Source organism: Neovison vison, chromosome 1 (assembly GCF_020171115.1).
Source record: "Neovison vison isolate M4711 chromosome 1, ASM_NN_V1, whole genome shotgun sequence".
NCBI lineage: Eukaryota > Metazoa > Chordata > Mammalia > Carnivora > Mustelidae > Neogale > Neogale vison.
The window spans coordinates 160,086,757-160,158,845 of NC_058091.1; the positions used below are offsets into that span (position 1 = coordinate 160,086,757).

The window sequence follows — 72,089 nt, forward strand, 5'->3', positions numbered from 1 at the left end:
TTAGTCATGACCTCTCCCCTTTTATTAATAATTTTATTAGTCTGAGTTTTCTCTCCTTTTTTTATGGATTGGCTTGACCAGTGATTTATTGATATTATTTATTCTTTTAAAGAACCAGCTTCCAGGGATCGTTCAAATGTATCTCTCATTTCTGTGATGTGTTCTAATGTATCTTTAGTTTCTGACTCATTTATCTTTGTTCAAATATTGATTATTTCCCTTCTTGTGCATGGAGTTGGCTTAATTTGTTGTTGATTTTCAGTTCCTTAAGGCATAACAGAGCTGATATATTTGTGATTTTTCAATTTTTTGAGTGAGGCTTGGATGACTATGTATTTCCCCCTTAGAGCCACCTTTGATGTATCCTATATGTTTTGGATGAATGTGACTTCATTCTAATTGGTTTCCATGAATTCACTAAGTTCTGCTTTGATTTACTGGTTGATCCAAACATTCTTGAACAGGATGGTCTTTAGTTTCCAAGTGTTCTAATTCCTTCCAAATGTTTTTCTTATACTTGAGTTCCAGTTTCAAAGAATTGTGCTCTGAGAGTATGCAGGGAATAATATCAATAATTTGTTAACCGTTGAGCACTGATTTGTGATCCACTATGTGGTTGACTCTAGAGAAAATTCCATGTACACTTGAGAAGAATGAGTAGTCTGCTGTTTTAGGGTGGAATGTTCTGTATATAATTTTGCGGTCCAACTAGTCAAATGAGTCATTCAAAGCTCCTGTTTCTTTTTTTATGTTTTAATTGTATGATCTGACTTTTACTGAGAATGTCATATTAAGATCCTCTGGAATTAATGTGTTCATATCAACATGACTTTATTTTGATTAACAGTTGGCTGCTCTCATAGTGGAAGCATAAATATTTATGATTTTTTTTCTTTTTTGTTCTTTTTTCAATTTATTTATTTTCAGAAAAACAGTATTCATTATTTTTTCACCACACCCAATGCTCCACGCAGTCCGTGCCATCTATAATACCCACCACCTGGTACCCCAACCTCCCACCGCCCACCACGTCAAACCCCTCAGATTGTTTTACAGAGTCCATAGTATCTCATGATTCATCTCCCCTTCCAATTTACCCCAACTCCCTTCTCCTCTCTAACACCCCTTGTCCTCCATGATATTTGTTATGCTCCACAAATAAGTGAAACCATATGATAATTGACTTTCTCTGCTTGACATATTTCACTCAGCATAATCTCTTCCAGTCCCGTCCAAGTTGCTACAAAAGTTGGGTATTCATCCTTTCTGATGGAGGCATAATACTCCATAGGGTACATGGACCACATCTTCCTTATCCATTCATCCGTTGAAGGGCATCTTGGTTCTTTCCATAGTTTGGCGACTGTGGCCATTGCTGCTATAAACATTGGGGTACAGATGGCCCTTCTTTACACGACATCTGTATCTTTGGGGTAAATACCCAGGAGTGCAATTGCAGGGTCATAGGGAAGCTCTATTTTTAATTTATTTTTTTAAGATTTTATTTATTTATTAGACAGAGAGAGAAAGCACAAGCAGGCAGAGAGGCAGGCAGAGAGAGAGAAGGGGGAAGCAGGCTCCCTGCTGAGCAGAGAGCAGGCTCGATCCAAGGACTCTGAGATCATGACCTGAGCCGAAGGCAGCGGCTTAACCCACTGAGCCACCCAGGCGCCCCTATTTTTAATTTCTTGAGGAATCTCCACACTGTTCTCCAAAGAGGCTGCACCAACTTGCATTCCCACCAACAGTGGAAGAGACTTCCCCTTTCTCCACATCCTCTCCAACACATGTTGTTTCCTGTTTTGTTAATTTTGGCCATTCTAACTGGTGTAAGGTGATATGTCAATGTGGTTTTCATTTGAATCTCCCTGAGGGCTCAGGATGATGAAGATATTTTCATGTGTCTGATAGCCATTTGTATGACTTGATTGGAGAAATGTCTGTTCATATCTTCTGCCCATTTCTTGATACGTTTGCTGTTTCATGTGTGTTGAGGTTGAGGAGTTCATTATAGATCCTGGATATCAACCTTTTGTATGTACTGTCATTTGCAAATATCTTCATCATTCCGTGGGTTGCCTCTTTGTTTTTTTGTGTTTTTTTTTATTATTATTTCCTTTGCTGTGCAGAAGCTTTTGATTTTTATGAAGTCCCAAAAGTTTATTTTCGCTTTTGTTTCCTTTGCCTTTGGAGACGTATCTTGAAAGAAGTTGCTGTGGCTGATATCGAAGAGATTACTGCCTGTGTTCTCCTCTAGGGTTCTGATGGATTCCTGTCTCACGTTGAGGTCTTTTATCCATTTTGAGTTTATCTTTGCATACGGTGTAAGAGAATGGTTGAGTTTCATTCTTCCACATATAGCTGTTCAGTTTTCCCAGCACCATTTATTGAAGAGACTGTCTTTTTTCCACTGTATATTTTTTCCTGTTTTGTCGAAGATTAATTGACCATAGAGTTGAGGGTCCATATCCGGGCTCTCTACTCTGTTCCACTGGTCTATGTGTCTTTTTTTATGCCAGGACCATACTGTCTTGGTGATCACAGCTTTGTAATAAAGCTTGAAATCAGGTAACGTGATGCCCCCAGCTTTATTTTTGTTTTTCAACATTTCCTTAGTGATTCGGGATCTCTTCTGATTCCATACAAATTTTAGGATTATTTGCTCTAGCTCTTTGAAGAATACCGGTGGAATTTTGATTGAAATGGCATTACAAGTATATATTGCTCTAGGCAGTATAAACATTTCAACAATGTTTATTCTTCTGATCCAAGAGCGTGGAATGGTCTTCCATCTATTTGTGTCTTCTTCAATTTCTTTCATGAGTGTTCTGTAGTTCCTCAAATACAGATCCTTTACCTCTTTGGTTAGTTTTATTCCCAGGTATCTTATGGTTCTTGGTGCTATAGTATATGGAATCGATTCTCTAATTTCCCTTTCTGTATTTTCATTGTTAGTGTATAAGAAAGCCACTGATTTCTGCACATTGACTTCGTATCCTGCCACGTTGCTGAATTGCTGTATGAGTTCTAGTAGTTTGGGGGTGGAGTCTTTTGGGTTTTCCATATAAAGAATCATGTCGTCTGCCAAGAGAGAGAGTTTGACTTCTTCATTACCAATTTGGATACGTTTTATTTCTCTTTGTTGTCTGTTTGCTGTTGCTAGGACTTCTAATACTATGTTGAACAAGAGTGGTGATAGTGGGCATCCTTGTCTTGTTCCTGATCTCAATGGGAAGGCTGCAACCTTTTTCCCATTGAGGATGATATTTTCTTTTTCTTTCTTTTTTTTTTTAAAGATTTTATTTATTTATTTGACAGAGAGAAATCACAAGTAGATGGAGAGGCAGGCAGATAGAGAGAGGGGAAGCAGGCTCCCTGCTGAGCAGAGAGCCCGATGCGGGACTCGATCCCAGGACCCTGAGATCATGACCTGAGCCGAAGGCAGCGGCTTAACCCACTGAGCCACCCAGGCGCCCCTGAGGATGATATTTTCTGTGGGTCTTTCATAGATAGATTTGATGAGGTTCAGGAATGTTCCCTCTATCCCTATAATTTGAAGCGTTTTAATCAAGAAAGGATGCGGAATTTTGTCAAATGCTTTATATGAATCAATTGAGAGGACCATGTGGTTCTTCTCTCTTCTCATATTAATTTGTTGTATCACATTGATTGATTTGCAAATGTTGAACCATCCGTGTAGTCCAGGGATGAATCCCACCTGATCATGGTGGGAAATCTTTGATCTTCTTGTTGGATGGACCCTTTAAGAATGATGTAGTGTCTTTCTGTGTCTCTGACTACAGCATTCAGGTTAAAATCTAATTTATCTGATATGGGAATCACTACCCCTGCTTTCTTTTGAGGCCTGGTGGCATAAATAGTTCTTCTCCATCCCTTTATGTCAGTCTGGATGTATCTTTAGGTTCCAAATTTGTCTCTTGTAGACAGTATATGGATGACTCCTGTCGTTTTTTTCCAGTCTGGAACCCTGTTCTGTTTCATGGGAGCATTTAGACTATTCACATTGAAAGTAATTATTGAAAGATAAGTTTTTATTGACCTCATGTTGACTGTGAAGTCCTTGTTTCTATAGAATGTAAATTTCTGTTCTATGTCACTTGGGTTCTTTCTTCTTTTATAGAACCCCCCCCCTTAATATTTCTTGTAGTGTTGGCTTGGCGATCATATACTCTTTTTTATTTTTTTGTATTTTTTAAATTTATTTTTTATTTATTTTCAACATAACAGTATTCATTATTTTTTCACCACACCCAGTGCTCCATGTCATCTCTGCCCTCTATAATACCCACCACCTTGTTCCCCAACCTCCCATCCACCCGCCAATTCAAACCCCTCAGATTGTTTTATAGAGTCCATAGTCTCTCATGATTCAACTCCCCTTCCAATTTCCCCCAACTCCCTTCTCCTCTCTTACACCCCTTGTCCTGCATGATATTTGTTATGCTCCACAAATAAGTGAAACCATATGATAATTGACTCTCTCTGCTTGACATATTTCACTCAGCATAATCTCTTCCAGTCCCATTTATGTTGCTAGAAAAGTTGAGTATTCTTCCTTTATGATGGAGGCATAATACTCCATTGTGTATATGGACCACATCTTCCTTATCTATTTGTCCGTTGAAGGGCATCTTGGTTCTTTCCACAGTTCGGCGACTGTGGCCATTGCTGCTATAAACATTGGGGTACAGATGGCCCTTCTTTTCACTACATCTGTATCCTTGGGGTAAATACCCAGGAGTGAAATTGCAGGGACATAGGGAAGAAATTGAAGAAGACACAAAAAGATGGAAGACCACTCCATGCTCTTGGATTGGAAGAATAAACATTGTTAAAATGTTGATACTGCCTACAGCAATCTATACTTCTAATGCCATTCTGATCAAAATTCCACCGGTATTCTTCAAAGAGCTGGATCAAATAATCCAAAAATTTGTATGGAACCAGAAGAGACTTCGAATCGCTAAGGAAATGTTGAAAAACAAAAATAAAACTGGGGGCATCAGGCTACCTGATTTCAAGCTTTACTTCAAAGCTATGTTCACTAAGACAGCATGGTACTGGCATAAAAACAGACATATAGACCAGTGGAACTGAATAGAGAGCCCAGATATGAACCCTCAACACTATGGGCAAATAATCTTCGACAAAGCAGGAAAAAATATACAGTGGAATAAAGACAGTCTCTCCAATAAATGGTGCTGGGAAAACTAGATAGCTATATGTAGAAGAATGGAACTCGACCATTTTCCGTACACAAAGATAAACTCAAAATGGATAAAAGACCTCAACGTGAGACAGGAATCCATCAGAATTCTAGTGGATAACATATGCAGTAATCTCTTCGATATCATCCATAGCAACTTCTTTCAAGATATGTCTCCAAAGGCCAAGGAAACAAACGCGAAAATAAACTTTTGGGACTTCATCAAAAACAAATGCTTCTGCACAGCAAAGGAAACAGTCAAGAAAACATAGAGGCAATCCACAGAATGGGAGAAGATATTTGCAAATGACAGTACAGACAAAAGTTTGATATCCAGGATCTATAATGAACTTCTCAAACTCAACACACACAAAACAGACAAGCATATAAAAAAAAAATGGGCAGAAGATATGGACAGACACTTCTCCAATCAAGACATACAAATGGCTATCAGACACATTAAAAATGTTAATCATCATTAGCCCTCAGGGAGATTCAAATTAAAACCACATTGAGATATCACCTTACACCAGTTAGAATGGCCAAAATTAGCAAGACAGGAATCAACATGTGTTGGAGGGGATTTGGAGAAAGGGGAACCCTCTTTCACTGTTGGTGGGAATGCAAGTTGATGCTGCCTCTTTGGAGAAGAGTGTAGAGATTCCTCAAGAAATTAAATCTAGAACTTCCCTATGACCCTGCAATCGCACTCCTGGGTATTTATGCCAAAGATCATATACTCTTTTAAACCTTGTCGGTCTTGGAAGATCTTTATTTCTCTATCCATTCTGAATGTCAGCCTTGCTGAATAAAGTATTCATGGCTGCATGTTCTTCTTATATATTGCCTTGAATATGTTTTACCAGTCCATTCTGGCTTGCCAGGTTTTTGTGGACAGGTCTGACCTTATTCTGATGGGCCTTCCTCTGTATATAAGGAATCTCTTTCAACTAGCTGTCCTTAAGAACTCATGTCTACGATTATGCTTCATAAATTTCAAAATCAAGTGTTTGGTGGTTTTTCTAAATTTGTTGTTCTTGGGAGTTGACCTTTCTTCTTTGAGGACATGAACAATTGTTCCATTCCCCTGATTGGGAAAATTTTCATCCAGAATTTATTTGAGTATATATTCTACTCTTCTCTCTTTCTCCACCCCCTAAGGCTTCCCAATAATTCTAACATTGGAACGTTTCATGACATCATTTTTTCCCACCTAATTCTGATTTCATGGCTTCTAAGCTGTTTCTTCCAGGCCTCCTCCTGATCCTTCTTCTCGATCAATTTGTCCTCTCAATCACTAATTCTATCTTCTGACTTGATTACCCTAGCTGTTATACTATTAAATTATACCAATTCTCTTTGATAGCCTTTTTAAATTCTGCTAGATTGGCTCTCACTTCTGCCTTTAGAGATTCTAAGTTGTCACTAATTGTTTTCTCCAACCTAGCCATTGCTTGGATAATTGTTACCCTGAATTCCCTTTCCAACATACATTTTATGTCTATGTCCAATAATTCTGTGGGAGAGGGCACTATCTCTGAATTGTTCCTCTTTTGGGTGTTCCTCCTCCTACTCATTTTCATGAGAGGTAGTTGAGGGGATGTATAGCTGAATATGTCAACCAAAATCCAGGCCAGTTGCATCCTGGAAAGTTTGGGGGCAGTCAGAAGTCACCACCAAATAGAAAGAAATGAGATAGGAAAAGAGAGAGATTGCGAAAGAGAGAGAGAGAGATTGGAGAAAATACAGGAAAAATGAGCCCCAAAGTAAGATTTATGGGGTATATAAACAAGAAACAAACAAACAAAAAGACCAACAAAAGCAAATGGCTAGAATAAAAGAGAAGCCAGCCAAAACGAACCCCAAGAATAAGATTTATGTAATACCTGAACAAAATCAAATACCCAGAAACACTGACAGAAAAATATGATGGGAGGGTGGTTACAAATCCTCAATGTGGGAAAGAAAGCTTATTTCAGTTCTTCCTGGGTGTACCTTTATATCTTTGTTAAGAGACTCAACTTTCCAAAGATAAAGGGAAATTAAAACTGATTTATATATAGGGGTAGTATTGAATAGGGGAAAAGGATTACCTTAAAGCTTATATCGATATGTATATTAAAAAATGAAAAGAAAAAGAAAAAGAAAGGAAAAAAAAACATAGGTATATGTATGAAAAAAGTTCAAGTTAAAAACTTATTATGGCTTATGTTGTATTAAAACTTTAGTTGCAATGATAAATAGGTTAAAAAATTAATAGAACAATTGTGAAAATGAATTAAAAAAAAAGAAAGTTGAATCTATGAAATATACAGGTTGTAGGGTAATACCATGAGCTTAGTATTTTGTTCTCCACTGATGTTGGGGTTTTGCAGTTTTATGGGTACTCTGTGGTGGTTGTTCTCTTGTTCTTTTGGCTTGCCTTTTGGAGGAGGGGCCTGTTGAGTTGTTCTCCCTTTAGTTTTGCTTGGGTTGAGTTGCCCTGCAGGTTATCAAGGTGCTGTGCTCTGTAAAAACAGGTTTTTCAGTTTTTTTTACTCTCTGTAGGTTTTTGTTCTTTGGGGGCTTTTTGTGGCTTTCTAGAGGGTCAGAGCAAAGAAAGTATCTGTCTGCACCCAGAACTTCACCTGAGAGAGAAGCCTCAGACTTTTCCCCTCTGGGTGGTCCAGAACACACAGACTCCCCCTCTGCAAACTCTGCCTAACAGTGCAACTTCCCACAGGCAGTGTGTACTGCCAGCCACCATCCCAGTGGTCAACTGAGCCCCCCACTTGTATCTGCACCCCGTGACACTAAAACTGGGAGTGATTTTGGTCCAGGGAGCCTGCTTCTGGTGACAGCCCTGCTGGGACTGCTCTTTGGAGTCCAGGCCCACGCCAAAGTGCTCAGACCCAGTGGCTGTGCAGGTCAAGGAAGGCTGCCTCTAAGGGATGCCGAACGGAGATCATGCCAGGTTGTCTCAGGCGTGGGCTGTGCAAGTTCAGACCCTGCAGTCAGTCAAAGAAACCTGCAATCCTAGAGAATGCTGGCTGGTACCCACACTAAGCTTTCTCGGGCTTGGGCAGGAGTGTGCCCAGCTGAGTGGTGGTGCAAACAGTTGAAATCCATGGGCTCAGGAGGCTCTGCTGGACTCTCTCTGGCAACAATGGTCATCAGTAGAGATCATCTTGGGTCTGTGGGCTTAGGTCTGTGCCCATGACTTACTTACTGATTTATACCAGTGGACCTTTAAGATCTTTTGCTTTTCTTTTTTTTTTTTTTGAGTGCTGTTATCCAGACTCCAAGTCAATGATGGTCTACATTCAAAGGGCACTTTAATATTGGGTTGTCTCTTTCCAAGTGGTCATTTCTGTTTGCTCCCTCCCCCTTCTGTTTATCTGACAATATCAGTCAGAGCATTCCCAATCCACTTTACCTCTCCACAGATGTCTTCTGTCCCTGTAGGGAACCAGAAGTGTATAATCTTACATCTCAGGCTGACTACATGGGAGTTCAGAGTGTTCTGGTAGATAATTAGCTCACTTTAGGGGACCAGTTGAAACAGGGTCTCCTACTTCTCCACCATCTTTCCCCTACTTTCATTTGCTCCATTTGAAACTTTTTGAAGAACCTCCATACTGTTTTCCAGGAGTGGCTGTACCAGCTTGCATTCCCACGAACAGTGTAGGAGGGTTTCCCATTCTCTGCATCTTTGCCAACACCCGTCATTTTCTGACTGGTTAATTTTAGCCATTCTGACTCTTGTGAGGTGGTATCTCACAGTGGTACTGGTTTGTATTTCCCTGATGCTGAGAGACGTCAAGCACTTTTTCATGTCTGTGGGCCATCTGGATGTCTTCTTTGCAGAAATGTCTGTTCATGTCTTCTGCCCATTTCTTGATTGGATTATTTGTTCTTTGAATATTGAGGTTGATAAGTTCTTTATAGATTTTGGATACTAGCCCTTTACGATATATGTCACTTGCAAATATCTTCTCCCATTCTGTCATTGTTATTTTGGTCTTGTTGACTGTTTCCTTTGCTATACAAAAACTTTTTATCTTGTTGATGTCCCAAAAGTTCATTTTTGCCCTTGCTTCCTTTGCCTTTGGCTTTGTTCCTAGGAAGTAGTTGCTGCAGCTGAGGTTGAAGAGGTTGCTACATGTGAACTCTTCAAGGATTTTGTGTATTCTTGTCTCATATTGAGGTCTATCACCCATTTTGAGTGTGACTGTCTTTTTTCTGTATGTGACTGTCCAATTTCCTAACACCATTTTTTAAAAAAAAGACTGTCGTTTTTTCATTGAACATTGATCATTTTTTTCCTGTTTGTCAAATATTAGTTGACCCTAGAGTTGAGTCCATTCCTGGGCTCTCTATTCTGTTCCATTGATCTATGTGTTTGTTTTTGTGCCAGTACCATACTGACCTGATGGTTACAGCTTTGTAATAGAGTTTGAAGTCTGGAATTGTAATGCCATCAACTTTCATTTTCTTTTCCAACATTCCTCTTGCTATTCAAGGTATTTTCTCGTTCCATATAAATTTAGAGATTATTTGATCCATTTCTTTGAAAAAAGTTAATGGTATTCTGATAGGGACTGCATAGCATATTTCTCTAAATAGCATAGACATTTTCCCAATATTTGTTCTTTCAATCCATGAGCATGGAACATTCTTTTTTCTATTTCTTTGTGTCTTCCTCAATTTCTTTCATGAATGCTCTGTAGTTTTCTGAGTACAAGTTCTTTGCCTCTTGGGTTAGATTTATTCCTATGTATCTTATGGTTTGGGGTATAATTGTAAATGAGTTCACCTCTTTAATTTCTATTTCTTCTCTCGTTGGTTTATATAAATGCAACTGATTTCTGTGCATTGACTTTATATCATGATAGTTCACTGAATTTATGTATGAGGTCTAGCAGTTTTGGAGTGGAGTCCTTTGGGTTTTCCACATAAATTATCATACCATTTACAAAGAGTGAGAGTTTGACTTCTTATTTGCTAATTAAGATGCTTTTTATTTCTTTTTGTGATCTGATTGTTGAGGCTAGGACTTCTAGTACTATGGTAAATGACAATGGTGATAGTGGACAACCCTTCTATAGTTCTGACCTTAGGGAAAAGCTCTCAGTTTTTCCAAATTGAGAATGATGTTTGCTGTAGATTTTTCATACATGAATATGTATGAAATATATATTCATACATACACCTTGAATATATTGAGGCAGTCTCCCTCTATCCCTACACTTTGAAGAGTTTTTATCAAGAAAGGATGCTGTTTTTTTGTGAAATGCTCTTTCAGCATCTATTGAGCGTTTCAAAAGGTTCTTAATCTTTCTTTTATGAATGTATTATATCACACTTATTGATTGCTGATGTTGCACCAACCTTTCAGTCCAGAAATAAATCCCACTTGGTCATGGTAAATAATACTTTTAGTGTACTGTTGGATCCTATTGGTTAGTATTTTGGTGAGAATTTTTATGTCCATGTTCATTAGGGTTATTGTTCTTTAATTCTCCTTTTAGATGAGATATTTTCCTGGTTTTAGAATCAAGGTAATGCTGGCCTCATGAAATGAATTTGAAAGTTTTCCTTATATTTCTGTTTTTTGGATTAGTTTCAGGAGAATAAGCATTAATTATTCTTTCAATGTTTGGTAGAATTCCCCTCTGAAGCTCTCTGGCTCTGGGCTCTTGTTTCTTGGGATATTTTTGATGACTGTTTCAATCTCCTTACTGGTTATGGGTCTGTTCAGGTTTTCTATCTCTTGCTGGTTCAGTTTTGGTAGTTTATAAGTCACTATGAATGTATCCATTTCTTCCAGGTTGTCAAATTTGCTGGCGTATAGTTATTCATAATATGTCCTTCTAATTATTTGCATTTCATTGGTGTTTGATGTGATCTTTCCTCTTTCATTCATGATTTTATTAATTTGGATCATTTCTCTTTTCTTTTTGATAAGTCTGGCCAGGTATTTATCAATCTTATTAATTCTTGCAAAGAACAAGCTCCTAGTTTCCTTGAACTGTTCTTTTGGTTTCCATTTCATTGATTTCTGCTCTTACCTTTATTATTTCTCTTATCCCGCTGGGTTTAGGCTATATTTGTTGTTCCTTCTCCTACTCCTTCAGGTGTAGGTTTAGATTGTGTATTTGAGAACTTTCCTGTTTCTTGAGAAAATCTTGTATTGCCATATACTTTCCTCTCAGGATGGCCTTTCCTGTCCCAAAGATTGGGGACAGTTGTGTTTTCATTTTCACTTGTTTCAATAGATTTTCCTTATTTCTTTATCAATTTCCTGTTGACACATTCATTCCTTAGTAGAATGCTCTTTAGCTTCTATATTTGAGTTCTTTCCAACTTTCCTCTTATGCTTGAGCTCTAGTTTTAAAGCATTGTGGTCTGAAAAATTGTGGGGAATGATCCCAATATTTTGGTACCAGTTGAAACCTGATTTATAATCTAGGATTTGATCTATTCTGGGGAATTTCCCATGTGCACTAGAGAATACTGTGCATTCTGTTGTTTTGGGATGGAATGTTCTGAATGTATCTGTGGTGTCAATCTGGTCCAATGCATCATTTAAACCGTTTCTTTCCTTGTTGATCTTTTGCTTAGATGATCTGTCCATTTCAGTGAGGGGCATGTTCAAATCCCCTACTATTATTATTTTATTCTTCATGTGTTTCTTTGGTTTTGTTATTAATTTATTTATATAGTTGCTTGCTCCCATGTTAGGGCATAGATATTTAAAAGTGTTAGTTCTTTTTGTTAGACAGACCCTTTAAGTATGATATAACTATCCACATTTTATTAGATAAGTCACATGGCTTTTGCTTGTGTTGAGGAATCAGGAAAACATACTTATCCCATATATTTGGAAGAGGTGTGTGTTTGGGAGTAAGTTAATATTTCTTAACTAATAATTTAATTCATGCAAATTCTGTTCAGTTTTTTCAATAATATTGATTATGGTATATTGAATAGAATATTAAATATGGGATCAGCTATTTGTCAGATATAGAGGTCAGCTTTTAATTTATGTTCATTTGAGTATAGAGAGGCAGAAACAGACACAAACACAGATAATGCCACTCTATGAGAGGAAAAAGTAAAGCAAAATACAAAAATGAATTAAAACAAAGAAGCAAAAACTCTAATAAACCAAAAGTACAACATGTGGAAAAACGCTGGTGTGCTTAAATTGGAGGAACAGGGACAAATTTTCTTTTATAGAGACCTTTCATTAGAGAACTAAGGAAATTAAAAATGAATATGCATATGCATGATAATAAAGTATTCAAAGTAATTGACCTAATTTCCTTAAGTAGGAACCTTGTAATAATGTACCAAAAAATGAAAATTAGGAAAATATTATGGAATATAATAAAAGGTAAATTTTTTCTAGAATTTGCATGGGTAAGTAAAAGACTCAGAATAACCAATAATATATTAAAGAAAAGAACAAAGTTTGACTGATACAACAGAATCACAAGAATTGTTATAAATCTGCAGTAATCAAGGCAGTGTGATGTTGGCAAAATAGTAGACATATAGATCATCAGAAAATAATAGAACCCAGAGATAGACACACATTAGTATAATAACTTGATCTTCAACAAATATGCAAAAGCAAAACAAATGAAGAAATGTAGCCTTTTCAAGAAAGCTGCTGGAAGAACTGCATGTACATAAGAAGGAATTCTTCATTTCTCCATAGAGAAGTGGGTGAATATCATTAGAATTGAAATCTTTTGCTATGTGAAAGACTATGTCTAGAAAGTAAGGTTGTAAGAAGCATATTGTGAGAACTTATTAGCAAAACCACATCTGTTATGCAAAATATTCAAATAATTATTTTTTAAAGATTTTATTTATTTATTTGCCTGACAGAGATGATCTCTAAGTAGGCAGGAAGGCAGGCAGAAAGAAAGAGGAAGGGAAGGAAACTCCCTGATGAGCAGAGAATCTGAAGTGGGGCTCAATCCCAGGACCTGAGGATCATGCTTGAGCCAAAGGCAGGGACTTTAACCCACTGAACTACCCAGGATCCCCTATTCAAAGAATTCTTAAAGTCAACAATAAGGAAACACCTTGATTTTTTTTTAAAAATGGACCAAATACCATAACAGACACTACACCCCCAAAATTAAAATAAATAAATATAGATGGAAAATAAGCATGTGATAAGATACTTCATATATTTTGTTACATGAAAATACATTAACATACATTGCAAATCTATTAGATTATCCAAAATCCAGAGCACTAACACCAAATGTGGACCAGGATGTGAAGCAGTAGTGACTCTCATTCATTGCTGGTGAGAAAGCAAAATTTTATAGCCATTTTCAAAGATAGTTTGTCAGTTTCTCATAAAACTCAACAAACTCTCACCACACAATCTAGCAATTATCCAAAATAATTGAAAATTTATTGTTCACACAAAAACCTCATGTGGATATTATTCATAATTGATAAAACTCAGAAGCAATCCTCAAGTCCTCTGGTAAGTGAATGGTTAAGTAAATCATGGTATATCCAGAAAATGAAATATTGTCCTACACTGAAAGTAACTAGCAATTATCAAGATATAAAACGACATGGAAGAACCTTAAATGCATATTAAGAAATGAAATAACCCAAACTGAAAAGGCCACATAATATATGATTTCAGCTATACAATATTTCTTGTCAAAAGGATAAAACTATGGAGACAGGATTGGGGAGGGAAAAGGGGTAAAAAGTGGAAAACAGAAGTTTTTTTGGGATGACGAATCTATCCTCTATGATACTATAGTAATGGATCCTAGTCATTATACATTTGTTCAAATCTATAGAATACATAATACCAGATGTAACCCTAAGGTTAACTCTGCTTTATGGTAATTGAGATGCATCAATGTGGGCTTATCAAATGTAACACCATGGTGAGGCATGTTTATAATGAGTGAGACCAGGGATGTTTGGGGAAGTGGTATATGAAAATTTTTGTATCTTCTTTGCAATTTTGTTGTGAATCAGAAACTACTCTAAAAATAAAGTTTACAAAAAAAAAAGAATACAAATGTATACATTTGGACAAATGTTGCTCATGAATATAATTTATTATGATAAATAAAATACCATAAAATTGAATCTGTCAGTAGGTAAGTGAATGCTATATTTAAACAAATTTTAATAACTGCAGATTCCAAAGATGTACCAGTTTTAGATTAATTCAAAAAATACTTTTTTGAATTCAAAAATGTTTTCATTGAAAGTTATGTCATTCATGTTGTCAGCTCCTAATTTAGGTTTTACAATTAGAAGAGTAAACGACTTTTTTTTTTTTTTAATATTCAGAAGCCTGCATTCTATTGAGGGACTGTACTACAAACGCATATGTAAAGGTATAGATATTACAATTCAGACAATGGCAACACATTTTTATAAACATATAATGCATTATTATCCCCAGGGGTACAGGTCTGTGAGTCACCAGGTTTATACACTTCACACCACTCATCATAGCACATAGCACCCCCACCCCGTGCAATGTCCATAGCCCTACCACTCTCTCCCTAACCCCCCTCCTCCTGGAAACCCTCAGTTTGTTTTTTGAGATTAAGAGTCTCTTAGGGTTTGTCTTCTCTGTCGAGGATGTGGAGAAATGTGAACCCTCCAACACTGTTGGTGGGAATGCAAGCTGGTGCAACCACTCTAAAAAACAGCATGAAGGTTCCTCAAAAAGTTGACAATAGAGCTACCCTATGACCCAGAAATTTCACTAATGGGTATTTACCCTAAATATACTAACGTAGTGACCCAAAGGGGCATGTGCACTCAAATGTTTATAGCAACAATGTCCAAAATAGCCCAACTATGGAAGGATCCTAGATGTCCATCAAAAGATGAATGGATAAAGAAGACATGATACACACACACACACACACACACACACACACACACACACAATGGAATACTATGCAGCCATCAAAAGAAATGAAATCTTGCCATTTGCGATGACATGGATGTAACTAGAGGGTATTACGCTTAGCGAAATAAGTCAATTGGAGAAAAACAACTATCATATGATCTCCCTGATATGAGGAAATAGAGATGTAACATGAGGGCTTTTGGGGGTAGTAAAAAATAAATGAAACAAGATGGGATCAGAAGGGAAATATACATGATTTTTGCTCAATAAGCTTATTAACAGTGTTTTCTTGTAAGCAAAAAAATAAAATGCTAATATTTTACTTTATGAACATACATATCAGTTAAGGAGTAGATGATACTGATAATTATTAGAAAATAATTCACACATATATTTAAAATGCACCCAGCTAAGGATGGATTTTCTTTCCACTAAATTCATTGGCAAAATAAACAAGCTTTTATAATATATATTTATGTAATGAGAAATAAACACAACAAATTTAAAAATATAAGTACTTTCAAGCATAGTTTAAATAAATAGGAAACAGAAATAAATGAGTTATATTTTGTTACTATTTTAATGTATATTATTAGCACTAATAGAAATTTATCATTCAATTAATATATACAATCACAAAGTTAATTTTTTTTAGATTTTATTTATTTATTTGACAGACAGAGATTACAAGAAGGCAGAAGCAGGCAGAGAGAGAGGAGGAAGCAGAAGCCATGCTGAGCAGAGAGCCCGATGTGGGGTTTGATCCCAGCACACTGGGATCATGACCTGAGCCGAAGGTAGAGACTTTAACCCACTGAGCCACCCAAGCGCCCCCTTAAAATAATTTTCTTTCTTAATTTTATCTATTTTCTGAGTGAAGTCTACCCTAGAATTTGTCACATACTGAAATATAAAATTTTGGGGATGCCTGGGCGGCTCAGTTGGTTAAGCAGCTGCCTTCAGCTCAGGTCATGATCCCAGCATCCTGGGATCAAGTCCCACATGGGCTCCTTGCTCCGCAGGGAGCCTGCTTCTCCCTCTGACTCTGCCTTCCACTCTGTCTGCCTGTGCTCGCTCTCGCTTACTCTCTCTCTGACAAATAAATAAATAAAATCTTTAAAAAAAAGAAATATAAAATTTTTATTCACAATAACTTTCTTTTTTTGAATTTTATTTCATTTTGCTTTTTGTATTTCTATTCCCTAAGGGACATATAAATACTTAAGTTGCAAAATTGAGAATTGACATGTACAACATAAATTCAGCCAAATAAAAAATTTTGCAAAATACTAACTTAAGCCACCCCATTATATTAATTTAGGCTATCTCAGGAGTTAATTTATGAAAAAACATAATGTTTTAAGTTTAAGAATAGTGCATAAAAAGGGTAAAATGATAATATATTTTTTATTTGGAATAAATGGTGTATCTTGAGAATATTTGGACTAAATTCTATAAGTGAGTAAAAAGTGTTCCCTCATTTCATGTAATTAGATTTCTATTTATTCTATATGTAACAGAAGAGGTCATCAACAGGGAAATTTCTATTTTGATTTAGATAATTTGTCACAGAAGTATAAAAAAAAACAAGCTTCCTACATCCTGTGTAGGCTATTCAGTTCACAGCCCAACTCCTGGCTACAACATGCAAAGATACCCAAGTTCCCATCACAATAAAAATATATCTTGAGATCATAAATTATATTATTTTAATTATGCATCTTTTCATTTGTCGCCAAGACTTTATATTTGGGCTGTATCCTTATAATATATAATTAGGGAGGAGGGGCAAGGTGGAAAAAAAGTAGGTGGCCATGTTTCAACCACTCCCCTAAAGTGTGCTAAATATCTTCTTGGAAACTCTGAACTCCCATGAGGTCAGCCTGAGATGTAAGATTATATACTTCTGAATCTCTATGGGAAAAGAAGACATCAGTGTGTTGGGGCTGATTCCACGTTAAAACCTGTTAAACCCCTAGGGCCAGCTTGGGCCTACTTAGCCATAATGACTCCATGTTGCCTAGGTAGATATTTTGTTGTTTAATAAATGCCTCAACAGTTATTAATATTGGTTACAGGTAACTGTTGCTAAAAAACACACCTAAAACAAGGGCATTTTGTTGTTTAATAAATGCCTCAATAGTTACTAGTATCTGTTCCAGTAACCGTTACTAAAACACACAGGTAGGAGACATCCAATCAGCCAAAGCCACATATGTAGATGTCTGCGATTGTGCCCTATAAAAACTAGCCTATAAGTCCAAGGGGTGTCGCTCTCTTTGGAGGCGGTCCTGGCCGGTCAGTCTTACTTCTAATGCTTGGCATAGAATAAAGCTTTACATAACTTTTACTTTGTCTCAGCATGATTCCCTAGCTGGTCAGTCTAACTTCTAATGCTTGGCATAGAATAAGGCTTTCTGTAACTTTGTCTCTGTCTCATTCCTTTGATAATGGACTCAACATATGGGGGCTAATCAGGGATCAAACGACAAGAACTGAGCCAGCATCAGAATTTCTGGGAAAAGCCTCCAGAGGTAAGATCTCCATATTCTGTGAGATGCGGTCTGTCTGGTTGTGGAGCTCCAGGTTATGGCCCACTGGGGAGAAGCTGGGTGCAGCTATTTTCCCCATGGCTGGAGTGGATGCAGGGACACCCCATCCTTCCTCTAGTAGATCATCTGGGGGTCCAAGCACCCCCAGGTGGTCATCTGGGTCTGTAGGGGGCTGGGAATCCCCCCACAAATGGATAAGGACTGCTGGGTCTGTGTGTCTTTGTCTTTGTCTTGGCTTTTTGTTGTCATGTTACTCATTTCTAGGGGACTGAGAATATCCCCACTGGCGAAAGTTTGTAGGGGACTGAAAAAATCCCCACCAGCAGCAGGTTCTGGGTTAGGGCCGCTGGTTCTGTGGTTGTCTGTGTCTTGTCTTTTTGTTGTCTGTTGTGTTGTTTGTTGTGTTTGAAGAAATGGGACAAGCAGAGAGTAAGGGGGCTCTGACTTTCATCTCTCTGTTTCTCCTAATAGATGTGGGACTTCTCCCTTGCTCATTTCTTATGTTAATCGCTATAACTGGAGCCCACTGTGGTTGGTCTAACTCAAGACAGAGACTTTAAGGAACATTCACAAGCAGCTGCCAAAACTCCCTTTGTTTTGGGGAAGTTCCTTGCCTTCTCTGGCCTGACCTGGACTGCCTAGCCCCTCTCCCTTGCTGGCGGGAAAGCATGGCATCTGCTGCTCTCTTGGAGCTGATGAGCTCTAAAAATGGGAATCCTTTCTCTGCCCTCTGGCATCACTTTGTTTGTTCTGTCTCCTCCTTTTTCTGCACCAGCTTGGGTGTGACCTGCATAACTGGCCTCTAGACCATCTTGATGCTTCCTGTACCACAGATCTTTCTCTCTTCACTGTCAGGAAAGAAGAAGAGCACCCCCTGAGCCTAATACCCCCCACTCCAGATCTTCCCACCTGTGTCTCAGGTAAACATTAAAAGTGGAGTGGGTCCAGGTGAAACATAAATCAGTATTTAAACTAAATTAAGGTTGTTGTTTTAATTAAGATAGACATGTCTTTAAAGATACAGCACTAAATGTGAAACTTAAATCAAAGTTTACTGAAGGTCAAATAAGCTCATGTTATTTGTTAAAATCTGTTAGCAAAGAAATAACTGAACTGATGATTAATTGTCTGTCAAGAAATTTTAATGGGTAATTGTTAAAATAGCTTTTAAAGTCTTTAGTAACCTGAAACACTAAATGTTTACTTGGATGACAAATGGAATTAAATTTGTTGGACATCTAGGTCTTAACCAAATGGAATAAAATACTAAGGCATTAATTACTGGATCCACGTTTTTGCTTTTAACTTCTTACTGCAATGAAACTAAAAATATTTAAATCTGTTAGTAAGCATGTTTTGTGCTTAACTGATTCATAAATTTGCCATCTACAGAATTCTGTTGTAACTGTTCACAAATGGTTAATACTTAGCCATCACTAGAGACTAAAGTGTTTCTAAGAATAAAAAATTCTATTAACTGTAACTAAGACTGATGAAAGTAAGAAAAACAACCCTATATGTAAAAAAAATAGAGGATACATTAAAAAAGGAAAAATAATATGTTTTGTTAAAGATAAAAGATAATTTCGTCCTAAATGAGATACTTATTTGAAAAAAAATGGCTTAGAACGAAATCTAGATGCAAAAAAGTTGTAAAGTTTATGAAGAAAAATCTTCAAAAAAGAAATTTTAGGTATGGTCAGGACAGACTAAATAAAAATGAATTTTAAAATGTAGCACATCAGAATAATAAATCACATAAAGTGACTCCATGTATTCTAGACTACCAAAAGAAAAACATCATTAAAATTTTTATTAAAAGTTTTAACGTTGTCTAAAAAAACAGAAGAAAGGCAGTTGACTGATGACTGATAATAAGTTTAGAAAAACTACACACACAAAAAAGAGGGCCTAGAAGAGTAAATAGATTTGTCTTAAAAATATCTGGTTGCACCAGAACTTGAAAGAAAATAATAAAAACTAAACTTGAGGGTATTTAGTAAGTCATAAAAGGCTGGGGAAAGTGACCTCTATTTGCCTTGGTTTATATGTTTGAAAGAGAACAATGAAATATGTTGGAAATTTAACCATATTAGATCAGTTTTGGTGGATGTATTCATAAGAAGGAAAAAAAGAAACTAATAAATCTTTTCATGTAAAATGTTTCTCTTCTTAAGGAAAAAAAAAAGACTAAAGCCCTATGTCATGGCAAATCTATATTGGTGATTCACTCAAATAAATGCTGACTATTATGTAAACTAAAAAATAAAAACACTGGTATAAAAAATCTGCTTTCTCTCTGTTCAAAAAAACAACGTTTTACTTATTTCGCTAAGCATGATATGCTCTAAGTCAAGCGGAGAAAGACAACTATCATATGATCTCCCTGATATAAGGAAGTAGTGATGCAACATGGGAGCTTAAGTGGGTAGGAGAAGAATCCATAAAACAAGATGGGATAGGGAGGGAGACAAACCATAAGTGACTCTTAATCTCACAAAACAAACTGTGGGTTGCTGGGGGGAGTGGGTTGGGAGAAGGGGGGTAGGGTTATGGACATTGGGGAGGGTATGTGCTTTTGGGTAAATTGGAAGGGGTGGTAAACCATGAGAGACTATGGACTCTGAAAAACAATCTGAGGGGTTTGAAGTGGCGGAGGGGTGGGAGGTTGGGGTACCAGGTGGTGGGTATTATAGAGGGCACGGCTTGCATGGAGCACTGGGTGTGGTGAAAAAATAATGAATACTGTTTTTCTGAAAATAAATAAATTGGAAAAAAATATATACAGCTTAGATTGGAAATAACCAATTAGGAGTTATGGGTCTACTTTCAGAATAAATAAACCCAGAACCCAATTAAAAAAAAAAAGTTTTCTTAGATTAACTGATCTACTGTTAAGGAGAGAATATAAATGATTTTCTCTTTGCCTGCCCAGAGAAACCAGTTTCTATATTTTGTTTTATCTGTAATCCTATTTAAGCATGTGCTTTAAAACTTAAATTTTAGCAACTGTCAACAAGATTTAATTTGTAAATGAGATCTCTTTGACTAAGAAGTCTTTTCCTTGGTATGATAATTACTCAATAAGTACTGCTAAACCAATAATAAACCTTGGGTTACATATGGGTAAATGCTATAACCATTATAGAAATTCTACGCATTTCCTAAAGTTTTAGCCTTTTGATAAGGTCATCACTTAATATTGTAATTATTAAAAAGTTATGTGTCACAGAAGTAACCTGATTTTCTTGCCAGTTAAACTGTCAAACCATATCTATTCTGAATTTTTGTCATTTATAATTATTTTAATTATTTCATAAAATATATTCTGCCTTAAAAAATTTATATGGGAGACTTCCAGGACAAATACAAGTCTTTGATATGTTGAAATCCTGAAACCGAAATGGATAAAAGTTTCCAGGACTAACTAAAACTACATTCAAACTAAACCAGAATTAGTAACATGGTACCTCAATCCCCGGCAAATGAAGAACTACTGCCTGAAGGAACCCACTGACTGGAGCCCAAAATCTGATAAAGGAAAGGTGAGTCTACGTTTCCACCACCAGCCTCTGCTGGGAGGCCTCCTTGTGACTCCAAGGAGATCCATAAATTTACATAAATTAGTGCAGTGACTTAAGATAAGGATGAGTATTCAAGGGCTTTTCTAAAAAAGATTATGGAAGCTTATAAAATGTATAGCCTGATCGACCCTGAGGTGTCCAAAAACCAGAGGGCAATAAATCTTTCCTTTGCCAGTCATTCAGTCCAGATATAAGGAGAAAACTTCAGAAAATCGAAGGATTTGAAGGGAAGAATTTGACTGAGTTAGTGGGAATAGCAGAAAAGGTGTTTAACAACAGAGATACACAAGAAGATGAAAAACAGAATAAAAAATGGTTAAAGTTTTGGCATTACATGTGGTGGGGAGAAAACAAAGGAAAGAGGTCAATGGAAAGGAAAAAGGCAGGTAAAAGATGGTCAATGTCTATACTGCCTAGAGCAATCTATACTTTTAATGCCATTCCGATCAAAATTCCACCGGCATTCTTCAAAGAGCTGGAGCAAATAATCCTAAAATTTTATGGAATCAGAAGAGACCCCGAATCGCTAAGGAAATGTTGAAAAACAAAAATAAAGCTGGCGGCATCACCTTACCTGATTTCAAGCTTTATTACAAAGCTGTGATCACCAAGACAGCATGGTACTGGCATAAAAACAGACACATAGACCAGTGGAACAGAGTAGAGAGCCCTGATATGGACCCTCAACTCTACGGTCAATTAATCTTCGACAAAACAGGAAAAAATATACAGTGGAAAAAAGACAGTCTCTTCAATAAATGGTGCTGGGAAAACTGGACAGCTATATGTAGAAGAATGAAACTCGACCATTCTCTTACACCGTACACAAAGATCAACTCAAAATGGATAAAAGACCTCAACGTGAGACAGGAATCTATCAGAATCTTAGAGGAGAACATAGGCAGTAATCTCTTTGATATCAGCCACAGCAACTTCTTTCAAGATACGTCTCCAAAGGCAAAGGAAACAAAAGCGAAAATAAACTTCTGGGACTTCATCAAAATCAAAAGCTTCTGCACAGCAAAGGAAACAGTCAAAAAAACAAAGAGGCAACCCACGGAATGGGAGAAGATATTTGCAAATGACAGTACAGACAAAAGGTTGATATCCAGGATCTATAATGAACTCCTCAAACTCAACCCACACGAAACAGACAAACACATCAAAAAATGGGCAGAAGATATGAACAGACACTTCTCCAATGAAGACATACAAATGGCTATCAGACACATGAAAAAATGCTCATCATCATTAGCCCTCAGGGAGATTCAAATTAAAACCACATTGAGATATCACCTTACACCAGTTAGAATGGCCAAAATTAACAAAACAGGAAACAACATGTGTTGGAGAGGATGTGGAGAAAGGGGAACCCTCTTCCACTGTTGGTGGGAATGCAAGTTGGTGCAGCCTCTTTGGAGAACAGTGTGGAGATTCCTCAAGAAATTAAAAATAGAGCTTCCCTACGACCCTGCAATTGCACTCCTGGGTATTTACCCCAAAGATACAGATGTCGTGAAAAGAAGGGCCATCTGTACCCCAATGTTTATAGCAGCAATGGCCACAGTCGCCAAACTATGGAAAGAACCAAGATGTCCTTCAACGGATGAATGGATAAGGAAGATGTGGTCCATATACACTATGGAGTATTATGCCTCCATCAGAAAGGACGAATATCCAACTTTTGTAGCAACATGGACGGGACTGGAAGAGATTATGCTGAGTGAAATCAGTCAAGCAGAGAGAGTCAACTATCATATGGTTTCACTCATTTGTGGAGCATAACCAATAGCATGGAGGACAAGGGGCGTTAGAGAGGAGTAGGGAATTTGGGTAAATTGGAAGGGGAGGTGAACCATGAGAGGCTATGGACTCTGAAAAACAGTCTGAGGTGTTTGAAGTGGCGGGGGGGGTGGGAGGTTGGGGAACCAGGTGGTGGGTGTTGTAGAGGGCACAGCTTGCATAGAGCACTGGGTGTGGTGAAAAAATAATGAATACTGTTTTTCTGAAAATAAATAAATTGGGGAAAAATGTGAAAAAAAAAAAAGATGGTCAATGAAAAGAAAAGCCTATGTACAGAAAAAAAAAAAAAAAAACTGGTAAGAATCCTTAGCTTCAGATCAGTATGCTTACTGAAAAGAAAGAGGACACTGGGCCAAGGAGTGCCCCAAAAAGAAGATGGCAATGCTGGCCACCAGAGACTGAAGGGGCCATGGTTCAGAGCCCCTCCCCAAACCTCGGGTAAAAATTGAAGTGGAGGAGAAATCAATTGATTTTTTGATGTACATGGGAGCCCAATTTTCATCATTACTAGAGCCTATGGGAAAATTATCTGAAGAGGAAGTCTGGGTACAAGGGGCAAATGGCACAAAAAGACATAAATAAAGAACAAAAAGGACTTTAAATTTGGTCTATGGCTGTTTGCCTCAGGCAATAATCCCTCCCCTGGGAAGCAAAGGAAGGGATCTCCATAGAACACACCTTTGATTCCTGTCAAAAGGCCAAAACTGGGGAGTACTGACATGTTCAGGACTCGAGGGAAGTTAACAAATAAGTTGAAGATATCCATCCAAAAGTGCCTAACCCCTATACCCTACTATCCCTCCTGGGCCCCAAGATAACTATGTATACTGTCTTAGATCTCAAGGATACAAGGGAGTCTCAGCCTCTCTTTGCTTTTGAGTGTCCAACCCACAGAAAGTGTTCCAAGGCCAGCTCACCTGGACAAGAACAAATGCCTGAGTGATGGGGTATCAGGCCCTCCTTCTCAATGAACCGAAAGTGACTTTCTGGTCCCCGGTGGTGCTAAATCCAGCCACGTTACTACCAGAGGTGCTGACTGACCACAGTACTTATTAACAGCCACTGAGGACTATTAATCATGCTTGTTGGGGACAAGCCACTTATTTAGACTTTGATCTAAAGAAGGAGTGCATTCACTGAGTCCAGGAAACAGGTAACCAACTGATAACCCCTCCTGACCCACACAACTGTGGGGAGGTCCTAACCCAGATCACAGGAATAAGGCTGGATCTCAGAGACACTCCCCTCCTAGATGTGGAGGTGACTCTGTTCACAGACGGGGGTAGCTACATGGCGGATGAAAGGAGGTATGCAGGGGCTGTGGTTATTATTCTGAGCAGAAACTCTGAAAAGGGGCCCTGCTACACATCTATAGGAACAGCAGGTATGTTTTTGCTACTCTCCATATACATGGGACTATTTATAAAAAAGGGGCCTATTATCAGCAGAAGGAAAAGAAATTAAAAGCAAAGAAGAAATACTGGCTTTCTTCCAGACTATTTGGGATCTGAAAGAGGTGGCCATTATGCATTGCCCAGGACACCAAAAGGGGACTAATCTGGTTTCAAAAAAAAAAAATTTAGCAGATCAAACAGCAAAGCAAGCAGCCAGGAAAATGACTCAAAAACTCGTTACACTCCCAGTTCCAGCCCTACCAGAAAAAAAAAAAAAAAAAACAGATTATTCAGAGGAAGATTTAAAATATTTACAAAATGGACTAAATTAAACTATAAAGGGGATAGAGCTAAGACCGGGACAAAAAAGTTAATTCTTCCTCAAAGACTAAAAAAAAAAAAAAAAAAAAAAAATCAGTAAACGAAATACATCTGGGCACTCATTTAGGGACATGCAAACTTCAGAAACTCATGGGCAAACAATTTCAGGTATCTAAATTAGGGCGTATGGCTCAGGATATAGTTAATAGATGTGCTCAATTTCAGGCAGTAAAAGTGGGAAAACTAGGATGGAAAAAAAAGAGAAAGTGGTTAAAAAAAACAGGAGTTTATTGGAAAGTGGGTTTTACAAAAATAAAATTTAAAAAATGTTGGTTTTTGTAGATACCTTTACAGACTGAGTAAAAACTTTTTCTGCCAAGCATGGAACAGCGGGAATCATAGCCAAAAACTATTTAAAAAATAATTCCTAGGTTTGGGTTGCCTCTCGCGATCGAGTCAGACAACAGCCCAGCATTTGTGAGTTCAGTTTCACGGGCATTGGCCAAGGCCGTGGGCACTGATTAAAAACTACACTGTGCCTACTGCCCCCAGAGTTCCAGACAGGTAGAAAGAATGAGCCAGACTCGTAAGGAAACCTTGACAGAGTCAATTCTGAAAACTGGCGGTGGATGGATAGATCTCCTTCCTTTCGCCCTCATTAGGGAGCGATGTACACCCTACTTAAACAAGGTTACCCCATTTAAAATAATGTTCTGGAGAACCCCTTCACTCTGCCCATGGCTACAAATGGTTGCCCGAACAAAAATGGCTCATCAGTCTGTATTCCAGTCACCACTGGCACTATAGTCAGTCTTAAAAAGAGGCCATGCAGGGATCCGAACTGCCTACACTGAGATGGAAACAGGTAAAACCACATCCTCACCAACCCAAAGACTTGGTTTGGACTTTGCTGCCACTGAGTGAAAAACTTGAAGTCTCATTGGAAGGGACTATTTACTGTCATCCTATAGAGGACCCAAGGGATTCCATCATCTTACTGCAGGAATAAAATGGACAAAACCTGCAATTCCCATCCTAATTCCAGCACTAATTGATTCTTTAAAAAGTCAAAGAATTGACTAATCTACAAAGAAAATGGGGGGATGTTGGGGTCAATTCCACATTAAAACATGTTAACCCCCTAGGGCCTGCCTGGGCCTACTTAGCCATAGTGATTCCATGTTGCCTAGATAAACATTTTGCTGTTTAATAAATGCCTCAACAGTTATTGATTTCAGTTCCAGGTAACTGTTGCTAAAACAAGGCCATTTTGTTTATATCGGTTCCAGGTAACTATTACTAAAACACATACTTAAAACAAGGCCATACTTTGGTTTAATAAACGCCTCAACAGTTACTAGTATCCGTTCCAGTAATGGTTACTAAAACACAGGTAGGAGACATCCAATCAGCCAAAGCCACATATGTAGATGTCTGCAATTGTGCCCTATAAAAACTAGCCTGTAAGACCAAGGGGTGGCTCTCTCTTTGGAGGCAGTCCTGGATGGTCAGTCTGACTTCTAATGCTTGGCATAGAATAAAACTTTACATAACTTTCACTTTGTCTCAGCCTAGTTTCCCTGGCTGGTCAGTCTAACTTATAATGCTTGACATAGAATAAGGCTTTCTGTAAGTTTTTCTCAGTCTCATTCCTTTGATAATGGACCCAAAAAGTGGAGAGGTAAACCAGAGTGGGAATGCTAGGACTGATATCTGAGGATAAGAAGAAGGGGAAAGGAGCCACCAGAAGCTATCCATTGGAAAGTGAAAACTCAATATGAAAGTGTCCTGTGATTGGGGACCAGCATTAACTTGGAGTCTGGCTGAAAGTACTCAAAAAGAGCAAAAGATCTTAAGGGTCCACTAGAATAATCAGGCAGGCGCAGGCATGGGCCTAAGCCCACAGACCCATGATGGTCTCTTGTCATGGCGCATGCAACAAATCGACCACGAAACGTGAGGGTTAAGAGAATCGTGAAAAGAAATTAAGAAACAAAGAGATGGGGGCAGGAAGGACACTGAGGAGTATGTCCAACAGTGCCAACTTTATTCAACATCTTACGATCATTTATAAGGCAGACCACAATAGGAGGAGTAATACATCAGTACCTAATCAGATGACTGCAAGTTTCTATAACAAGTTTACATTAACTACAAGCAAACTTCATGATGCCAGGTAGTCTCAGCTAAAGCCATTAGCAAGACAACCAGGGAGTGGGTTATGGGAAGTACAGGAACAACAAGGACTAACTAAGAATTCATGACCCTGACCACATTATTCCCTTCTATAGGGAAAGCGTGTGGGAAGTCACATAGGCAAGCACACGACACAAAGCACAGATCCTTTTTCAGTGTTATTCAACTTTCCTGTCCTTAACTCCTTATCAAGGTGTCCGGACTTTAAAGGAGACACAAGTCAGGGCCTGGTTTGATCCACAACTCCAACCATGCCGTAGCCTCCAACAGTCTCTGCTGGTAACCACCCTTGCCAGAGAGAGTCCAGCAGAGCCTCCTGGACCAGCCTCCAGTCCCTTGTCCCTGACCCCATGGCTTTCCACTTCTTGCACTACTGCTCAGCTGGGCATACTCCTGCCCATGCCTGAGAGAGCCTGGTGTGGGCCTTAGCCAGTGGTCTCTAGGACTGCAGCTTGCTATGCCATCTACGGGGTTTGAACATGCGTAGACCATGCCTGAGAGAACCAGATGCAATCTCTGGTTGGGATCTGTCAGAGGTGACTTCTGTGACTTTTGTGACCACTGTGTCTGAGCACACTTGGTGTGGGCCTCAACTCCATACAGACATTCCAGCAAGACATCCATTGAAAGCAGACTCTATGTAGCAATATCACTTTCTGTTTTAGTGACACAGGGGTGCAGAGACAAGCAGGAGCCTCACTTGGCCGCTGGGACATTGGCTGAGGTGCACACCACCTGTGGGAGGTTGTGCTATTCAGTGGAGTTTGCAGGGGATGGAGGCTGTGTGCTCTGGACCACCCAGAGGGGAACAGACTGAGGATTTTCTCTGAGATGGAGATCTGGGCACAGTTTTCTTTCCACTAAACCTCTGAAAAGCAGCAAAAACCCCAAAAAACAAAAACCTCCAGAGAACAAAAGCCTGAAGAAACGGTTTACACAGAACTCAGCCCCTTGACAACCTGAAGGACATAACAACCCAAGCAAAATTGAAGGGAGAACAACTCAGCAGGACCCTCCCCCAAATGGCAAGCCAAAAGAACAAGAAGACAGCCACCACAGGGTCCCCATGAAACTGTAAAATCCCAATACGAGGGGGAAACAATATATTAATCTCCTGGTATTGCCCTAAAACCTGTATATTTCATAGATAAAACTTTTCATTCACTCTCATGATTTTTGTTCTTTTACATTTTTAACCTACCTACCATTACAACTAGAGGTTTAGTACAACATACTCCATGATAACTTTTTTTTTACTTTTTAATTTTTTATAAACATATATTTTTATCCCCAGGGGTACAGGTCTGTGAATCGCCAGGTTTCCCACTTCACAGCACTCACCAAAGCACATACCCTCCCCAATGTCCATAAACCCGCCCCCTTCTCTCAAACCCCTCCCCCCCAGCAACCCTCAGTTTGTTTTGTGAGATTAGGAGTCACGTATGGTTTGTCTCCCTCCCAATCCCATCTTGTTTCATTTATTCTTCTCCTACCCACTTAAGCCCCCATGTTGCATCACCTCTTCCTCATATCAGGGAGATCATATGATAGTTGTCTTCTCCGCTGGACTTATTTCGCTAAGCATGATACACTCTAGTTCCATCCATGTTGTCGCAAATGGCAAGATTTCATTTTTTTGATGGCTGCATAGTATTCCATTGTGTATATATACCATTTCTTCTTTATCCATTCATCTCTTTATGGACATCTAGGTTCTTTCCATAGTTTGGCTACTGTGGACATTGCTGCTATAAACATTCGGGTGCATGTGCCCCTTTGGATCACTACGTTTGTATCTTTAGGGTAAATACCCAGTAGCGCAATTGCTGGGTCATAGGGCAGTTCTATTTTCAACATTTTGATGAACCTCCATGCTGTTTTCCAGAGTGGTTGCACCAGCTTGCATTCCCACCAACAGTGTAGGAGGGTTCCCCTTTCTCCGCATCCTCGCCAGCATCTGTCATTTCCTGACTTGTTGATTTTAGCCATTCTGACTGGTGTGAGGTGGTATCTCATTGTGGTTTTGATTTGTAGTTCCCTGATGCTGAGTGATATGGAGCACTTTTTCATGTGTCTGTTGGCCATCTGGATGTCTTCTTTGCAGAAATTTCTGTAAATGTCCTCAGCCCATTTCTTGATTGGATTATTTGTTCTTTGGGTGTTGAGTTTGCTAAGTTCTTTATAGATTTTGGACACTAGTCCTTTATCTGATATGTCATTTGCAAATATCTTCTCCCATTCTGTCAGTTGTCTTTTGATTTTGTTAACTGTTTCCTTTGCTGTACAAAAGATTTTGATCTTGATGAAATCACAATAGTTCATTTTTGCCCTTGCTTCCCTTGCCTTTGGCGATGTTCTTAGGAAGATGTTGCTGCGGCTGAGGTCGAAGAGGTTGCTTCCTGTGTTCTTCTCAAGGATTTTGATGGATTCCTTTCTCACATTGAGGTCCTTAATCCATTTTGAATCTATTTTTGTGTGTGGTGTAAGGAAATGGTCCAATTTCATTTTTCTGCATGTGCCTGTCCAATTTTCCCCACACCATTTATTGAAGAGGCTGTCTTTTATGCATTGGACATTCTTTCCTGCTTTGTGGATGATTAGTTGAACATAGAGTTGAGGGTCTATTTCTCGGTTCTCTATTGTGTTCCATTGATCTATGTGTCTGTTTTTGTGCCAGTACCATGCTGTCTTGATGACGACAGCTTTGTAATAGAGCTTGAAGTCCAGAATTGTGATGCTATCAACTTTGGCTTTCTTTTTCAATATCCCTTTGGCTATTCGAGGTCTTTTCTGGTTCCATATAAATTTTAAAATTATTTGTTCCATTTCTTTGAAAAAGATGGATGGTACTTTTATAGGAATTGCATTAAATGTGTAGATTGCTTCAGGTAGCATAGATATTTTCACAATATTTATTCTTCGCATCCAGGAGCATGGAACATTTTTCCATTTCTTTTTGTCTTCCTCAATTTCTTTCATGAGTACTTTATAGTTTTCTGAGTATAGATTCTTAGCCTCTTTGATTATGTATACTCCTAGGTATCTTATGGTTTGGGGTGCAATTGTAAATGGGATTGACTCCTTAAATTCTCTTTCTTCTGTCTTGTTGTTGGTGTAGAAAAATGCAACTGATTTCTGTGCATTGATTTTATATCCTAACACTTTCATGAAGTCCTGGACAAGTTCTAGCAGTTTTGGAGTGGAGTCTTTTGGGTTTTCCACCTAGAGTATCATATTATCTGTGAAGAGTGATAATTTGCCTTCTTCTTTGCTGATTTGGATGCCTTTAATTTCCTTTTGTTGTCTGATTGCTGAGGCTAGGATGTCTAGTAATATGTTGAATAGCAGTGGTGATAATGGACAGTCCTGCCGTGTTCCTGACCTTAGCGGAAAAACTTTCAGTTTACTCCATTGAGAATGATTTTTGCGGTGGGTTTTTCATAGATGGCTTTGATGATATTGAAGTATGTGCCCTCTATCCCCACACTTTGAAGAGTTTTGATCAGGAAGGGATGCTGGACCTTGTCAAATGCTTTTTCAGCATCTATTGAGAATATCATATGGTTCTTGTTCTTTCTTTTATTGATGTGTTGTATCACAATGACTGATTTGCGGGTGTTGAACCAACCCTGCAGCCCTGAAATAAATCCCACCTAGTCGTGGTGAATAATCCTTTTAATGTACTGTTGAATCCCATTGGCTAGTATTGTGGTGAGAATTTTCACATCTGTGATCATCAAGGATATTGGTCTATAGCTATCTTTTTTGATGGGATCCTTGTCTGGTTTTGGGATCAAGGAGACACTAGCCTCATAAAATGAGGTTGGAAGTTTTCTTTCTATTTCTATTTTTGGAACCATTTGGGAGAATAGGAATTAGTTCTTCTTTAAATGTTTGGTAGAATTCCCCTGGGAAGCCGTCTGGCTAAGGGCTTTTGTTTGGAGATTTTTTAATTTATTTATTTATTTTCAGAAAAAACGTTATTCATTATTTTTTCACCACACCCAGTGCACCATGCAAGCTGTGCCCTCTATAACACCCACCACCTGGTACTCCAACCTCCCAAACCCCTGCCACTTCAAACACCTCAGACTGTTTTTCAGAGTCCACAGTCTCTCATGGTTCACCTCCCCTTCCAATTTACCCAAATTCCCTACTCCTCTCTAATGCCCCTTGTCCTCCATGATATTTGTTATGCTCCACAAATAAGTGAAACCATATGATAATTGACTCTCTCTGCTTGACTTATTTCACTCAGCATAATCTCTTCCAGTCCCGTCCATGTTGCTACAAAAGATGGGTATTCATCCTTTCTGATGGAGGCATAATACTCCATAGTGTATATGGACCACATCTTCCTTATCCATTCATCCGTTGAAGGGCATCTTGGTTCTTTCCATAGTTTGGCGACTGTGGCCATTGCTGCTACAAACATTGGTGTACAGATGGCCCTTGTTTTCACGACATCTGTTTCCTTGGGGTAAATACCCAGGAGTGCAATTGCAGGATCACAGGGAAGCCCTATTTTTAATTTCTTGAGGAATCTCCACACTGTTCTCCAAAGAGGCTGCACCAACTTGCATTCCCACCAACAGTGTAAGAGGGTTCCCCTTTCTCCACATCCTCTCCAACACATGTTGTTTCTTGTTTTGTTAATTTTGGCCATTCTAACTGGTGTAAGGTGATATCTCAATGTGGTTTTAATTTGAATCTCCCTGAGGGCTAATGATGATGAGCATTTTTTCATGTGTCTGATAGCCATTTGTATGTCTTGATTGGATAAGTGTATGTTCATATCTTCTGCCCATTTTTTGATGCGTTTGCCTGTTTCGTGTGGGTTGAGTTTGAGGAGTTCATTATAGATCCTGGATATCAACCTTTTGTCTGTACTGTCATTTGCAAATATCTTCTCCCATTCCGTGGGTTGCCTCTTTTTTTGACTGTTTCCTTTGCTGTGCAGAAGCTTTTGATTTTGATAAAGTCCCAGAAGTTTATTTTAGCTTTTGTGTCCTTTGCGTTTGGAGACATATCTTGAAAGAAGTTGCTGTGGCTGATATCAAAGGGATTACTGCCTATGTTCTCTTCTAAGATTCTGATGGATTCCTGTCTCACATTGAGGTCTTTTATCCATTTTGAGTTGATCTTTGTGTACGGTGTAAGAGAATGGTCGAGTTTCATTCTTCTCCATATAGCTGTCCAGTTTTCCCAGCACCATTTATTGAAGAGACTTTCCTTTTTCCACTGTATATTTTTTCCTGTTTTGTCGAAGATTAATTGACCATAGAGTTGAGGGTCCATATCAGGGCTCTCTACTCTGTTCCACTGGTCTATGTGTCTGTTTTTATGTCAGTACCATGCTGTCTTGGTGATCACAGCTTTGTAATAAAGCTTGAAATCAGGTAAGGTGATGCCGCCAGCTTTATTTTTCTTTTTCAACATTTCCTTAGCGATTCGGGTCTCTTCTGATTCCATACAAATTTTAGGATTATTTGCTCCAGCTCTTTGAAGAATGCCGGTGGAATTTTGATCGGAATGGCATTATAAGTATAGATTGCTGTATGCAGTATAGACATTTTAACAATGTTTATTCTTCCGATCCAAGAGCATGGAATGTTCTTCTATCTATTTGTGTCTTCTTCAATTTCTTTCATAAGTGTTCTGTAGTTCCTCAAGTACAGATCCTTTACCTCTTTAGTTCGGTTTATTCCCAGGTATCTTATGGTTCTTGGTGCTATAGTAAATGGAATCGATTCTCTAATTTCCCTTTCTGTATATTCATTGTTAGTGTATAAGAAAGCCACTGATTTCTGCACATTGACTTTGTATCCCGCCACGTTGCTGAATTGCTGTATGAGTTCTAGTAGTTTGGGGGTGGAGTCTTTTGGGTTTTCCATATAAAGAATCATGTCATCTGCGAAGAGAGAGAGTTTGACTTCTTCATTACCAATTTGGATACCTTTTATTTCTCTCTGTTGTCTGATTGCTGTTGCTCGGACTTCTAATACTATGTTGAACAAGAGGGGTGAAAGTGGGCATCCTTGTCTTGTTCCTGATCTCAATGGGAAGGCTGCAAGCTTTTTCCCATTGAGGATGATATTTGCTGTGGGTCTTTCATAGATAGATTTGATGAGGTTCATAATGTTCCCTCTAACCCTATATTTGAAGCATTTTAATCAGGAACGGATGCTGGATTTTGTAAAATGCTTTTTCCGCATCAATTGAGAGGACCATGTGGTTCTTCTCTCTTCTCATATTAATTTGTTGTATCACATTGATTGATTTGCGAATGTTGAACCATCCTTGTAGCCCAGGGATGTATCCCACCTGATCATGGTGGATAATCTTTTTAATGTGCTGTTGGATCCTGTTCGCTAGGATCTTGTTGAGAATCTTAGCATCCATATTCAACAGTGATATTGGTCTGAAATTCTCATTTTTGGTAGGGTCCATGCCTGGTTTGGGAATCAGGGTACTGCTGGCTTCATAGAAAGAGTCTGGAAGTTTTCCTTCTGCTTCAATTTTTTGAAACAGCTTCAGGAGTATAGGTGTTATTTCTTCTTTGAAGGTTTGGTAGAGTTCCTCAGGGAATCCGTCAGGTCCTGGGCTCTTGTTTTTTGGGAGGTTTTTGATTACTGATTCAATCTCGTTATTAGATATCGGTCTATTCAGGTTGTCGATTTCTTCCTGGTTCAATTTTTGTAGTTTATATTTTTCCATGAATGCATCCATTTCATCTAGATTGCTAAGTATTGGCATATAACTGTTCGTAATAACTTCTGATGATTGTTTCTACTTCCTTGGTGTTAGTTGTGATCTCTCTCTTTTCATTCATAATTTTATGAATTTGGGATTTCTCTCTTTTCTTTCGGATTAGTGTAGCCAGTCGCTTATCGATCTTATTGATTCTTTCAAAAAACCAGCTTCTGGTTTCATTGATACGTTCTACTGTATCTCTGGTTTCTCCCTCATTGATTTCAGCTCTAATCTTGAAGATTTCCCTTATGTGTGGAGTTGGTTTGATTTGTTGTTGATCCTCCAGTTCTTCAAGGTGTAGAGACAGCTGGTGTGTTTTGGATTTTTCAATTTTTTTGAGCGAGGCTTGGATGGCTATATAATTTCCCCTTAGGACCACCTTTGCTGTATCCCATAGGTTTTGGACCGAAGTGTCTTCATTCTCATTGGTTTCCAAGAATTGTTTCAGTTCTTCTTTGATCTCCTGGTTGAACCAAGCATTCTTAAGCAAGGTGGTCTTTAGCTTCTAGGTGTTTGAGTTCCTTCGGAACTTTTCCTTGTGATTGAGCTCCAGTTCCAAAGCATTGTGATCTGAGAATATACAGGGAATAATCTCAGTCTTTTGGTATCGGTTGAGTTCTGATTTGTGACCCAGTATGTGGTCTATTCTGGAGAAGGTTCCATGTGCACTTGAGAAGAATGAGTATTATATTGTTTTAGGTTGGAATTTTCTGTATATATCTATGAGGTCCATCTGGTCCAATGTGTCATTCAATGCTCTTGTTTCTTTATTGATTTTCTGCTTCGATGATCTGTCTAATTCTGAACGAGGCGTGTTAAGATGTCCTACGATTAGTGTATTCATATCAATATGACTCTTTATCTTGATTAACAGTTTTCTTAAGTAATTGGCTGCTCCCATATTGGGAGCATAGATATGTACAATTGTGAGATTATGTTGGTGTATAGTCCCTTTAAGGATTATATTGTGTCCTTCTGTATCTCTGACTACAGTCTTTAGTTTGAAGTCTAATTTATCTGATATGAGACTCGCTACACCAGCCTTCTTTTGAGTCCCACTGGACTGAAAGATGCTTCTCCACACCTTCACTTTCAGTCTGCTTGTATCTTTAGGTTCAAAATGGGACTCCTGTAGACAGCATATGGATGGGTCCTGTCGTTTTATCCAATCTGCAACCCTGTGCCTTTTTACGGGTGCATTTAGGCCATTCACATTGAGAGTGATTATTGATAGATACGTTTTTATTGACATCCAGTTACCTTGAAGTCTTTCTTTCTGTAGACTGTCTCTATATTTCTGTTCAATGCTATTCTTGGGATTTTACCTTTTTTATAGAACCCTCCTTAATATTTCCTGCCGTGTCAGCTTGGTGTTTGCATAGTCTTTTAAGCCTTGCCAGTCGTTGAAACTCTTTATCTGTACATCCATTTTGAATGTCAGTCTTGCTGGATAAAGTATTCTTGGCTGCATGTTCTTCTCATTTAGTGCCTTGAATATATCTTGCCAGCCTCTTCTGGCTTGCCAGGTCACTGTGGACAGGTCTGACGTTATTCTGATGGGCTTAGCTCTGTAAGTAAGGAGCCTCTTTGCCCTGGCGGCTTTCAAGAGATTATACCTACAATTATAATTCCTCAATTTGACTATTAGGTTTCGTGATTTTTTTTTTTGGAGTGTATAATCTTGGGTGGAGAACTTTCAGCCTCTAGTACATGAACGCTGGTTTCATTCGCGAGATTCGGAAAATTTTCATGAAGGTCTTGTTCCACGATATCTTCTAGACTTCTTTCTTTCTCCTCCCCTTCAGGAATTCCAATAATTCTGACGTTGGAACTTTCATGGCATCATTTATTTCCCTGATTCTGCTTTCGTGGGATCTAAGCTGTCTGTTCCAGTTTTCCTCCTGATCCTTTCTCTCTATATGTTTGTCTTCCAGATCACTAATTCTATCTTCTGTCTCAGTTACCCAGCTTTGAAAGAGTTTGGATTAGATTGGAACTCATTGAGAGCATTGTGGTCCTCCTCCCTGGTAGCTTTAAACTCCGCCCTAACATTTTGAACATCCTGTCTGGTGGCTTTCAGTTCGGCCCTAATCAATTCTGTTTGGTCATCCATGGCTTTCTCCAACCTAGCTATTGCCTGGATAATTGTTAGCCTGAATTCTCTTTCTGACATATTGTCTATGTTGATAGCCATTAGCTCTGTTGCAGAAGGTCCATCCTCTGTATTTTTCTTCTGTTGGGCATTCCTCCTCCTAGTCATTTTGGTGGGAGAAGACTGAACAGATGTAGGTGTATGTATTAACTCTGGTGCAGTGAAGGGGAACACTTCTGAGCAATCAGGATTCCCCACCCAAACGAGAGACAAAAGAAAAGAAAAAGGAAAAGAAGAAAAAGAAAAAAAAAGAGAGAGAGAGAAGGATAGGAAAAAAAGGGAAGATGAAAGAGAAGGTTCAGCCCAGATGGGCCCCAATATAAGATTTATCAAGTAGACAAACAAAAAGAGATAAAAAGACTGATACAATTATATGGCAAGAGAAAGAAAAAAATATATATATATGCAAATAAAGAAAGAACATCGTCAAAATGAACCACAAGTGTAAAATTTATATGCTATCAGGACAAACCCAAAACACACAGAAACACTGGTGGAAGAAGATGGGAGAGTTCTTATAAATTCTCAGTGTGTGCGAGGAAGGTTGTTTTGACTCTTCCTGGATGTATCTTGATATCTTTGTTAAAGGACTCAACTTTCCTAAGATAAAGGGGATTAAAAATTGGTTTACCTATAGGGGTAGTATTGATTGGGAAAATGGGATTACTTTGAAGTTAACTCTATATGAATATTAGAGGATAAAAATAAAAAGGAATATACTAGACTAAACTAAACTAAAATTTTAAAAAAAGGAATTCAAAAAATAAAAATGCAAAAGAAAAACATAGTCGTATATATCAAAAAGTTCAGGTTAGAAAGGTATTATGGAATTTGATGTACTGTACAGCTCACTGTGATGGTAAATAGGTTAAAAAAATTACCTATGTGTTATATATATATATATATATATATATATATATATATATATATATCAGAATAGTGGAAACGAGTGAATAATACAAGTTTTCCTATGAAGTTGTGAGGTTCTCTTGGAGTCCTTTATATTTTTTTCTTGGTTGGTTTTCTGGGGGAGTGGCCTGCCATGTGGGTTGTCAGTCAATGATGTTTCCTGAGTTGAGTCCCCCCGCCCCCCTCAAGGGGGTGGGCTCTGGGGAAACTGTTTTTTTCAGGCTTTTGTTCTCTGGCGGTTTTTTTGCTTGTTCACTTTTTTCCCTCTCACCTTGACCGCCTTTGATGGTTTTTGTAATATTAGAAGAAATCAAACCGCACCCTGATCTCCGTCTCAGAGAGAAGCCTCAGTCTGGGTGCAGAAGCTGAATAAATTCCCCCTTGGCTGCTGGCAGCGCAGGCTCCAAGTTGCAGACCCTGGGGGCGCAGAATCTTTTGCTCGTCCCCAAAGCTAAGGCAGTGGCGGCTGTCTTGGAGCTCCTGACTGCCAGAGAGGTTCCAAGCAGCGATCGCACACTGAGATTTTGCTGCCGGCCAGGGCTGGGAGTGCCCAGCTTGCGAGCACCTCTTTTCAGAGGCGGCTGTGGGTCAGGCGCGCGTCTGGGGCACTGAGAACGGGGCGCTGGTCCGTTAGCCGCAGGCTTGGCTTTTGAGCGCCTCTGTCCAGGGAAGAGATTCGCGCACCCGCGGCTTAGGCTTTGAAACAATGGCGCGGGTCAAGGAGGGCCCCCGGGCCTCAGTAACCCAGGGGAGCTCGAGGGACGTGCGCGCGCATCTCAAGCTTTGTGGTAGGGCTAGCACGCGTTCTGCAGACGGGCGCAGCTCCCATCCCCTCACAGGAGCCGGAACCCACGGGCTCTGGGGCTCCCTGGCGGCTTAGGGACCATGAGCTGATTTCTCCGCCGCACTCTCTCTGCCTCCGGGCCAGGGAGGCCCTCTGGAACTGGGGACTTAAGCCCCTGTCCCTAGATGCCCTGATTCCCACAATTTCCCCCCGCGATCCTTTGCTCTTTTGGATTGCTTTCAACCAGTCTCCAAGTTAATGCTGGTCCCCAGACGCAGGGCACTCTCGCTCGTATTGGGTTATTACTTTCCCCCCGGTCGCCACTGGTGGCTCCCTCCCCCTTTTGTGTAACTTCCTATATCAGTCCGCTGTTCCCATTCCGCTTTACCTGCTCACTGGCGTCTTCTGCTCCTGTAGAGATCCAGACGTGTATAATTCTGATCTCAGGCTGATTTCATGGGTGATCGGAGTTCTTTGGTAGGTAATCAGCTCACTTTGGGGTACCAGCTGAAAAGACGCCTCTTCCTACTACCCTGCCATCTTGCCCCCCCAACCCGTTTGGAGATTTTTAATGACTGTTTCAATCTCCTTACTGGTTATGGGTCTGTTCAGACTTTCTATTTCTTCCTGGTTCAGTTGTGGTAGTTTATATGTTTCTAGGAATGCATCCATTTCTTTCAGATTGTCAAATTTGTTAGCGTAGAGTTGCTCATAGTATGTTCTTATAATAGGTTGTATTTCTTTGGTGTTAGTTGTGATCTCTCCTCTTTCATTCATGATTTTATTAATTTGGGTCCTTTGTATTTTCTTTTTGATAAGTCTGGCCTGGGGGTTATCTGTTTTATTAATTCTTTCAAAGAACCAGCTCCTAGTTTCGTTGATTTGTTCTATTGTTTTTCTGTTTTTTTTTTTTTTTTCGGTTTCTATTTCATTTATTTCTGCTCTGATCTTTATGATTTCTCTTCTCCTGCTGGGCTTAGGGTTTCTTTCTTGTTCCTTCTCCATCTCCTTTAGGTGTAGGGTTAAGTTTTGTACCTGAGACCTTTCTTGTTTCTTGAGAAAGCCTTGTACTGCTATGTATTTTCCTCTCAGGACTGCCTTTGTTGTGTCCCACAGATTTTAAACCATTGTATTTTCATTATCATTTGTTTCCATGTTTTTTTTCAATTCTTCTTTAATTTTCTGGTTGACCCACTCATTCTTTAGAAGGATGCTGTTTAGTCTCCATGTATTTGGGTTCTTTCCCAACTTCCTCTTGTGGTTGAGTTCTAGCTTCAGAGCATTGTGGTCTGAAAATATGCAGGGAATAATCCCAATCTTTTGATACCGGTAGAGTCCTGATTTAGGACTGAGGTTGTGATCTATTCTGGAGAATGTTGCATGTGCACTAGAGAAGAATGTGTATTCTGTTGCTTTGGGATAAAATGTTCTGAATGTATCTGTGATGTCCATCTGGTCCAGTGTGTCATTTAAGGCCCTTATTTCCTTGTTGATCTTTTGCTTGGGTGATCTGTCCATTTCAGTGAGGGGAGTGTTAAAGTCCCCTACTATTATTGTATTATTGTTGATGTGTTTCTTTGATTTTGTTATTAATTGGATTATATAGTTGGCTGCTCCCACATTGGGGGCATAGATATTTAAAATTGTTAGATCTTCTTGTTGGACAGACCCTTTGAGTATGATATAGTATCCTTCCTCAACTCTTATTATAGTCTTTGGCTTAAAATATAATTGATTTGATATAAGGATTGCCACTCCTACTTTCTTCTGATGTCCATTAGCATGGTAAATTCTTTTCCACCCCCTCTCTTTAAATCTGGAGGTGTTTTCACGTTTAAAATGAGTTTCTTGTGGCAACATATAGATGGGTTTTGTTTTTTATCCATTCTGATACCTTGTGTCTTTTGATTGGGGCATTTAGCCCATTAACATTCAGGGTTACTATTGAGAGATATGAATATAGTGCCACTGTATTGCCTGTAAGGTGACTATTACTGTATATTGTCTCTGTTCTTTTCTGATCTACCACTTGTAGGCTCTCTCTTTGCTTAGAGGACCCCTTTCAATATTTCCTGTAGACCTGGTTTGGTGTTTGCAAATTCCTTCAGTTTTTGTTTGTCCTGGAAGCTTTTAATCTCTCTTTCTATTTTCAATGATAGACTAGCTGGATATAGTATTCTTGGCTGCGTGTTTTTCTCATTTAGTACTCTGAATATATCATGCCAGCTCTTTCTGGGCTGCCAGATCTCTGTGGATAACTCAGCTGCCAATCTAATATTTTTACCATTGTATGTTACAGACTTCTTTTCCCAGGCTGCTTTCAGGATTTTTTCTTTTTCACTAAGACTTGTAAATTTTACTATTAGGTGACGGAGTATGGGCCTATTGTTACTGATTTTGAGGGGCATTCTCTGAACCTCCTGAATTTTGTTGCTTGTTCCCTTTGCCCTATTGGGGAAATTCTCCCCAATAATTCTCTCCAATATATATATTAGATAAAGTAGTTAAAAAACGTTAAAAAAGAGAAGGGTAAAAGTTAAAAAAATTAGCAGAAGAAGAGAAAAAAAATGAATAAGAAAAAAATTAAATTAACTGCAAGACTTAAAAATCACAGGGAAAAAGCCATGTGTTCCGTGCTTTGCTTTCTCCTCTTCTGGAATTCTGCTGCTCTCCTTGGTATTGAAACTGCACTCCTTGGTAGGAGAACTTGGTCTTGGATGGATTTCTTGTTGATCTTCTGGGGGAGGGGCCTGTTGAAGCGATTCTCAAGTGTCTTTGCCCCAGGCGGAATTGCAGTGCCCTTACCAGGGTCCGAGGCTGAGTAATCCGCTCGGGTTTGCTTTCAGGAGCTTTTGTTCCCTGAGCGCTCTCTGTAGAGTTCTGGAGGACAGAAATACAAATGGCGGCCTCCTGGTCTCCCAGCCCGGAGGAGCCAAGAGCCCAGGGAAACCCTCCTCAGTGCGCCCTCAGAGAACAGCGCCCAGTAACTCCTGTCTGCCTAACCTCCGGCCGCACTCTGAGCTCACCGAGCCTGCGGCCAGTTCAAGGTAACACTGAGCTGTGAGCTTACTGTTGGCTCTGTCTCTGTAGGTGGCTTTCCCGTTCCAATACCCGCAAGCTCTGCAACACTTAGACACCCCCGATCTTTTTGTGATTCTGTGGGACCTGAGGCCATGCTGACCCCCCGTGGCTTCACCCTGGTTTAACCTCTGGAGCGATGTCCTTCAGCGGAACAGACTTTTAAAATTCCTGATTTTGTGCTGCGTTGCTCAGCCGCTTTCCGGGAGCCAGCCCCTCCCCCCGGGGTCTATCTTCCCGGCGTTTTGGATTCATTTCTCTGCCAGTCCTACCTTTCAGAAAGTGGTTGTTTTTCTGTTTCTAGAATTGCTTTTCTACTTCTCTTCAATCTGCCGATGGATTTGCAGGTGTTTGTAATTTTTAGATAAGCTCTCTAGCTGATCTCCTGCTAGCTGAAGTAGTCTCAGCCTGCTACTTCTCTGCCATCTTGACTCCTCCTCCCCATGATAACTTTTTAACTTGAACTTTTTTGATGCATATGCCAGGGTTTCTTTTTCTTTTTCTCTCTTTTCCTTTTTTTTTTAAATATACATATAGATATAAATGTCAAGGTAATCCTTTTTCCCTATTCAATAATAATCTTATATATAAACTTGTTTTAATTTCCCTTTATCTATGGAAAATTGAATCCCTTAACTCAGGTATCAAGAGTCACCCAGGAAGAACCAAAATAAACTTCCTCACCCACTTTGAGGATTTAGAACCACCCTCCCATCTTATTCTGTCAGTGTTTTGGTGTACTTGATTTTTTTCTGGTATTATGTAAATATTTTTGTTAGGATTTATTTTGGTTAGGTTCATCTTTTTTTTATTCTCATTTATTTTGTTGGTGTTTTTGTTTGTTTGTTTTAGCTTATATGCCTCATAAATCTTACTTTTGGGGCTGAGTTTGGCTGAGTTCTCTCTTTTTGTTTTCTTTTTTCTCTCTCTTTATGTTCTTTTTCTTTTTTCTTTCTTTCTTTTTTTTTCCTCTCTTATTGGTGGTGACTGCTGATTGTTCCAAAACTTTCCAGCATGCAGCTTGCCTGTATCGTGGTTGATATATTCAACTATACATCTCCTCAACCATCTCTAAACAAAATGACTTGGAGGAGGAACACACAACAGTGGAAAAATTCAGAGATGTTGCCTTCTCTGAAAGAACTATTGTATGTGGACATAAATAGTATGTTAGAAAGGGAATTCAGAATAAAAATTATCCAGATTATGGCTAGGCTATGAAGTAAATAGTGATGACATGGAATCTCCAAAGGTAGAAGTGATAACTGATCTAGCAGATGTTAAAAAGGCTATCAAAGAGATTCAATCTAATCTAAATGCTCTAACACCTAGGATAACTGAGGCAGAAGATAGAATTAGTGCTCAAGAGGACAAAATTATAGAGAAGAAGGATCAGGAGGAGGCCTGGATCAACAGCTTAGAAGCCATGAAAACAGAATTAGGGGGGAAAATGACACCATGAAAACTTCCAACGTCAGAATTATTGGGATGCCTGAGAGAGTGGAGATAGAAAGAAGACTAGAATATATACTCGAACAAATTCTGGATGAAAATTTCCCCAATCAGGAGACTAGAACAAGTGTTCATGTCCTTGAGGCAGAAAGGTCACCTCCCAAGATCAATGAACCTAGAAAAACCCCCAGACACTTGATTGTGAAATTCATGAAGCATAATTGTAGACATGAGTTCTTAAGGACAGCTAGTTGAAAGAGATTCCTTGCATACAGAGGAAGGTCCATCAGAATAAGGTCAGACCTATCCACAGAAACCTGGCAATCCAGAAAGAGCTGGCAAAACATGTTAAGGGCAGTATATAAGAAGAACATGCAGCCAAGAATACTTTATCCAACAAGGCTGACATTCAGAATGGATAGAGAGATAAAGATATTCCAAGACTGACAAGGTTTAAAAGAGTGTATGACCACCAAGCTGCCACTACAATAAATATTAAGGGGGAGGGTCCATAAAAGAAGAAATGGCCCAAGTGACATAGAACAGAAATTTACAGAAACAATCGATAGAAACAAGAAATTCACAGTTAACATGAGGTCAATAAAAAACTTATCTTTCAAAGATAACTCTCAATGTTAATGGCCTAAATGTTCCCAGAAAATGGAACAGGGTTGCAGACTGGATAAAACAACGGACCCATCCATATACTGTCTACAAGAGACACATGAAAGTATCTTGCATTCATGATGGATGCTTTCTAGGTTTTTCCATACACTTTAAGGTTAAAGGTTAAATTATTTTTTTACATGCAAGTAGTGTGAAGTTTCCCCCTCATGGGATCACTGATTATAAAAAGATAACACACTGCATGGGTTATTTGTCTTTTTTAATCGAAAAGCTAACAGACTGACTAGTTACATTTCCACCCCAAACCATTTGTAGTAACTGAGTAATTTGTAGTAACTGAGTCTCTAGCCAACATATTCAAAGCTGAGAAATAAATGCAAAAACAAGTCCTTAGATCCATTAAGGGAGCCCTGCTACATACAGGCTAATCAATACCAGTGGTACTCCTTGACTCCAGGAAGCTGGAAGAAACTCTAATAATCCCACTCAAAACATTTACCTCAAGTAGCCTTTTTCCAGTTTCCAATTCATGAATAAAGATAATACATTGTTAATTCTATTTCAGAAAACTTTTTTCAACTTGTTTTATTTACAATGCCAACTTTTAAAAGGTCATTAAACTAAAGTTAACTAGACAATAAACTAGACAGAAATTGCTTTACAAAGAGAGGGAAAGCCCAAAATGCCACCTTATACAGAGAACTCACAGTTCAGGTTTATTTAGAGCCAAAAAAAAATTTTTTTTTGATCATACTAGAAGAAACTCAGCCATAAGTTTGGAATCTGTACTCAAACTACACATGCAAGGAGGACAATATTCTGCTTAAACAACTGATTCGCTGCTGCTATTTGTCTACTGTTTGTCTAATATTAATAATTATAACTACTAGTATTTGGAACAATCCTTACAGTGTTACAGTGTCAGGCATAACATTTCAATTCTCTTCACACCACTGGTTCCCTTTGTGTACCTGGGCTTCCTCTTCTTCAGTGAAGTCATTTTTGATATTGAAGGTCTTGTGGATCTCCTCAGGAGTTTTCCCCTTGATCATATTGGCAACAGTCTTGCATGTAAAATCAAGCAAACCTTTGATGTCTAAGTAGTCCGCAGCCAGAATAAGTTCAAATAGTGTTCCTTGGTCAACTTTCAAGAATTCTTGGTCCCAAACTGGGATATCACCTGTCCACTTTTCTTTGTTCTCATCATCCTCAGTAGGAGGGGGGTCATACTTGTGGTGGGTGCACCACTGAATGACATTTTTTAATATTGCTGCATTAACATTTGGTAGAGGTACTGGATCATCATCTCCTTCATCGTCCATTTCCAAATCTTCCAACATGGTCTTGATAGTCGCAGACTGTTTGGCGATGTCAACATCAACTTCAAATATCTCTCCAATGGAACTCTGCAACTTAATTGAAGGCATGGTGCTCGGTCTCAGGCCGACTGTGGTTTGGAGGCTGACAAAAACACAGCAGTCTCCGGGATGTAGGGAGAAAAGTGGAGAACAAGGCCACTTGGTAAACTAATTTTTAATCCCCCTTTATCTTAGGAAAGTTGAGTCCTTTAACTAATATATCAAGATACATCCAGGAAGAATCAAAATAACTTTCCTCGCATACATTGAGAAATTATAACCACTCTCCCATCTATTTCTTCAACAAGTGTTTCTGTGTTTTTGTGTTTGTCCTGATAGTATATAAATATTACACTTGGGGTTCTTTTTGACGAGGTTGTTATTTTATTTGTGTATATATCATCTTGTCTTATACTTTTGTCATATACTTTTCTCTTGTCATATACTCTTATCATCTTTTTGTTTGTCTGCTTTGGTTTGTTTACATCATAAATCTTACTGAGGGAACCATTTGGGCTGAACCTTCTCTTTCATCTTCCCTTTCTTTCCTGTCTCTATCTCTTTTTTCTTTTTCTTTTTCTTTTCTTTTGTCCCTTGTTGGGGTGGGGAATTCTGATAGCTCAGAAGTGTTCTAGGGTACACTTTGACTGCACCACGGTTAATACATCCAGCTACATCTGTTCAGGCATCTCTCACCAAAATGACTAGGAGGAGAAATGCCCAACAGAAGAAAATTACAGAGGATGGACCTTCTGCAACAGAACTAATGGCTATCAACAGAGACAATATGTTGGAAAGAGAATTCAGGCTAACAATTATCCAGGCAATAGCTAGGTTGGAGAAAGCCATGGATGACCAAATAGAATTGATTAGGGCCGAACTGAAAGGGAAGATACAGGATGTTCACAATGTTAAGGCGGAGCTTAAAGCTCCAGGGAGGAGGTTCACAATGCTCTCAATGAGTTCCAATCTAATCTAAACTCTCTCAAAGCTAGGGTAACTGAGACCAGAAGATAGAATTAGTGATCTGAACGACGAACAGATAGAGAGAAAGGATCAGGAGGAAGCTTGAAACAAACAGAATAAAAAACATGAAAGCAGAATCAGGGAAATAAATGATGCCATGAAACGTTCCAATGTCAGAATTATTGGAATCCCTGAAGGGAAGGAGAAAGAAAGAAGTCTAGAAGATATAGTGGAACAAGTTCTTCATGAAAATGTTCCCAATCTCGTGAATGGAACCAGCGTTCATGTACTAGAAACTGAACGGTCTCCACCCAAGATTACACATTCCAAAAAAACATCATGACAACTGATAGTCAAATTGAGGAATTATAATTGTAGGTATAATCTCTTGAAAGTCGCCAGGGCAAAGAGGCTCCTTACTTACAGAGGAAAGCCCATCAGAATAACGTCAGACCTGTCCACAAAGACCTGGCAAGCCAGAAAAGGCTGGTAAGATATATTCAGGGCACTAAATGAGAAGAGCATGCATCCAAGAGTACTTTATCCAGCAAGACTGACATTCAAATTGGAAGGAGAGATAAAGCATTTCCAAGACCGGCAAGTCTTAAAAGACTATGCAACCACCAAGCTGACACTGTAGGAAATATTAAGGGGGGGTTCTATAAAAGAGGAAAATCCTAAGAATAGCATTGAACATAAATATAGAGACAATCTACAGAAAACAAAAGACGTCAAAGATAACTGGATAAATACTCAATAAAAACGTATCTATCAATAATCACTCTCAATGTGAATGGCCTAAATGCGCCCAGAAAATGGCACAGGATTGCAGATTGGATAAATGACAGGACCCATCCATATGTTGTCTACAAGAGACCCATTTTGAACCTAAAGATACACCCAGACTGAAAGTGAAGGGATGGAGAAGGATTTTTCATGACAGTGGGCCTCAAAAGAAGGCTGGGATAGTGATTAACATTCCAGATAAATTAGACTTTAAACTAAAGACTGTAGTCAGAGATACAGAAGGACACTACATAATCCTTAAAGGGACTATCCACCAAGATGACCTAATAATTGTAAATATCTATGCCCCCAATATGGGAGCAGCCGATTACTTAAGAAAACTGTTAATCAAGATAAAGAGTCATATTGATATGAATACACTAATTGTAGGAGATCTTAACATGCCTCTCTCAGAAATAGACAGATCATTGAAGCAGAAAATCAATAAAGAAAGAAGAGCATTGAATGACATATTGGACCAGAAGGACCTCATAGATATATACAGAACAATCCACCAAAAACAACAGAATACTCATTCTTCTCAAGTGCACATAGAACCTTCTCAAGAATAGACCAAATAATGGATAACAAATAAGGACTCAACCAATACCAAAAGAGTGGGAATATTCCCTGCATATTCTCAGATCACAATGTTTTGGAAATGGAGCTCAATCACAAGGAATAGTTCTGAAGGTACTGAAACACCTGGAAGCTAAAGGCCACCTTGCTTAAGAATGCTTGCATATACGAGGAGATCAAAGAAGAACTGAAACAATTCATGGAAACCAATGAGAATGAAGACACTTCAGTCCAAAACCTATGGGATACAGCAAAGGTGATCCTAAGGGGAAAATACATACCCATCCAAGCCTACCTCAAAAAAATTGAAAAATGCAGAACACAAAATGCTAAACCTTAAAGAAATGGAGATTCAACAACAAATCAAACCAACTGCACACATAAGAAGGGAAATCATCAAGATTAGAGCTGAGTTCAATGAGGTAGAAACCAAAGATACAGAAGAACATATCAATGAAACTAGAAGTTGGTTTTTTGAAAGAATCAATAGGATCGATATGCCACTGGCCACACTAATCCAAAAGAAAATAGAGAAAGCCCAAATTCATAAAATTATGAATGAAGAGAGAGAGATAACAACTAACACCAAGGAAGTAAAAAAATCATCAGAAGTTATTATCAACAGATATATGCCAATAAGCTTAGCAACCTTGATGAAAATGATGCATTCCTGGAAAACTATAAACTCCCAAAATTGAACCAGGAAGATATCAACAACGTGAATAGACTGATATCTAGTAACAAGATTGAAGCAGTGATCAAAAACCTCCCAAAAAACAAGAGCCCAGGACCTGACGGATTCCCTGAGGAATTCCACCAAACTTTCAAAGTAGAAATAACACCTATTCTCCTGAAGTTGTTTCAAAAATTTGAAGCAAAAGGAAAACTTCCAGACTCTTTCTAGGAAGCCAGCATTACCCTGATCCCCAAACCGAGAAAGACTCTACCAAAAAGGAGAATTTCAGACCAATATCACTGATGAATATGGATGCTAAGATTCTCAACAAGATCCTAGCCAACAGTATCCAACAGTACATTAAAATATTATCTATGGAGCGCCTGGGTGGCTCAGTGGGTTAAGCTGCTACAGTCGGCTCAGGTCATGATCTCAGGTTCCTGGGATCAAGTCCCACATTGGACTCTCTGCTCAGCGAGGAGCCTGCTTCCCTCTCTCTCTCTGCCTGCCTCTCCATCTACTTGTGATTTCTCTCTGTCAAATAAATTCATAAAATCTTTAAAAATATATATATTATCTACCATGACCAGGTGGGATTCATCCCTGGGCTACAAGGATTCTTCAACATTCGCAAATCAATCAATCTGATACAACAAATTAATAAGAGAAGAGAGAAGAACGACACGGTCCTCTCAATTGATGCAGAAAAAGTATGTGACAAAATCCAGCATCCGTTCTGATTAAAATGCTTCAAAGTATAGGGATAGAGGGAATATTCCTGAACCTCATCAAATCTATCTATGAAAGACCCACTGCAAATATCATCCTTAATGGGAAAAAGCTTGCAGCCTTCCCGATGAGATCAGGAACTAGACAAGGTTGCCCACTTTCACCACACTCGTTCAAAATAGTATTAGATGTCCTAGCAACAGCAATCAGATGACAAAGAGAAATATAATGTATCCAAATTGGCAATGAAGAAGTAAAACTCTCTCTCTTTGCAGATGACATGATTCTTTATATGGAAAACCCAAAAGACTCCACCCCCAAACTACTAGAACTCATACAGCAATTCAGCAATGTGTCAGGATACAAAGTCAATGTACAGAAATCAGTGGCTTTCTTATACACTAACAATGAAAATACAGAAAGGGAAATTAGAGAAGCAATTCCATTTACTATAGCACCAAGAACTATAAGATACCTGGGAATAAATCTAAACCAAACAGGTAAAGGATATCTACTCGAGGAACTACAGAACACTCATGAAGGAAATTGAAGAAGACACAAAAAGATGGAAGACCATTCCATGCTCTTGGATCGGAAGAATAAACATAGTTAAAATGTCTATACTGCATACAACAATCTATACTATTAATGCCATTCTGGTCAAAATTCCACCAGTATTCTTAAAAGATCTGGAGCAAATAATCAAGAAATTTGTATGGAATCAGAAGAGACCCCTAATCGCTAAGGAAATGTTGAAAAACAAAAATAAACCTGGGGCATCACATTACCTGATTTCAAGCTTTAGTACAAAGCTGTGGTCACCAAGACAGAATGCTACTGGCATAGAAACAGACATGTAGATCAGTGGAGCAGAGTAGAGAGCCCAGATATGAACCCTCAATTCTATGGTCAATTAATCTTCAACAAAACAGGAAAAAATATTCAGTGGAAAAAAGACAATCTCTTCAATAAATGGTGCTGGGAAAACTGGACAGCTATATGTAGAAGAATGAAACTCGACCATTCTCTTACACCGTACACAAAGATCAACTTAAAATGGATAAAAGACCTCAACGTGAGACAGGAATCCATCAGAATCCTAGAGGAGATCATAGGCAGTAATCTCTTCTATATCAGCTACAGCAACTTCTTTCAAGATATGTCTCCAAAGGCAAAGGAAACAAAAGTGAAAATAAACTTCTGGGACTGCATCAAAATCAAAAGCTTCTGAACAGCAAAGGAAACAGTCAGAAAAACAAAGAGGCATCCCATGGAATGGGAGAAGATATTTGCAAATAACAGTACAGACAAAAGGTTGATATCCAGGATCTATAATGAACTCCTCAAACTCAACACACACAAAACAGGCAATCATATAAAAAAAATGGGGAAGAAGATATGAACAGAGTCTTCTCCAATGAAGACATACAAATGGCTATCAGACACATGAAAAAATGTTCATCATCACTAGCCTCCAGGGAGATTCAAATTAAAAGCACATTGAGATATCACCTTACACCAGTTAAAATGGCCAAAATTAACAAGACAGGTAACATCATGTGTTGGAGGGGATGTGGAGAAAGGGGAAACCTCTTCCACTGTTGGTTGGAATGCAGGTTGGTGCAACCTCTTTGGAGAACAGTGTGGAGATTCCTCAAGAAATTAAAAATAGAGCTTCCCTACGACCCTGCAATTGCACTCCTGGGTATTTACCCCAAAGATACAGATGTCGTGAAAAGAAGGGCCATCTGTACCCCAATGTTTAGAGTAGCAATGGCCACGGTCGCCAAACTGTGGAAAGAACCAAAATGCCCTTCAACGGACGAATGGATAAGGAAGATGTGGTCCATATACACTATGGAGTATTATGCCTCCATCAGAAAGGATGAATACCCATCTTTTGTAGCAACATGGACAGGACTGGTAGAGATTATGCTGAGTGAAATAAGTCAAGCAGATAGAGTCAATTATTATATGGTTTCACTTATTTGTGGAGCATAACAAATATCATGGAGGACAAGGGGCATTAGAGAGGAGGAGGGAATTTGGGTAAATTGGAAGGGGAGGTGAACCATGAGAAACTATGGACTCTGAAGAACAATCTGAGGGGTTTGAAGTGGCAGGGGGTTGGGAGGTTGGGGTACCAGGTGGTGGGTATTATAGAGGGCACGGCTTGCATGGAGCACTGGGTGTGGTGAAAAAATAATGAATAATGTTTTTCTGAAAATAAATAAATTGAAAAAAAATTCTTCAATGTGACAAATTAACTTATGAATTCTTCCAAACACTTAAATAAATAAAGCAACATTTTTAAACTCATCAAAAAGATTAATTAGAACACAATGATCTTTGCATAATGCCAAGCCAATAGTGATAACAAATACAGACTGTGGCACTACAAGAAGTAATGGCTACAAATCAATACCCCTTATGCATGTTGATACAAAAATTGTTGACAAAATAGAGACAGGTTGAATTTTCATACATTTTAATAAGATTATTTATGCCTTGGCTATGTGGGATTTGTTGCTGGGTTGAAAGATCATTTATTACTTAAAAAATCAGTCAATGTGGAGAAAGCACCTGATGAAATTCAACAATTTTCATGATAAAAACATTCAACAAATTTGGCATGAAATAAAGTATGTCAACATGATAAAGGCCATGTATGAAAAACGACAGTACACATCATACTCAGTGATGAAAGTCTGGAAGATTTTCCTGTAAGATTAAGAGCACAACATGTATGGTCATTTTTGTAACTTTTTTTTTTCCAATATGATACTAGAAGTCCTAGGCAGAGAAATTAGGCCAGTAAAAGTAACAGAGAGCATCTAGTTTGAACAAGAAGAAGTAAAATCATTTTATGTTGGTAAACAGAAATTATTCCCCTTCCAAACTTTGATGGCTAATAAATCAATTCAACAAAGATAAAAGATACAAACACAAGACTTAAATTTCATTAATTAAATCTTTAGATCTACCAAATACCAATAACCAATGTAAATGGGAATTATTTTCAAAAAATCTAAAGATAATAGCACTTAAAAGAGTAAAATGTTTAGTTATAACTGTAAGAGTTAATCATCATGCTGGTGTCACTTTTAGGTAATAGAAATAGACAGATTTGCATATCCATGTCCTTTCTGTCCTTTAGGACAGTTAACAAAATTATTTAAACATACCTGATATATTTTGAATGTTTGTTACAGCTCATTTAACAGATATGTATGTGTATATATGTGTATATATATATATATATATATATATATATATATGAAACTTTATAAATATGCACAATTATTGTATGGAAATAATGAAAAAGAGCAGTAAAAATCTTCAAATATCATGTATAAGCATTTTTTAAATGAAGAAATTAAACTAAGAATTGTTGAAAAAACACCAAGATAAATAAATTTTGATTAAATTAAAGAAATAAGATATCAAATGTAACATTGAAAAAGGGGAGTCTGGGGCGCCTGGGTGGCTCAGTGGGTTAAGCCGCTGCCTTCGGCTCAGGTCGTGATCTCAGGGTCCTGGGATTGAGTCCCGCATCGGGCTCTCTGCTCAGCAGGGAGCCTGCTTCCTCCTCTCTCTCTGTCTGCCTCTCTTCCTACTTGTAATCTCTCTCTCTGTCGAATAAATAAATAAAATCTTTAATAAAAAAAATAAAAAAAAAGAAAAAGGGGAGTCAAATGTTAATATAGTAAAATTAAAAACAAACATGGTAAAATAAGCTCCCATATAAAGGTAATAAAAGACAAAAAAGGATAAAAGCAAGCTGCATCCTATTCTAGAAGATCAGCAAGTTAGATATCTATTTGTGCACATTTATTGACCTGTTTTTTTTTCAATTTATTTATTTTCAGAAAAACAGTATTCATTATTTTTTCATCACAACCAGTGCTCCATGCAATCCGTGTCCTCTATAATACCCACCACCTGGTACCCCAACCTCCCACACCCCTGCCACTTCAAACCCCCCAGACCATTGTTCAGAGTCCATAGTCTCTCGTGGTTCACCTCGCCTTCCAATTTAGCCGAACTCCCTTCTCCTCTCTAACACCCCTTGTCCTCCATGCTATTTTTTATGCTCCACAAATAAGTGAAACCATATGATAATTGACTCTCTCTGCTTGACTTGTTTCACTCTACATAATCCCTTCCAGTCCCGTCCATGTTGCTACAAAAGTTGGGTATTCATTCTTTCTGATGGAGGCATAATACTCCATAGAGTATATGGACCACATCTTCCTTATCCATTCATCCGTTGAAGGACATCTTGGTTCTTTCTATAGTTTGGTGACTGTGGCCATTGCTGCTATAAACAATGGGGTACAGGTGGCCCTTCTTTTCACGACATCTGTGTCTTTGGGGTAAATACCCAGGAGTGCAATTGCAGGGTCATAGGGAAGCTCTATTTTTAATTTCTTGAGGAATCTCCACACTGTTCTCCAAAGAGGCTGCACCAACTTGCATTCCCAACAACAGTGGAAGAGGGTTCCCCTTTCTCCACATCCTCTCCAACACATGTTTCCTGTTTTGTTAATTTTGGCCATTCTAACTGTTGTAAGGTGATATCTCAATGTGGTTTTAATTTGAATCTCACTGAGGGCTAATGATGATGAACATTTTTTCATGTGTCTGATAGCCATTTGTATGTCTTGATTGGAGAAGTGTCTGTTCAATTCTTCTGCCCACGTTTTGATATGTTTGCCTGTTCCGTGTGTGTTGAGTTTGAGGAGTTCATTATAGATCCTGGATATCAACCTTTTGTCTTTACTGTCATTTGCAAGTATCTTCTCCCATTCCGTGGGTTGCCTCTTTGGTTTTTTTACTGTTTCCTTTGCTGTGTAGAAGCTTTTGATTTTGATGAAGTCCCAGAAGTTTATTTTCGCTTTTGTTTCCTTTGCCTTTGGAGACATATCTTGAAAGAAGTTGCTGTGGCTGAAATCGAAGAGATTACTGCCTATGTTCTCCTCTAGGATTCTGGTGGATTCCTGTCTAATGTTGAGGTCTTTTATCCATTTTGAGTTTATCTTTGGAACAGAGTAGAGAGCCCAGATATGGACCCTCAACTCTATGGTCAATTAATCTTCGACAATACAGGAAAAAATATACAGTGGAAAAAAGTCTCTTCAATAAATGGTGCTGGGAAAACTGGACCGCTATATAAAGAAGAATGAAACTCGACCATTCTCTTATTGATCTGTTTTATCTATTTTGTTGTCAATAAAATGGTTAGGTTTTTGTTTGTTTGTTTGTTTGTTCATTCTTTGGATGTTTTCTGCCTTTTAAATCTATTCCAAATATAAACGTGGCATAAAATTTTGTTATATCCTCACATATTAACAGATAATTCTCAAAAAATCAACACTCTAAGAATTCAACAATAACAGTAATACCCTGGTTGTTTGATCGGCTAATCATATATCTTTTATGTGGAGTGTTCTGTCTTAATGAGGCTTTGCTTACCTGAGGTGAACATGAAATAATTAATGAATTTCACTTAGAATTTTTGAAGTTGTTCACAAGGTAGATCTTAACCAAATTAAATATATTTTTCTTTCAAGAATAGAAACTTTCTTCGCTTACTTTCTTCCAAACATTTGTCTGCCCAAATATCGAATTAGAAGGTGTCTGCCAAGGAAATTGGGTGAATCTGCTGATAAGCATCAACTAAAAAGTAAGTAGAAACAATATTTTGCATCCTGAACTTAATTAATGTTAAAGCAAATTTATTAGTATTTGTTTTAGCTATAGCAGTATTCAAAGAGAATGGTATTAGCACTAATACCTTGTATTATAACAGAAACAAGGTCATAAATTAGACATATCAACTTCAACTCTAAGAATTGACAGAAAGAAATAAGCCAGAGGTAAGGGAAAGAAAATAACAATATAATATAGATAACTAAAGAAATAATTGAAATTGGGAACAATTAAATAGAAAAACTATTACAAAAAGCTGTTTTGTTAAGGTATAAATGATATTTATACCTTACAATACTGAGAGGGGTTGAAGAGAGAGCATATATCTTACCAGTAACAAAAATGACAGAAATAACTTCACAGTAGCATTTATTAACATTAAAAAAAATAATATGGGAACATGATGACAATAAATGCAATATCTTGGATAGAGTACAAAAATAAAATTATTGAAAGGTCCAAGTTATCTGAACTCCTTAAAAAATTATATGATCCAGGGGCGCCTGGGTTAAGCTGAATAGCTGGGTTAATCTGAATAGCTCTGTAATTATTAAAATGGTAAAAATGTTCTATCAGATACCCTGGGTAGATAAAGCCAACTGAATTTTATTGCATGGGTGCTATGAAACCACTGGAAGTGTTCAACCTATGCTGTGGCTCCCCTCTCTTAACTATAAAATATGGGATTAATAAATAAAAATTGTTAATACTTAAGTGTACAACATGCTGTTTTGATATGAATACACATTGTGAAATAAATACCTCAGTCAGGAAATCAACATATATATCATCTTATCTAATTTCTGTCCTTTGTGTGTGTTCAGAACATTTGAGATCTACTACTAGAACCTTTCGAGTAGACAATATATAACCATTAACTATACTCACCATGTTATGCTTAGGTCTCCAGAACTTTATTTTAAAATTGAAACTTTTCACTCTTACCAATGTCCCCGGTTTTATCCCCACACCCAGTTCCTAATAACCACCATTCTAACATCTGTTAATATGAATTCAACATTTTTCTATAAAATTTTCACATGTAGATGAAATTATGCAGTGTTTGTTTTCTGTATCTAGATTATTTCACTTTACATGATGGTGACAGATTCATCTATTATGTTATGTATGGAACAATTTTCTTCTCTAAGTTCAAAGGATTTTATTCATATACAAACGCACACACACACACTTTTCTTTATTCATTCTTCTGTCTTTGGACATTTGGATTGTTTCCAAAATTTTCCTATTGGAATTAATTTTACAATTAAATGGAATGAAAACAACTCCTGAAAGTTTCACCTAGATACATATTCACAAGTGGAATTTTGGATTATATAGCAGTTCTGTTATATTTTTTATATATTTCTGAGGAAGCTCAATAATGTTTTTCATAATGATTATGTAAATTTTCATTCCCAAATCAGGGCAAAAATTCTCCCTTTTCTCCTCCCATCAACCTATGTTATTTTTTTATTAAATTTTTTAAAAAATTTTTAATGCCAGTAGAGTTAGTATAGATTGTTATACTAGTTTCAGGTGTACAATATAGTGAATCAAAAGTACTATACATTACTCAGTATTCAAAATGATAAGAGTACCCCTTAAATCTCATCACCTACTTCACTCATCCTTCCCTCACCTTCCTTCTGGGTACCATCAGTTCTCTGTAATTGAGAGACTGTGTCTTGGTTTGTCTCCCCCCACCATTTCCCCCCCCCTTTTTTTTTGTTTGCTTGTTTTGTTTTGGGAAACAAATTTCTTAAATTTATCATGAGTGAAATCATATGACATTTGTCTTTCTCTGATGGACTTATATCACTAAACATTATATTCTTTAGCTCATCCACATCCTTGTAAATGGCAAGATTTCATTCTTATTTATCATTGAATAATATTCCATGATTTATAGATATTATAATGTATTATATATTGGTATTATAATGTATATTACAATATTTATATTATACTCTATGTATAGTATTTATATGATATATATAATTATATTGATGTATAATGTACAGGATACATTCATGATATTGTAAATAATTGTGCAATAAACTTAGGGTGCATGTTTCCCTTTTGTTTAATGATTTTGTATTTTTTTGGTGAATAACATGAATTACAATGACTGTATCATAAGGTAGATCTACTTTTATCTTTTTGACAAACCACCCCACTTTTTTTCCCCATGATGGCTGCACCAGTTTGGATTCTCAACAGTGCACATGGGATTATTTTTCTCTACATCTTTGTCAACACTTGTTATTTCTTGTGTCATTAATTTTAATTATTCTGACAGGTGTGAGATAATATCTCATTGTGGCTTTGACTCGCATTTCACTGATGAATGATGTTGAATATCTTTTCATGTGTCTATTGGACATTGGTATGTCTTCTTTGGAGAAGTGTCTATTCATATCTGTTGTTATTTGATAATAGCAACTAACAAGTGTGAGGTGATATCTCACATTTTCTTCCATTTGCATTTGGCTGATTATTAACGATGCTGAGAATCTTTCCATACATCTTGTATATTTTGCAAAAGTACCTATGTAGATCTTTTGCCCATTTAAAAAAAAATGGTTATTCACAACTCTTGAATTGTATAAGTATCCTTGATCCAATACATGATTTGCATGTGAGTTGATTTTTTTGTACTATATATGGAACTTATTTCATTATTTTGTATATGAATGTCCAGTTTTCCTAACATCTATTGAAAGGGTTATCATTTCTCCATTGTGTATTGTGACTTTGCTTAAAATTAGTTGAGCACACAAGCATGAGTTTATTTCTAGGATCTATTTTGTTCAATTTATCTATATGTCTATTTTTTATATATCATACTATTTTCTTACTATAACTATAATAAAAATTGAAAACAAGTAATATGATGTGTGTCACTTTGCTCCTCTTTCTTTAAATCAATTTGATTATTCATTTTTTCCTGGTACTATGAGAAGTTTAGGATTATACTTTTTCTATTTCTGTGTAAAATTGAACTTTGATAGGAATTGTATTGACTCTTTAGACTGTTTTGGACTGTATAGACATTTTTTCATTCGTTTATCAATATGCTTTCATGTTCAGTATGCAGAGATTTAATCTCCTTAATTTTATTCCTAAGTATTTTTTTTATTTTTATGTTATTGTAAATAAATTTTCTTAAATTATTTTTGGATAGTCATTGTGTGTTGATTTTGTATTCTATTTATATTTTAGTAGTTCTAACAATTTTTTCACAAGAAATAAATAATATAAAAGCACAATAACCAAATACATAAATATATATATATATATATATATATGTGTGTGTGTGTGTGTGTGTGTGTGTGTGTATACACACACACACATATGGTTTCTTCTATCTGAAAAAAACATATATAGGTAGAGGCATACCTATACATATATATGGTTTCTACCATCTGAAAACAGAAAGTTTTACTCCATTTTAAGTTGAACATCTTATGTCCCTTTCTCTTTTATAGTTGTCCTGATTGGAGTAATTGGATTTCTACTACTATGTTGAATAGAAGTGGCGTGTTTGAGGAGTCCTCCAATATGGCACCCACTGCAGTTTTGCCTGCTGCAGCCTAGGAGCCACTGCAGTCCAGCTGCACCTCCTGGGGCCCACACTAGTGCCACCATTGCCTCTCTTACCACCACTGTCAAGATTGAAGAGAGGAGCAGCAATTCTAGAAACAGAAAATTGACCACTTTCTGAAAGGTAGGACCTGCAGAGAAGTAAATCCGAAGTGACAGGAAGATAGTTCATGGGGAAAGGGGCAAGCTCCTTGCAAGCATTGGAACAATGCAGCACAAAATCAGAAATTTTTGAAGTCTGTTCCACTGAAGGACATTTCTCTAGAGGCTAAGCAGGGGTGGAGACCTCACAGGGACAGCATGCTCTTGGGTCCCATGGGGCCACAGAAGGATTGGGTGTGCCTGAGTGTAGCATATCTTGAAGGTATTATAGTGGGGAATCTGGCTACAGAGACAGAGCAGAGGAGTGTGCTCTCAGCTTGGTGTTACCTTCAACTGTGGTCTGTAGCACAGTAAGACCACTGCTCTTTGAGGAAAGACCCCACAAGTGGCAGATATGGGAATACATCCCTGGAAGAGTGGCAGAGATCTGCTGGGTTTGGAGACTCCAAACATGGCCATGTGCCAGAGACAGAAACACTCATTCACAGGCCAGGTGAGTTCGGAGCACACCCTGAAACCAGGGAGATGGAAGTGATTGAGCGCTTTTCTCCAAGGGCACACTGAGGAGTGGGGACCTAAGCTCTTGGCTCTGACAGGCCAGAAATTGGGAGGTTACCACATTCATAGGTGTCCTCCAGAGCTCTACAGAAAACAACCAGGGAACAAAATCTCCCAAGAGCGAACCGGAGCAGATTACTTAGCTGGGCCCCTGGCAAGGGTGGTGCAATTCTGCTTCTGGCAAAGACACTTGAGAACCAAAACAACAGGTCCCTTCCCCAGAAGATCAGTAAGAAATCCAGCCATGACCAAGATCACAGATCAAGGAAAACAGCCAAATTCCAGAAGAAGGGGAAGAAAAGCATGGAATCCATGGCATTCTCCACAAGATTCTTTAGTCATGCAAAGTTAATTAATTTTTTTTTAATTTTGTTTTTTTCTTATTCTAATTTTTTAACGTTTACTCTTTCCTCTTTTAACGTTTTTTAATTAGTTTATCTTAATACCTTTCTTAAAAATATTTTTGAACCTTTATTATTATAGTTATATTTTATCCTTCATTGTGTCTGTTTATTTCGTATACACATAGGGTTTTTTCTTCTAAAATATGGGATACAACTTCTTCTAATAGATCAAAATATACCCTAAATTTAGCACAGGGTATCTTCTAGTCTCCAGGCTGAGCAAATTCTCTCCACTATCTTTTTTTTTTTTTCTATTCCCAACCAGCTTACCTTATCAACACTTTTTTTAGAATATTTTAAAAATTTTCATTTTACAGTCATATACCATCCCTTTATCGTTGATACACACACATATGTATATATATATATATATATATATATATTTTTTTTTTTTTCTTTTCTTTAAAATTTTGGTAGGTAGTTTCTTCTAAGAGAATTCTCCCCAAATCAAGTGGGTGGCTCTGTTCTTTTCACCAATATAATATATAATTTTTTTTCTTTTTCTTTGTTTTTTTAAATTAAATTTAATTATTTTTTGTAACTTCTTCTACCCCCTTACTTCTCTCCACTATTGGGGTCTCTTCTGCTTTGGTTAACACAAATTTTTCTGGTGTCTTTGCCACCCCTTTAGTATTTTATTCTCTTGTTCATATATTCTTATCTGGATAAAATAACAAGGTGGAAAAACTAAAAAAAAAAAAAAGAACAAGTGGCAGTATCAAAGGCTAGGGACCTAATCAATATGGATGTTGGTAATATGTCAGACCTAGGGTTCAGAATGACAATTCTCAAGATGCTAGCTGGACTTCAAAAATGCATGGAAGATATTAGAGAAATCGTGTCTGGAATAATAAAAGCCTTTCTAAAGAAATAAAAGCACTAAAATCTAACCAAGCTAAAATCAAAAAGCTATTAATAAGGTGCAATAAAAAAATGGAGGCTCTTACTGCCAGGATAAATGAGACAGAAGAGAGAATTAGTGATATAGAAACCAAATGACAGAGAATAAAGAAACTGAGCAAAAGAGAGATAAACAACTACTGGGCCGTGAGGGGAGAATTCGAGAGATAAGAGTTTGTAAACAGCAAACCAGCTCTACAGGAAATATTGAAAGGGGTCCTCTAAACAAAGAGAGAGCCTAAAATTAGTAGACCAGAAAGGAACAGAGAAAACATACAGTAACAGGTAACAGGTAACTGAGAGATAAGAGATACCATAAGATGAAGTAACATTAGAAAAATAGGGATTACAGAAGAAAAAGAAAGAAAGAGGGGGCAGAATGAATATTGGAGTAAATTATTATAGAGAATTTCCCTAATATGGCAAAGGGAACAAACATCAAAATCCAGGAAGTGCAGAGAACCTGCCTCAAAATCAATAATAATAGGTCCACACCCCATCATCTAATAGTAAAACGTGTAAGTCTTAGTGACAAAGAGAAAATCCTGAAAGCAGCCCAGGAAAATAAGTTTGTAACATACAATAATAAAAATGTTAGGTTGGCAGCAGACTTATCCACAGAGACCTGGTAGGACAGAAAGAACGCCATGATATATTCAGAGCACTAAAGGAGAAAAACATGCAGCCAAGAATACTATATCCAGCTAGTTTATCATTGAAAATAGAAGACGAGATAGAAAGCTTCCAGGACAAACAAAAACTAAAAGAGTTTGTAAACAGCAAACCATCTCTACAGGAAATATTGAAAGGGGTCCTCTAAGCAAAGAGAGAGCCTAAAATAGAAGACCAGAAAGGAACAGAGAAAATATACATTAACAGTCACCTTATAGGCAATATAATGGCACTAAATTCATATCTTTCAATAGTTATGCTGAATGAAAATGGACTAAATGCCCCAATCAAAAGACACAAAGTGTCAGAATGGATTAAAAAACAAAACAAAAAACAATGACAACAACAAAAACCCATCAATATGCTGTCTATAAGAAACTCATTTTCGACCCAAAGACACCTTCAGATTTAAAGTGAGCGGGTGGGAAAAATTTACCATGCTAATGGACATCAAAATAAAGCCTGGGTGGCAATCCTTCTATCAGACAAATTAGATTTTAAGCCAAAGATTATAATAAGAGATGAGGAAGGACACTATATCATACTTAAAGTGTCTCTCCAACAAGAAGATCTAACCATTTTAAATATTTATTCCTTTAAAATGGGAGCAGACAACTATATAAACCAAGTAATAACAAAATCAAAGAAACCCATCAACAATAATACAAAAATAATAGGGGACATTAACACCCCCTTACTGAAATGGACAGATCATCCAAACAAAAATATCAACAAAAAAATAAAGGCCTTAAATGACACACTGGACCAGAAGGACATCACAGATATATTCAGTACATTCCATCCCAAAGCAAAAGAATACATATTCTTCTCTAGTGCACATGGAACTTTCTTTAGAATAGATCACATTCTGGGTCACAAATCAGATTTCAACTAGTACCAAAAGATTGGGATCATTCCCTACATATTTTCAGACCACAATGCTCTGAAGCTACAGGTCAATCACAAGAGGAAATTTGGAAAGAACCCAAATACATGGAGGCTAAAGAGAAACCTACTAAAGAATAAATGGGTCAACCAGGAAACTAAAAAAGAATTGAAAAAAATTATCGAAACAAATGATGATGAAAACACAGTTTTTCAAAGTCTGTTCACAGTCTGTGGGACAAAGCAAAGTTAGCACTGAGAGGAAAATATATAGTGATACAAGCCTTTATCAAGAAACAAGAAATGTCTCAAATATACAACCTAATCCTACACCCAAAGGAGCTGGAGAAAAACAGTAAACAAAGCCTAAACCCAGCAGGAGAAGAGAAGTAATAAAGATCAAAGCAGAAATCAATGAAACAGAAAGAAAAAAACAAACAACAAAAATAAACAAAACAACGAAATTAGGAGCTGGTTCTTTGAAAGGATTAATAAGATTGGTAAACCCCTGGCCAGACTTATCAAAAATAAAAGAAAAAGTACCCAAAATAAATAAAATTATGAATGAAAGAGGAGAGATCACAACCAACACCAAGGAAATAAAACAATTATAAGAACCTGTCATGAGCAAATGTAAGCTGGCAAATTTGACAATCTGGAAGAAGTGGATGCATCCCTAGACATATAAACTACCAAAACTGTACCAAAACTACCAAAACTGTCAGAACTAAATACAAAATCGCAACATAACCATAAACAGTAAGGATATTGAAGCAGTCATCAAAAATATCCCAACATACAAGTGCCCAGGACCAGACAGCATCCAGGGGAATTTTACCAAACATTTAAAGAAGAATTAATTCCTCTTCTCCTAAAACAGTTCCCAAAAATAGAAATAGAAAGAAAACACTCAAACTCATTTTATTTATTTTATTTTTTAAATTGATTTAATTATTTTCAGGAAAACAGTATTCATTATTTTATTTCACCACACCCAGTGCTCCATGCAATTCATGCCCTTTGTAATACCCACCACCTGATACCCCAACCTCGACACCCCCGCCACATAAAACCCCACAGATTGTTTTTCAGAGTCCATAGTCTCTCATGATTCACCTCCCCTTCCAATTTACCCCAAATCCCTTCTCCTCTCTAACACCCCTTGTCCTTCATGATATGTTATGCTCCACAAATAAATGAAACGATATGATAACTGACTTTTTCTGCATGACTTATTTCACTCAGCATAATCTCATCCAGTCCTGTCCATGTTGCTACAAAAGTTGGGTATTCATCCTTCCTGATGGAGGAATAATACTCCATAGTGTATATGGACCACATCTTCTTTATCCATTCATCCGTTGAAGGACATCTTGGTTCTTTCCATATTTTGGCGACCGTGGCCATTGCTGATATAAACATTGGGGTACAGATGGCCCTTCTTTTCACGACATCTGTATCTTTGGGGTAAATACCCAGAAGTACAGTTGCAGGGTCAAAAAGAAGCTCTATTTTTAATTTCTTGAGGAATCTCCACACTGTTCTCCAAAGAGGCTGCACCAACTTGCATTTCCACCAACAGTGGAAGAGGGTTCCCCTTTCTCCACATCCTCTCCAACACATGATGTTTCCTGTTTGGTTAATTTTGGCCATTCTAACTGGTGTAAGGTGATATCTCAATGTGCTTTTAATTTGAATCTCCCTGAGGGCTAATGATGATGAACATTTCTTCATGTGTCTGATAGCCATTTGTATGTCTTCATTGGAGAAGTGTCTGTTCATATCTTCTGCCCATTTTTTGATATGTGTGCCTGTTTTGTGTGTGTTGAGTTTGAGGAGTTCATTATGATCCTGGATATCAACCTTTTGTCTGTACTGTCATTTGCAAATATCTTCTCCCATTCCGTGGGTTGCCTCTTTGTTTTTTTGACTGTTTCCTTTGCTGTTCAGAAGCTTTTGATTTTGATGAAGTCCCAGAAGTTTATTTTCGCTTTTGTTTCCTTTGCCTTTGAGACATATCTTGAAAGAAGCTGTTGTGGCTGATATTGTAGAGGTTACTGCCTATGTTCTCCTCTAGGATTCTGATGGATTCCTGTCTCACGTTGAGGTCTTTTATCCATTTTGAGTTGATCTTTGAGTACGGTGTAAAAGAATGGTCGAGTTTCAATCTTCTACATATAGCTGTCCAGTTTTCCCAGCACCATTTTTTGAAGAGACTTTTTTCCACTGCATATGTTTTTCTTATTTAGTCAAAGATTAATTGACCATAGAGTTGAAGGTTCATATCTGGGCTCTCGACTCTCTAATCTCTCTACTCTCTACAGTTCCACTGGTGTATGTGTCTGTTTTTATGCCAGTAGCATTCTGTCTCGGTGATCACAGCTTTGTAGTAAAGCTTAAAATCAGATAACGTGATGCCCGTAGTTTTATTTTTGTTTTTCAACATTTCCTTCAAGATTTGGGGTCTCTTCTGATTCCATACAAATTTTAGGATTATTTGCTCCAACTCTTTGAAGAATACCGATGGAATTTTGATTGGAATGGCATTAAAAGCATATATTGCTCTAGGCAGTATAGACATTTTAACAATGTTTATTCTTCTGATCCAAGAGCATGGAACGCTCTTCCATCTTTTTCTGTCTTCTTAAATTTCATTCATGAGTGTTCTGTAGTTCCTCAAGTACAGAACCTTTACCACTTTAGTTAGGTTTATTCCCAGGTATCTTATGGTTCTTGGTGCTATAGTAAATGGAATCGATTCTCTAATTTCCCTTTCTGTATTTTCATTCTTAGTGTATAAGAAAACCACTGATTTCTGCACATTGACTTTGTATCCTGCCACGTTGCTGAATTGCTGTATGAGTTCTAGTAGTTTGGGGGTGGAGTCTTTTGGGTTTTCCATATAAAGAATCATGTCATCTGTGAAGAGAGAGAGTTTGACTTCTTCATTGTCAATTTGGATACCTTTTATTTCTCTTTGTTGTCTGATTGCTGTCTCTAGGACTTCTAATACTATGTTGAACAAGAGTGGTGAAATTGGGCATCCTTGTCTTGTTCCTGATCTCAGCGGGAAGGCTGCAAGCTTTTTCCCATTGAGGATGATATTTGCTGTGGGTCTTCATAGATAGATTTGATGAGGTACAGGAATGTTCCCTCTATTCCTATACTTTGAAGCATTTAATCAGGAACGGATGTTGGATTTTGTCAAATGCTTTTTCTACATCAATTGAGAGGATCACGTGGTTCTTCTCTCTTCTCTTATTAATTTCTTCTATCACATTGATTGATTTGCAAATGTTGAACCATCCTTGTATCCCAGGGATGAATCCCACCTGATTATGGTGGAAAATCATTTTAATGTGCTGTTTGATCCTGCTGGTTAGGATCTTGTTGAGAATCTTAGCATCCATATTCATCAGTGATATTGGCACAGTAATAAAATTCTTCATTTTGGTAGGGTATTTGCCTGGTTTGGGGATCAGGGTAATGCTGGCTTTATAGAAAGAGTCTGGAAGTTTTCCTTCTGTTTCAATTTTTTTGAAACAACTTCCGGAGAATAGGTGTTATATCTTCTTTTAAAGTTTGGTAGAATTCCCCAGGGAATCCTTCAGTTCCTGGGCTCTTGTTTTCTGGGAGGTTTTTGATTAATGCTTCAAATTCGTTACTAGATATCAGTCTATTCAGGTTGTCGATTTCTTTCTAGTTCAATTTTGGTAGTTTATTGTTTTCCAGAAATGCATCCCTTTCCTCAAAGGTTGCTAAGTTTATTGGCATATAACTGTTGATAATAACTTCTAATGATTGTTTCTACTACCCTGGTGTTTGTTGTGTTCTCTCCCCTTTCATTCATAATTTTATGAATTTGGGCTTTATCTCTTTTCTTTTGGATTAGAGTGGCCAATGGTTTATCGATCTTATTGATTCTTTCAAAAAAACAGCTTCTAGTTTCATTGATACGTTCTACTGTATCTCTGGTTTCTACCTCATTGATCTCAGCTCAAATCTTGATGATTTCCCTTCTTATATGTGGATTTGGTTTGATTTGTTCTTGATTCTCCAGTTCTTTAAGGTGTAGAGACAGCTGGTGTGTTCTAGATTTTTCAATTTATTTGATGGGAGGCTTGGATGGCTATGTATTTTCCCCTTAGAACTGCCTTTGCTCTATCCCATAGGTTTTGGACTGAAGTGTCTTCATTCTCATTGGTTTCCATGAATTGATTCAGGTCTTCTTTGATCTCCTGGTTGATCCAAGCATTCTTAAACAAGGTGGTCTTTCGCTTCCAGGTGTTTGAGTTCCTTCGGAACTTCTCCTTGTTATTGAGCTCCAGTTTTAAAGCATTGTGATCTGAAAATATGCAGGGAGTAATCTCAGTCTTTTGGTATCGGCTGAGTCCTGATTTGTGACCCTGTTATTGGTCTATTCTGGAGAAGGTTCCATTTGCACTTGAGAAGAATGAGTATTCTGTTGTTTTATTGTCGAATTTTCTGTATATATCTATGAGGTCCATCTGGTCCAATGTGTCATTCAATGCTCTTCTTTCTTTATTCATTTTCTGCTTCGATGATCTGTCTATTTCTGAGAGAGGCGTGTTAAGATCTCCTACGATTAGTGTATTCATATCAATATTACTCCTTATCTTGATTAACAGTTTTCTTAAGTAATTGGCTGCTCCCATATTGGGAGCATAGATATTTACAATTGTTAGATCATCTTGGTGGATAGTCCCTTTAAGGATTATGTAGTGTCCTTCTGTATCTCTGACTACAGTCTTTAGTTTGAAGTCTAATTTATCTGATATGAGAATCGCTTCCCCAGCCTTCTGTTGATGCCCGTTGGAATGAAAGATGCTTCTACATCCCTTCACTTTCAGTCTGGGTGTATCTTTTGGTTCAAAATAGGTCTCTCTAGACAACATATGGATAGGTCCTGTCGTTTTGTCCAATCTGCAACCCTGTGCCATTTTATGGGCAATTTTGGCCATTCACATTGAGAGTGATTTTTGATAGATACGTTTTTGTTGACATCGAGTTACCTTTTAATTCTTTTTTTCTGTAGACTGTCTCTATGTTTCTGTTCATTGATAGTCTTATGATTTTTCCTCTTTTATAGAAACCCCCCATAATATTTACTGCAGTGTCGGCTTGGTGGTTGCCTAGTCTTTTAAGCCTTGCCGGTCTTGGAAACTCTTTATCTCTCCATCCATTTTGAATGTCAGTCTTGCTGGATAAAGTATTCTTGGCTGCATGTTCTTCTCTTTTCGTGTCCTGAATAAATCTTGCCAGCCTTTTCTGGTTTGCCTGCTTTTCTGGTTTGTCTCTGGACAGGTCTGACGTTATTCTGATGGGCTTCCCTCTGTAATAAGGAGCTTCTTTGCTCTGGCGGTTTTCAAGAGATTTTACCTACAATTATAATTCCTCAATTTGACTATCCAGTGTCGTGATGTTTTTTTGGAATGTATAATCTTGGGTGGAGACCGTTCAGCCTCTAGTACATGAACGCTGGTTCCATTTGCGAGATTGGGGAAATTTTCATGAAGGACTTGGTTCCATTATATTTTCTAGACTTCTTTCTTTCTCCTCCCCTTCAGGGATTCCAACAATCCTGACGTTGGAACGCTTCATGGCATCATTTATTTCCCTGATTCTCTTTTCATGGTTAAGCTGTTTGTTCCAGGCTTCCTCCTGATCCTTTCTCTATATCTCTTTGTCTTCCAGATCACTAATTCTATCTTCTGTCTCAGTTACCCTAGCTTTGAGAGAGTTTAGATTAGATTGGAACTCATTGAGAGCATTGTGGACCTCCTCCCTGGTAGCTTTAAGCTCCGCCCTAACATTGTGAACATCCTGTCTGGTCGCTTTCAGTTCAGCCCTAATCAATTCCGTTTGGTCATCCATGGCTTTCTACAACCTAGCTATTGCCTGGATAATTGTTAGCCTGAATTCTCTTTCCGACATATTGTCTATGTTGATAGCCATTAGCTCTGTTGCAGAAGGTCCATCCTCTGTATTTTTCTTCTGTTGGGCATTCCTCCTCCTAGTCATTTTGGTGGGAGATGATTGGACAATGTAGCTGGATGTATCAACTGTGTTGCAGTCAAGGTGCACCCTGGAACACTTCTGAGCAATCAGGATTCCCCATCCAAACGAGAGACAAAAGAAAAGAAAAAGAGAGAGAGCGAGAGAGAGAGAGAGAGAAAGGAAAGTAAGGGAAGATGAAAGAGAAGGTTCAGCCCAGATGGATCCCAAAGTAAGATTTATGAAGTAGAGAAACAAAAACAGACCAACAGAAAGACTGATACAAGTATATGACAAGAGAAAAAATATATATATGCAAATAAAGGAAGAACCTCGTCAAAAAGAATCCCAAGTGTAAGATTTATATGTTATCAGGACAAACACAAAAAACACAGAAACACTGGTGGATGAAGAAGATGGGAGAGTGGTTTTAAATTCCAAGTGTGTGAGAGGAAGGTTGTTTTGATTCTTCCTGGATATATCTTGATATCTTTGTTAAAGGACTCATCTTTCCTAAGATAAAGGGGATTAAAAATTGGTTTACTTATAGGGGTAGTATTGATTGTGGAAAGGGGATTACTTTGAAGTTTAACTCTATATGAATATTAGAGCATAAAAATAAAAAGGAATAAACTAGACTAAACTAAACTACAATTAAAAAAGAGGAATTCAAAAAATAAAAATGCAAAAGAAAAACATAGGTGTATGTATCAAAAATTTCAGTTTAGAAGGTTATTATGGTATTTGATGTACTGTACAGCTCACTGTGATGGTAAATTGGTTAAAAAATTATCTATGTGTAAAAAAAAATGAACCAGAATGGTGGGAAAGAGTGAAAAATAAAATAAAAATTTTCCTATGAAGTAGTGGTTGTTCTCTTGTAGTCTTTTTTTTCTCTCTCTTTTTTTTTTCTTTCTTTGTTTGTTGTCTGGGGGAGGGGCCTGCCACGTGGGTTGTCAGTCAATGATGTTCCCTGAGTTAAGTACTCTCGCCCCCTTCAAGGGGGTGGGCTTTGAGGAAAACTGGTTTTTTTCAGGCATTTGTTCTCTGGCGGTTTTTATGCTTGCTCACTTTTTTTTTTCTCTCTCCTTGACCGCCTTTGATGGTTTTTGTAGTTTTAGAGGAAAACAAACCACACCCTGATCTCCCTCTCAGAGAGAATCCTCAGACTGGGTGCAGAGCCTCATTAAGTTCCCTCTTGGCCTCTGGCAGAGCAGGTTCCAAATTTCAGACCCTGGGGATGTAGGATCTTTTGCTTGTACCCAAAGTCAAGGCAGTGGTGGCTGTCTGGGAGCTCCCGATCCTCAGAGAGGTCCAAGCAGCAATCACACACTGAGATTTTCCCTCTGGCAAGGGCTGAGAGTGCCTGGTCTTGCTGGTTCTAAGAGTTCCCAGCTTGCGTGCACCTCTTTCAGGGGCGGCTATGGGTTGTGCATGTGTCTCAGGCACTGAGAACGGGGTGCAGGTCCAAAAGCACCAGGCTTGGCTTTTGCGCACCTCTGTCAGGGGAGAGTTTGGGGTGCACGGCTTAGGCTCTGAAACAATGGCGTGGGTCAAAGAGCGCCAGCAGGGCTTTTGTAACTCTCTCAGGGGAGCATGAGGGACGTCCACGTGTATCTCAGGCTTTGTAGCAGGGATCGCGCATTCTGCCCACCGACATGACTCCCATCCCCTCACAGGAGCCAGAACCCACACATTCTCTGGTGCGTTGGTGGCTTAGGGACCAAGAGCTGGTTTCTCTGCTGCACTCTCTCTGCCTCAGCATCAGGGGAGGTTGTCCTGGGACGGGGACTTAAGCCCCTGTCCCTAACCACCCTGATTCCCACAATTTCCCCTCACGATCCTTTGCTCTTTTAGAGTGCTTTCAACCAGTCTCCAAGTTAATGCTGGTCCCCAGATGCAGGGCACTCTCGCTCATATCGGGGTATAACTTTCGAACCGGTCGCCTCTCGTGGCTCCTTCCCCCTTTTGTTCATCTTCTTTATCAGTCCGACTTTCCCACTCTGCTTTACCTGCCCACTGACATCTTTTGCCCCTGTAGAGATCTAGACGTGTATAATTCTGATCTCAGGCTGATTTCATGGGTGAACGGAGTTCTTTGGTAGGTAATCAGCTCACTTTGGGGTAGAGGCTGAAAAGGCGCCTCCTCCTACTTTCCTGCCATCTTGTGCCCTCAAACTCATTTTATGAGACCACCATTGCGTTATTCCCAAAACCAGACAAAGACCCCATCAAAAAAGAGAATTACAGACCAATATCATTGATGAGCACAAATGGAAAAATTCTCACCAAAATACTAGCCAATATAATCCTACATTACATTACAAAGATTATTCACTACGACCAAGTGGGATTTATTCCAAGGCTGCAAGTTTGTTTCAACATCTGCTAATCAGTGTGATACAGTACATTAATAAAAGAAAGAAAAAGAACCACATGATACTCTCAGTAGATGCTGAAAAAGCATTTGACAAAGCAAACATCCTTTCTTGATCAAAACTATTCAAAATGTCGGGGTATAGGGTACATACCTCAATATCATCAAAGCCATCTATGAAAAATACACCATGAATATCATTATCAATGGAGTAAAACTGAGAGCTTTTCTACTAAGGTCAGGAACATGGCAGGAATGTCCATCATCACCACTGCTATTCAATATAGTGCTAGAAGTCCTAGCCTTCTAGCACTATATTGTCCTAGCAATCAGACAACAAAAGAAATTAAAGGTATCCAAATCCAGAAACGGAAGTCAAACTATCACTCTTTGCAGATGATATGATACTTTATGTGGAAACCCAAAAGGACTCCACTCCAAATCTGCTAGGACTCATATAGGAGTTCAGTCAAGTGTCAGGTTATAAAATCTATGCACAGAAATCAGTTGCATTTCCATATACCAACAACAAGACAGAAGAAGGAGAAATTAAGGATTTAATTCCATTTACAATTGCACCCAAAACTATAGGATACCAAGAAATAGACCTAACAAAAGAAGTAAAGAATATGTACTCAGAAAACTATAAAGTACTCATGAAAAAATCGAAGAAGACACAAAGAAATGGAAAAATGTTCCATGCTCATGGATTGGAAGAACGAATACTCTGAAAATGTCTATGCTACCTTAATCAATCTCATGTTTAATGAAGTCCCTATGAAATACCATCCAGTTTTTTCAAAGAAATGGATCAAATAATACTAAAATTTATATGAAACCAGAAAAGACCATGAATAGCCAGAGGAATGTTGAAAAAGAAAGCCAAAGTTTGTGGTATCCTTACCTCAAGCTCTATTAAAAAGCTGTCATCATTGGGGCGCTTGGGTGGCTCAGTGGGTTAGGCCCCTGCCTTTGGATCAGGTTATGATCTCAGAGTCCTGGGATTGAGCCCCACATTGGGCTCTATGCTCAGCAGGCAGCCTGCTTCCCCCTCTCTCTCTGGTTGCCTCTCTGCCTACTTGTGATCTCTCTCTCTCTCTCTCTGTATCAAATAAATAAATAAAATATTTTTAAAAAGCTGTCATCATTAAGACAGTATGGTCTGGCATGAAAACAGACACATAGATCAATGGAACAGAATAAAGTGCCCAGAAATAGACCCTCAACTCTATGGTCAAGTAATCTTCGCCAAAGCAGGAAAGAATGTCCAATGGAAAAAAGAACGTCTCTTCAAAAAATAGTGTTGGGGGACGCCTGGGTGGCTCACTTGGTTAAGCAGCTGCCTTCGGCACAGGTCACGATCCCGCCGTCCTGGGATCGAGTCCCACATTGGGCTCCTTGCTCTGCAAGTTAGCCTGCTTCTCCCTCTGCCTCTGCCTGCCATTCTGTCTGCCTGTGCTTGCTCTCTCGCCCTCTCTCTCTGATACATAAATAAATAAAATCTAAAAAAAAATAGTGTTGGGAGGGGAGGAGTCAAGATGGCGGAGAAGTAGCAGGCTGAGACTACTTCAGCTAGCAGGAGATCAGCTAGAGAGCTTATCTAAAGATTGCAAACACCTGCAAATCCATCAGCAGATCGAAGAGAAGAAGAATAGCAATTCTAGAAACAGAAAAACAACAACTTTCTGAAAGGTAGGACTGGCGGAGAAATGAATCCAAAGCGCCTGGAAGATAGACCCCGGGGGTGGGGGGCAGCTCCCGGCAAGCGGTGGAGCAACGGAGCACAAAATTGGGACTTTTAAAAGTCTGTTCCGCTGAGGGACATCGCTCCAGAGGCTAAACCAGGGCGAAGCCCACGCGGGGTCAGTGTGGCCTCAGGTCTCGCAGGGTCACAGAAGGATCGGGGGTGTCTGAGTGTTGCAGAGCTTGTGGATATTGGAACGGGAAAGCTGGCTAGAGAGACAGAGCCGACAGTAAGCTCACAGCTCGGTGTTGCCTTGAACCGGTCGCAGGCTTGGTGAGCTAGGAGCGCAGCCGGAGGTTAGGCAGATGGGAGTTACTAGGAGCTGTTCGCTGAGGGCGCACTGGGGAGCGGGGCCCCAGGCTCTTGGCTCCTCCGGGCTGGAGACCAGGAGGCCACCATTTGTATTCCCGTCCTCTGGAACTCTATGGAAATCACTCAGGGAACAAAAGCTCCTGAAAGCAAAGGATCACTCAGCCCGGCCCCTGGTAAGGGTGGTGCAATACCGCCTGGGGCAAAGACACTTGAAAATCACTACAACAGGCCCCTCCCCCAGAAGATCAACAAGAAATCCAGGCAAGACCAATTTCACCTACCAAGGAGTGCAGTTTCAATACCAAGGAGAGCAGCGGAATTCCAGAGGAAGGGAAAACAAACCAGGGAACTCATGGCTTTCTCCCTGTGATTTCTTAGTCTTGCAGTTAATTTAATTTTTTTCATTTTCATTTTTTTCTCTTCTTCTGCTAAATTGTTTTTAAACTTTTACCCTTTTCTTTTTTAACGTTTTTTTAACTAGTTTATCTAATATATATATATATATATATATATATATATATATTCTTTTTTATACTTTTCTTTATTCGTTTTCTTTCTTAAATTCTTGTTTTTTTTATTTTTTTCTTTCTTTCTTTTTGAACCTCTTTTTGTCCCCAAATCAGAAGAGATCCCAATCTCTTCAATCGCTTTTTTTAATTCTTGATTGAATTAAAAATTCTTTTTAATTCTTTTTTTTTCTTTTTTTCCTTCTTTCTTATTGAACCTCTTTTTATCCCCAAATCAGAAGAGTTACCAATCAAAAGAGATTGGGAAATCCCAATCAGAAGAGATCCCAATAAGAGGAGATCCCTCACCCAATCGTGAGGGGGGAGAAATCCCCCTTCACGATTTAGGATCTCTTCTGATTTGGTTAAAGCATATTTTCCTGGGGTTGTTGCCACCCTTTTAGTATTTTACTTGCTCCTTCATATACTCTTAGCGAGACAAAATGACAAGGCAGAAAAATTCACA

At 38.3% G+C, this 72,089-nt stretch overlaps 1 protein-coding gene across 1 annotated transcript; it reads right to left on the reverse strand.

Annotated features, from left to right (window-relative positions):
- Positions 1-43,627: 43,627 nt before the first annotated feature.
- LOC122900565 (S-phase kinase-associated protein 1-like) lies at positions 43,628-44,180 on the reverse strand. The gene has a single exon (XM_044239315.1). It carries the CDS (start codon positions 44,161-44,163, stop codon positions 43,672-43,674), a length of 492 nt encoding a protein of 163 aa, XP_044095250.1. The 5' UTR covers positions 44,164-44,180; the 3' UTR covers positions 43,628-43,671.
- Between the last annotated feature and the right edge of the window lie 27,909 nt (positions 44,181-72,089).

Coding starts and splice junctions, on each gene's coding strand:
- LOC122900565 (XM_044239315.1), bottom strand. CDS start 44,163: ATGCCTTCAATTAAGTTGCAGAGTTCCATTGGAGAGATATTTGAAGTT.